Raw genomic sequence first — 72,089 nt, forward strand, 5'->3', positions numbered from 1 at the left:
ATGTTTTAGCTACTTCTATTTACTGTTGCAGTGTTCTGGGTTCTGGATTTGGTTCTAGTTATTGTTACTGTATTATGGTTACAACATTCAGAAAAGTGATTGTTTGATTCAGTTTTGGTTGGTATAAAGGAGATTGGTTGATGCAGATATATTTGATGTTTGATTGATGTTATTGATGGATCCAGTTTGAAAATTTATGAAACGTGGTCCCTGGAAGAAAATAGAAGGTTGTAGCCTTCCGTAGGTTAGCACCTACGTACTAGTAAACACATCAACTAGTACAAGAGCTAAGGGGGTTGTAGCTCCCTTCTAGGAAAAGCTGGAGAACGAGAGAAGGTTGTAGCCTTCTGCAGGTAGAAGCCTGCGTACTGGTATAAGACCGCACCAGTACAAAATATGTAAAAACAAGTTTCTTATTAAAGAAAGATAGAGACGATTGCAGCAGGTGGTTTTCACCCACATTGGGTTTCCACCTTATATCTTGTGTTCATGTGTGTGATTACCTGTTCTGTTTACTACACCTGGTTACTGTTTATATGGTTCTGATACACAGATTAAAGATCAACTAACTAAATTATAAGTTTGCAAGGTATACGTTGGTTGCTCTAAACACAGTTATGTATACACGCAAGTTGCATTAACAGAAGTAGTGTATATAAATTTGTTTATGGAAATGAAATATTGTTAACTTGCTAATACTCATTCACCCCCCACCCTTCTCAGTGTTATTTCCAACAATTGGTATCAAAACAGGTCCTTCAAAAGAAGCTTGATCACTTGAAGGAAGATCCATCATCATGGTCAGCTACGAAAGAGAAGGATCCATTAGACCACCAATCTTTGATGGGAGAAACTTCGTCTATTGGAAGGTAAGAACCACATCCTATCTTCGATCTTTTGGAATAGATGTTTGGGAAATCGTGGAAGGAGGATATACATTTCCATTAACAATTCCTATAGATACGGAAGGTAAAAAGCAATATGAAACAAATGACAAGGCTGTCAATACACTATTGGGGAGTCTATCACAATCAGAATTTGTCAAGGTTATGCAGCTCAAAACTGCCAAAGAAATATGGGACAAGATCATTCTAAGCTATGAAGGAGACAATCAGGTAAAACGTGCAAAACTACAATCTCTCAGAATTCAATATGAAACTCTCAAAATGCACAATGATGAAAGTATAGCTCATTACTTCCTACGTATAGATGAGATTGTTAATCGCATGAAAAACTTGGGTGAAGAGATAAAAGAAGTTACTTTAGTTGAAAAGGTTTTAAGATCCTTGTCTTCTAAGTTTGAATCAAAAGTTTCTGCCATAGAAGAAAAGCAGGATCTTTAGAGTATGACTATGACACAGCTACACGGAATCCTAACTACTATTGAAATGAGAAAAGGAGGTCCATCAAATATGAGAGAAGTTGCATTCAAGGCTTCAGGAAGAGAAGAGCTCAATGAATCGGGACACATTTCAGAAGGAGAGGAAGAAGCAAACTTTGTCAGGAACCTTCAACGAGGTTTTGGAAGATTCAGAGGTAAACTACCTTTCAAATGATTTGCTTGTGGAAGAGTCGATCATTATGCAACCAAATGTCCTCATAAAGATAAGCTTGATAAAGGTAAGGAACCGGCAAAATGGAATAGAAAACAGAATGTAAGTAAGAAGAGCTACTATACGCATGAAGATAGCGATGGTTTATCAAATAGTGATGAAGATGAACATGGTAATGACTATAGACTTTTGATGGCTTTTGAAGATGATGATTTCTTGGATGCTTTAGATGAAGATGGTCTTTATAAAGAAATTTCTAAACTTAAAATTTGTTTAGAAGAAAATAGTATGATTATAGATTCTCTGACATTCCAACTTGCTGAAAGGGAAAAACATAATGAAAAATTAGAATGTGAAATTGTGGGTCTAAGAAAAGATATTGAGAAAACAAAAGCTCTCAATCTCAGGTTTGCTAAAGGATCAAAAACTTTAGATGAAATTATCAAAGTGCAGTGTTCTCCTCTGATAAAGACAGGTCTTGGATATACTGAAGAAGCATCTCAAGCACAGAAGCCATCAACCTCCAAAAGCTATCTTGATGCAGCAAGGAGAAGTGAACAGGTTGACAATCGTCAGCAAAGGCATAAAGTAGATCACCAGGTAAATCGGGTTCAATCTACTTCAAGGATGAACAAAAGCTATAACCAACCACAGGTAAATCATTCTCAATTTGCTTCAAGAATGAATGTCAATGGAAACTACAATCATCAGGTCAGTAGATTCGATAATCACAGGAATTTCTTTAATGGCCAATGTTTTTCATGTCATAACTTTGGACACAAAGCTACTTAATGTGTTGCTTACAATACCATCATGACTATAGAAGCACGAAATCAAAGGAATGTAACTGGGATCATGAAAAGGACCTATAATAACTTTTCTGCTCTTGAAAATGAAATAGAATGCTTTATTTGTAATAACTTCGATCGTGAAGATTCTGAATGCAGGAGTAAATTTCAGCAAACATATTAGAAGGAGAAAGCTTCATTGGGTCCCAAAACATGGAGAAAGTAAGAACCACAAACAGAAAGATGTGGTATAGCCTTGTATGCAGAAGGACAAGAAAACAGTGGTACATCGACAATGGATGCTCAAAACACATGACAGGTGATAAAGAAAAACTTCAGTCATATAATGCCATAGAAAAGGGAAAGAAGGTCTCATTTGGTAATGACACTCCTGCAGTCATAAAAGGTAAAGGCTTTGTTCTCTTAAAAGAAAAGGTTAAATCTGGGAATGTTATGTATGTTGATGGTCTAAATCATAATCTATTGTGTGTCAGTCAAATGTGTGATCAAGGAAATGAGGTAGTATTTCGATCAAATGGATGTGTTGTTCGTGAGCTTGATACAGGAGAAACAATGATCAAAGGTATAAGAACTCCAAACAAGGGGGGACAACAATAATGCTACCTAAGCAAAAACGATGAACACTAGCTATGGCACAGAAGATTGGAGCATCTAAATTTCTCTCAAATAAGAAAAGCATGCAGATACCGGGTTGTTCGTGATCTTCCTAATATCAACATTCCAGAGAATACAATATGCAAATCATGTCAATTTGGTAAGCAAACCAGAGCACATTTCCCTGAGAAGGAAGGATCAGATAGTAAGCCTCTTGAACTTGTTCACACTGATTTATGTGGTCCATCTAGGAAAAAGTCACCTCGTGGAGAAGAATACTTTATATTGTTCATTGACGACTTTTCCAGAGTGTGTTGGATAAGACTTCTTAAGCATAAAGATGAAGCATTCGAAAAGTTCAAAGCCTTCAAAGCTTTGGTTGAAAATGAATCAGATCGCAAAATCAAATGCCCCATGTCTGATCGAGGAGGGGAATTTACCTCGGATGAATTCTTCGACGTTTGTGAAGAACATGGAATAAGAAGGGAATTCTCTACCGCAAGAACTCCTCAGCAAAATGGAGTCGTAGAAAGGATGAACAAAACTGTTCAACAAATGGCTCGTGCTATGCTAGATGAGTCTGGAACTCCTGCAACCTTCTGGGTTGAAGTTGCATTTGCTGCCATCACTATTCTCAACAAAACAAACGTTTGGGTAAACAACATTCAAACTCCACATGAAATTTGGTATGGTAAGACTCCTACTGTAAAATACTTCAAAGTTTTTGGAAGCAAATGTTACATCAAAAGGACTAATGAAAAACTTGGCAAGTTTGATCTTAGAGCAAATGAAGGCATTCTCCTTGGTTACTCTTCCTGAAGTAAAGGATATAAGTGTTATAATAAAAGACTTGGGAAAATTGTTGAAAGTATTGATGTTGTGGTTGATGAAGCAGGCAAAAATACAAAGCAGGTAAAAACGGAAGATTATGAAGAAGATGAGGACTATCCTTCAACATCAAATCAGACTAATTCTGAAGAAGAAACCAATGAGGCACCAGAAGAATAGATAAGCGTAGAAGAAAAGACTCCATCCAGGTATGTTCAGAAGAATCATCTAGAGACTCAAATTTTGGGGCAAAAAGAGGCAGGTGTGCAGACAAGAAGAACTATTACAGAAGCTTCAAGCTATCTAGCATTGCTTTCCTCCATTGAACCGCAAAATCTCAATGAAGCATGCAAAGATGAATGTTGGGTCAAGGCCATGAATGAAGAACTTGAGCAGATTGAAAAGAATAATACTTGGGAATTGGTTCCCAGACCTAATGATAAGAATGTCATAGGAACCAAATGGATTTTCAAAAACAAGCTGAATGAAAATGGAGAAGTTATTAGAAACAAGGCCAAACTTGTTTGTAAAGGGTATGCTCAACAAGAAGGTATAGATTTTGAAGAAAATTTTTCACCTGTTGCTAGACTTGAAGCCATAAGAATGTTCCTTGCTCTTTCTAGATTTCAAAAGTTCAATGTATATCAAATGGATGTGAAATTTTCCTTTCTTAATGGAGACCTAGAAGAAGAAGTATATATTGAGCAACTAGACGGATTCATCCTTGGAAATGATCCAAAACTTGTATGCAGACTCAGAAAGGCTCTCTATGGTCTAAAACAAGCTCCAAGGGCCTGGTATTATCATCTTGACAAATATCTTCATCAACAAGGTTTTTCAAAAGGATCAGCTGATAGTAATATATATATATATATATATATATATATATATATTGACAATGATAAATTGCTAATACTTGTTGTGTATGTTGATGATATCATTTTTGGTATCAATGAAGAAACCATGAGTCAAAACTTTGCTTTGATAATGCAGAAAGAATTTGAAATGTCCCTGCTTGGTGAGCTCACATACTTTATTAGTTTACAAGTTCAACAAAATAAAGATGGTAATTTTCTATCACAAACCAAGTACCTCAAGCAGATCTTGAAGAAATATGGCATGGAAGATTCTAAACCAGTATGTACCCCTATGGTAACAGGATGCAGCCTCAGCTCAAATGATGAATCAACAGTAGTACATCAACCAACCTACAGATCCATGATTAGTAGTCTGCTTTATCTAATAGGTACACGACTAGACATCATGCATGCAGTGGGAATAGTTGGAAGATTCCAAGCAAATCCAAAGGAATCACACCTTCAGGCAGTCAAACGGATTTTTAAATATCTTCAAGGAACACAAAACTTTGGTTTATGGTATCCTAGAGATACAGATCTTACACTTCATGCATATACAGATGCAGATTGGGCAGGAAGCGTGGATGACAGAAAAAACACTAGTGGTGGTGCCTTCTATATGGGTTCCAGATTAGTGTCCTGGTTCAGCAAGAAACAAAGTTCAATTGCATCATCACCAGCTAAAACAGAATATGTGGCTACTACATTTTGCTGCACACAACTCCTTTGGATGATGCAAACATTGCAAGACATTCAGATCACATGTACTCCAACCATCTCCATTCTATGTGATAATACAAGTGCAATCAGTATTTCAAAGAATCCAATCATGCATTCCAAGACCAATCACATACCTATCAAATATCATTTTCTCCGGGAACAAGTGCTTGAACAAAAGGTAAAATTGGAGTATGTTCCCTCCAAGGAACAAGTTGTTGATATATTCACCAAACCACTACCCGGGGAGACATTTGAATACCTCACACAGAAGCTGGGAGTAGTTGATGCATCATCTTGCTATTGACACTTATCTGTTTCAGAGAAAAGTGGTTGTACGCGAGTTTCATGAAGCGTATCCGCGTACATACGCCGGTTGCTGTGGATACAGTCGCGTATTTGTTGGTTTGAAGAATATTAGTGGGCCAGACTCAGGATGAAAAGAGTCTAATATGGGTCTGACAGTAATCATTTGGCACAGGTTCAAGGGGAGCATATACTTCTAATAATGCATTTTTGGCATTATCTTAGAAGATCTTGGTACAATTTCACAGTTGTTTTTTATTCAGGTGGAACAGGTGCAGAAGGAAATTATGGTTGCTGGTCTGGATGGTGATTGACAAATGCTGCTTGTTGATGACTATCATAGTCTTGTTTTAGATATTTTGTCTCTATGTCATGTATATCTTTTATTATCAAGGTCATGTAACAACCTATTTTGTTTCCCCACTATGCCTGGGATGGATGGTGTAATGTTCTTGTTTTATCATGTATAAACTTTTGGTATATCCCCACTTGGTTGGTTGGATGAGTCAATCTTGGTATATCCCCAATTAGTTGGGAGATGGATGTAAATATGAGTCTTTGGTGACAAGAAGGTCATTTATGATGTATAGAGTCATGTTCTTCTTGTAGAACATCTTTTTGCATACCTTGCTTACAGTCAGGGGGAGCATGAACAACACACTTTAGCATATCAGAGAATTCAGCATGTACTCAGGGGGAGCATAACCCTTTGCCCTTGATGACAAAGGGGGAGAGTGACTTGGGGTTGCCATCAAGTCCAAAGGGGGAGATTGTTGGCATTATGACACAAGTTTGGCGCTATGACACAGGTGTTGTCCTTGATGGCAACTCACTCAGATGACAGATCACAGTTCAGGCTCTCAGAATGAAGGAAAAAGAGATATACGCAGGTTCCCCTTGACCAAGCCGCGTATACACACGGGTTCACCGACCAAAAGGCGCGTATGTGTATACACGCACTTTCACGCAAGGAAAGGTGCGTACATGTTGGAGAATTTGGTTTTGGTCCGTGGTATTTGGACCATGGTATTTTGACCCATGGTATTGGTCCAAGGTATCTTGTCCAAAGTGTTGACCCCAGGTAATTGGTCCAAGGTATTGTTTCTAAGTGGTTTTGGACCATGGTATTGAGTAAGGCCTAAGACTATAAAAGGAGGAGGAGATCATTAGGCAAAGGCACTCAAATATTGAATATCTAATGAATAGCAAGATCTAGAATACTGGTCATTAGGTTATGGTGCATAGCTGGATCTGAATTAAGGAGGAACCTGAGAGCTTGAAGAAGGATAAGTTATATTGATGGGTCAAGATCTTAAGGCTTTAAGAGAAGTATCTTTGTGTGGTTTTAATCTTTTATCTGAATAATTGGCGCATGTCATAATCTGTATATCTGATGATTTGGGTATAACCGATGTCTGAATAGTGGTAAAGGTTAAATCATCTTTTACAAATATGTACGCAGGTTCAGTATAGCAAAGGCGCGTATACACGCTGGCTCAGCATCTCAAAACTGCATATATGCAGGTCTACCTTGAGAAAAGTACGTATGCACGCAGGTTCGACACATTGAAGTAGCGTACACCTCATAAAATATGTTTTAGCTAATTTTGTTTATTGTTGCAATGTTCTGGGTTCTGGATTGGGTTCTAGTTACTATCACTGTATTCTGGTTACAACATTCAGAAAAGTGATTGTTTGATTCAGTTTTGGTTGGTACAAAGGAGATTGGTTGATGCAGATATATTTGATGTTTTATTGATGTTATTGATGGATCCAGTCTGAAAATTTATGAAACGTGGTCCCTGGAAGAAAAGATAAGGTTGTAGCCTTCTGTAGGTCAGCACCTACGTACTAGTAAACACATCAGCTGGTACAAGAGCTAAGGGGGTTGTAGCTCCCTTCCAGGAAAAGCTGGAGAATGAGAGAAGGTTGTAGCGTCCTGCATGTAGAAGCCTGCGTACTGGTATAAGACTACACTAGTACAAAATATGTAAAAAGAAATTTCTTATTAAAGAAAGATAGAGACGACTGCAACATGTGGTTTTCACCCACATTGGGTTTCGACCTTATATCTTGTGTTCATGTGTGTGATTGCCTATTCTGTTTACTGCACCGGGTTACTATTTATATGGTTCTGATACACAGATTAAAGATTAACTAACTAAATTATAAGTTTTCAAGGTATACGCTGGTTGCTTTAAACACAGTTGCGTATACACGCAAGTTGTATTAACAGAAGTAGCATATATAAATCTGTTTATGGAAATGAAATATTGTTAACTTGCTATTATTGATTCACCCCCCTCTCAGTATTATTTCCAACAGAAGGTTGAAACCTTCAATGAGGGGGTATGGGTTCCCTTTCAGTAGGAGCCGGTAAAGCATATCAGGTGGGTGTATCTCCCTTCTAGTGGGTGCTAGGGAACAAGTGGAGGTTGTAGCCTCCTACAGGTGGGTGCCTGTGTACTGGTAAGAGTCTACACCAGTACAAAATGTAATTAATGTTTTCTTTATATAATAAGAAATACTATAGAGACAACGACAACGATGGTTTTCTCCCATATTTGGTTTCCACCTAAAATCCTAGTGTTTTATATGTGTTGCTTATGTGTTGTGATTTATTTTTTCTTTATTACATTCTAAATGGTGAATGAATTGGTTAAGTTAACCCACTGATGAAAGATATGCCAGATTAAGTTAACTGGATATACTCCGCTTGCATTCACAAGAGTCACGTACATACGTTGGTTGCATGAATAACAATAGTGTACATAATTCTGAATATGAAATGAAAAAGTTAAAAATTGGTTCACCCCCCCCCATCCGTCTCAGTGTTTTTCTTAACTGAGGAGTCTTATCACATTTAAGGCCAAGCCTGGAATTCTACATTGTCTCATGATCAACATTTTCCTTATTTAGTGAATAATACTTGTTAATCGATTATATAAAGTCCTTAGGTAGGGCATGATATGAAAGTGTGCCATTGAGCCTAAAGTCCTCAGTTTTTAAGGTGGTGGCCTCATTTTCTAAGTTGTTGGATTCTACATTATGTGCTGACAACACTTAAAAAACTTTTATAGTGTGAAATCTTGATACCTCTTGCATTATTATGTATATAATTGAAGAGAATTTGTAATTGGTAAGTTGATGAGTTTTATACATTTATTGGATTAGAATTTGGTGAGCTAAGACTAGTTTTAGTCCTTGTAGGAGAGCATAAGTCTCTGCTTGTTTATTAGAACATATACCTAGTCCCCATGCAATAAATAATTCCTTAATTCCTATAGGATCATATATTATTCCCCTTACGCCTTCCACCCCTAGATATCCTTCCGAAGCACCACAAAAATTGATAAATGTGACTATTACATTAACTTCCATTCCTTAAAATCATTCCCATTATATCAAAGTTTCCAATTTGATATGGAAATATTCCTACCTTTGGGAGTATGGTAAGCACTATTAGGAATGTGAAAGATCTGGAATCATTACTCTTCATCTATTCTAAATTTTGAGCAACAAAATTTCCTCTAACCCTGGCCAAGATATAATGAGTTAACTGACTTCTTTCCTTGGCTACAAATTTACGAAGGTCAACCTGAGATTGCTTAAAAACAACTTTGTTACTAGCTAGCCATATCTTCTAATACAAATATTTTAGCATAGTTATGTAGAGCCTCTTAAAAAATTTCTTATTCTTGAAGGAACCCTTGTAATTCTTATTCCAAGGGTTGATCTTTTCATTCCATGAGAATGGTTTTCTCACTCTATGTTGTATCTCTTTTGATGCTCCTTGTCAAACTTGATGAGATAAAACACAATCAAAGAAGAAATGATGGATGGATTTAGAGTTAGAAAAACATTAAACACGCCTAAAGGGGCCATGGTTTCACATTTGGCTAAGTTCTCCACCATTAGGATCTTGCCTTGCGCTAGAAACCATCAAAATATATTAATTTTAGGAAGGCCATCAGATTCCACATAGTGTTCTAAATGGTTGATTTGTGGGATTGCAGTGTTGCATCTAGTTGGAAACGATATTCTCTTTTCACACTATAAGATTTAGAATTCCATCCTCTTTGATCCCATCTGGAAATGTTCTTTGGTGCCCAACATTTAAGAGAGTCCAATGGTGAAGAGGTCTACCCTTGAAGATGCACAGGGGATCCCGAAGAGCCCAACCTAGCCAATGTCCTAATTAAGGAGACCATGTAGAAATTTTATACAACATTTTCAAGTTATGACATTGATCCAAGTTTTCAATAGGAGCAATTCCATATTTTTTTCCAAAGGTGAGTTTCCCATGATATTGTTATGCCAAATAAGGATATTTTTTCCATTGCTTGGAATCCAAGTGAGTTTTTGTTGGATTAATGGGGAAACTTTAATACACTTCTCTATTAGGGAGCCTTACAACAATATTTCTTAATAATGAACTATTTCCACCATTGCATCTTTTTGGAAACCAGCTTCCATATGAATTTGATTCCCAAGGCTAAAAAGTCATAATTGTTGGGTCTTTGATCCCTAGCTTTCCACATTACTTGGCTACCCTAATTGTTATTGTTAGGTCCCTATACTACTAGTGTAACCCCTTATTATTATTAGTGCAACCCCCTTATTATATTTTTGTGCCCATGTAGTCCCCATATGGTTATTATTGTGCCCCATAGAAGCCCACTATTATTATTATTGTGCCCCTTAGAAGCCCACTTTTGTTATTATTGTGCCCTTACATTATTATTTTTATGTTGGCTCTGATTATATTATGACCCCTTAGACTCCTATATATAGAAAGGAGGTCTTGTCATTTGTATCATCTAAGAATTGTTCATTTGTGTAATGTAAAGGAGGTTTCCCCCTCGAAGAGGTTTGTTTCTAAGGCGTTGATCTATCTTTTCTATCTTTTTGTGAGCTAGTTTCATAGCATTTGGTATCAAAGCTTTTGATTCTAGGGTTTCGCTGCTCCAAACAGGTCATCGTGGTATTTTCGCTATAACTTTTTTCTGTGATGTTTCAGAAGCTAAAAAAAAAACCCATTTGAGAAGAAATCTTGCTGAACTGCACGTCCAAATTTCAGATCTTGTCTCGCTATATTTTCAGAGATATGATATGAGGAAGTTAGGGTTTTTGCAAGCTCCAAAATTTCATCTAAAACAGGTCATCATGGTATTTTCACTATAAACTTTTCGCTACAAAGTTTCAGAAGCTAAAGAAAAAAATCATTTGAGAAGAAATCGTTCTGAATCTTGGGTCCAAATTTCAGATCTTGTCTCACTATATTTTCGGATATATGATCTAAGGAAGTTAGGGTTTTTGCAGACTCTCGAATTACATCCTAAACAGGTGACCTTGGGAAAATCGTCATAACTTTCTCTCTGAGCAACAAATTGAAATTTCGTAAGAAGTTACAGAAAGAGGATGGACTATAGTTTTTTGTGCATAGTTTTCAGATTCGAAGGTCGAAACAGTGACATGTGGCACATTGTACAAGTTCGCTCTACTGAAACATTATATAATTAGGTCATCTTAGGAGATTGGGCATAACTCTTTCTTGGAGAATCAAATTCTGATCAGACTTGCAGGGTTAGAAAGAGGACTCAGAGGGCTACTACAGGAGACAATTTTAGAACTTTGAGATCTGAAAGTACAAAGTTATAGTCATTTCAAGATCGAGCTCCTGAAATCAAGAAAAGGTGATATGAGGAAGTTTGATGGAAAGGATCCAGTAAATTGGATACTACAGATGGAGTAATATTTTGATCTACATGGGGTACCACTGTTAGAAAAGGTATGTATTACATCTTCATATTTAGAACCGAATCAATTTTTATGATATAAAGGGCTTTCTTCTCGTAAACAACTTGTTACATGGTCAATTTTCATGGAGGAAATGATAGCACATTATGAGGATACAAAGAGCAACACCTTCTTTAGAGCAACACCACAACAATTGGAAGAAAAAAGAGAAAAAGGGCTTTGTTACAAAGTGGAAAGCAAAATTATGGCAACAAGGAAGTCTACTCCTCACAACTATAAAGATGGAAGTGTTGTTTCTCATAGTCTTCTACACCTACAAGGGTTACACCACAACAATTGGAAGAAAAAAAAGAAAAGAAAAAGGGCTTTGTTTGAATTATGATAACAAATACATTAAAGGTCAAAAGTGTGCTGAGAAGAAATTATTTTACATTGATTGTGGAGAGGAGGAAGAAAATGATCAAGAAACATCAAAAGAAGAGTATATACACCAGGAACCAACCTCAGAGAAAGAAGAAATGAATCCGACCATATCTTGTAAAGCATTGGCAAGAATTACCACTCCTCAAAATCTCAAGATAGAAGGAAATATCAAGAAGAAAAAAGTTCAAGAAGTGAAAGATCACATCGAGAAGGAAGAAATGAATCCTACCATACCTTGTAATGCATTGGCCGGAATTACCACTCCTCAAACTATAAATATAGAAGGACATATCAAGAAGAAAAATGTTCAAGAAGTGAAAGATCACATCGAGCATCAAGAAATGAATCCGACCATATCTTGCAATGCATTGGAAGAAATTACCACTCCTCAAACTCTCAAGATAGAAGGACATATCAAGAAGAAAAATATTCAAGCAATGAAAGTTCAAATCGAGCATCAACAACAAGTTCTCCAACTTTTAAAGGATAACACCACTTTGGTGCAGAATCAAATGAAGCAACAGGAAGATCAACATCGCAGTGAAAGAAGTTTTGATGGAGGTGATTGGGTATTTTTACGACTACATCTCAAGAAAGCTATTTATGAGAAGGAAATGTTGGCAATACTACATGCACTTAATAAATGGAGACCTTACCTAATAGGAAGACACTTCAAGGTAAAAATGGATCATGATAGTCTTAAATACTTTTTAGAACAAATATTATCTTTAGAAGAAAAGAAAAAATGGGTCACAAATATGTTGGGTTGTAACTTTGAAATCATCTACAAAAGAGGGAAGAAAAATGTTGTTGCAGATGCACTCTCAAGAAAGGATGAGGATGTGGAAGCTTTATTTTGTGCTATTTCTATTATCCAACCAGATTGGATAAACGAAGCAAGAGATGAATGGAAGAAGGACGAAGAAGTGTGGCCACTCATTCAAAAGCTGCAGAAAATCCCAGTTCAAACAATATTTCTAGAACTTGACGAAGAAGGAAAAATCATATTGGAACCTGGAGCAGTCACTGAAACAAGAACCTGACATCTACGAAATTGATCAATTTCAGAGTATATCATTGAGTGGAAGAACTCACCCGTTGAATATTCCACATGGGAGGACAAGAATTTTATACAGAAGCATCAAGAACTACTCAAGCGTTGAGGACAACACCTTTTGAAGGAGAGGGGCATGTTAGGTCCCTATACTACTAGTGTAACCACTTATTGTTATTAACACAACCCCCTTATTATATTGTTGTGCCCATGTAGTCCCCATATGGTTATTATTGTGCCCCATAGAAGCCCACTATTGTTATTATTGTGCCCTTACATTATTATTGTTATGTCAGCTTTGATTATATTATGACCCCTTAGAGTCCTATATATAGAAATGAGGCCTTGTCATTTGTATCATCCAAGAATTGTTCATTTGTGTAATGTAAAGGAGGTTGCCCCCTCGAAGAGGCTTATTTCTAGGGCATTGATCTATTTTTTCTATCCTTTTGTGAGTTGGTTTCATAACAGTTATCCACTAGACTAGATCGTATTTCTGGGTATTTTTCTTGCCTTTGCACCAAATGTGTTTTTGAATTTCTTGGGCCACTTGAAGCATCACTTCCATGGGGGAAAGCATTACTAAAAATTTAAATATGGAAAGAGCTAATAAAACAAAATTTATCAGCACCACCCTTCTACTTGGGTTCAACCACTAAGATCCCATCGATGGAACTTTGACTTAATTTTCCCCAAGACATTTTTCCAAGCTTGAGTTTGGGGTCTAATTGGTTGTTTGACATTCCAAAATACTTAAATGTGAGCTATGTTTCTTGATGGGGGAACATAAGAATTCCAAAATTGTTTGGTAGTGATGACAATTGATATTCCATATGAATATTTCACTTTTATTGTTGTTTACCTTATCTCTTGATGCCTCCATAAAAATTTCCAATATCTTTTTGAACAAAGAAGTGATTATTGTGGACATTCCTCTGATAAGAAGGGTGCCATTGGTGAATTGATAATTGTGATGCTTTCACGCCCCATTGTTACAGGTCATTTTTTCATATCCAATCAAATTTCCTGAAACCCGGATCAATCACCACAACACCTTGCATTCATCCCTTGCAAAGTCTAGAACATCCTCTCTCCAAAAAGTCCAAGAGTTTTGGGTCAAACAACTCAAAATCCCAATTTTTGGCCCCAAAGCACTTTGCCTTCATGCAAACTGCACTGTTTTAGGTTGTACATAGAGCAACTACACTGATCAGCACATGTTGACTTCATAACAAGTGAGATGGTTCTAGAATTTCGAGAAAAATAAAAAATAGTTTCGAATATTCTCTTTCCAGAAGCTTCCAAGGTGGTTTTAACCATTTACTATTGATTAAGATCTCGAATGCCTACTCTTGAGGTCTTATCTCTTATCTCTGGAGTTTATCCTCCCTCATTTGTGGATCCAAGTCTGAGATTTGTAAATTCTAAACCACCCTATTTACCCTATAATTTCACTGCCTCCCATAGAGCCTGGATTGGCTTTTAGAGGCTCTTAGCTATACCCTCATGCTGTTGCTTTGTGTTTAAGGATCCATTATCCATTCATGCATTTGGGTTGTTATTGAAGGCTTGATTTGTGGCAAAGTAAGGACAAGATAGTTGGAGAGGCATCTACAATGTAAAGATCTGTAAAGGGTTGAAATCCTCTCCTACATTCATGAATACAAAAAATGCTTTGTTTTCATATATGTATATCTCATTTAAGCATATGTATTACAATGCCTTCTTGACTCATTATTTATAGGTATTAGTATATGATATTTGTATGTTGTAGTTCTCTTGCTTGTTTTAGTAGTTCTGAAGGTTCCACTTTTAGCATTTGGAGTTGGAGCTTATAAGCAAGGAGAAGAGGAGAGTTTGCATTGGAATCCAGGTAAGTCTTTCTCCCATATTCTAATCTCTCTAAGTAAAACATAAGTCTTTTTCCTTCTATTGTTTCTACATCAAACCACTAGATCTAGGGAGATCACTTCTATCCACAAAAGAGAATTATCCGTCAAAAAACTTGGAGACCATACTAGAGATAATAGATAAGACCTCAAGAGTAGGAGTTTGAGATCTTAATCAATAGTAAATGGTTAAAGCCACCTTGGAAGCTTCTGGAAAGAGAATATTACAAACTATTTTTCTTTTTCCTGAAATTCTAGAACCATGGCACTTTCTATGAAGGCAACATGCACTGATCAATGCAGTTTCTCTGTGTACAACCTGTAACAATGCAGGTTTCATGAAGGAAAAGTGCATTGGGGCAAAAAATTGGGATTTTGTGTTGTTTGACCCAAAATTCTTGGACTTTTGGAGAGAGGATGCTCTAGACTTTGCAAGGGATGAATGAAAGGTGTTAAAGGATGGTGATTGATCTAGGTTTCAGGCCATTTGATTGGATGTGACAAAATGACCTGTAACACCCATTCGTGAGAGGAATAATCTAGGGGTTACTTATTATACAAGTAGAGATCCACCATATGAAAGAAGAGCACAAACCAAATTTATTGTTGACATAAAAAAGAAATGAGTGTCTCACCCTATCAAAGGCATTTTCCATATCTATCTTTAGTATCATATCTTTCTCTTTGTTTGCTTGAGTGGAATGAATGACTTCCTATACCAATATGATACTATTGAGAATTTGTCTCTTTGCATGAACCCTTGATTATTTGAAATGAATTTGGGGAGGATATTTAATCAGTTTTCTATTATCTTAATTAAAATTTTACTTGAAGCATTCCATGGGGAAATATACTAGAATTGGGGAAAATTTGAAGGGATTACTTCCTTTGGGATGAGCGTAAGAAAAGTTAAATTAGTGTCTCCTCCTACTCTGCTAGACTTATAAATGTATTGTAGCATCCTTTTGAGATCAATTTTCATTATGTTCTAGAAAACTTCATAAATTGGATTGTGAATCCATCCAACCTTGGAGATTTGTTTGGATCCAATCCCAATATTACTAAATGGGTATCTTCTTTTTCAATTTCCTTCATCAAAACTATGTTTTCTTCCCATGATGTGACCTTCAGACTGTTCTCAAGTGTTGTTGTTGTAGTATTAAGGTCATCCCCATCATTATTTGCATATAACTCATCAAAAGTGGGTTTGATTTTCCACCTCAATCTTTGTGAAATCTCTAATCATTATGCCATATTTGAAAACTATTTCTTTAATATTATTTATAAAAACCGTAGCTTTTGATTGGTTATGGAAATAAGATGTGTTCATGTCTGCTACTTTTAACAATAAGTTATAAGACGTTAACCTTCATAATTCCTCTTCTTTCATTAGGACTTGATGATAGTTTTGATAGAACAAAATTTATTTATTGAGTAAAGCAAATATCCTCATTTTCCATTTTCCGAGACAAATTCTCCATGGTTTCTTTTAACTCCATTTTCTTTTGCTTTGGTGAAGGTTTCTTTTTCTCCCAATCCTTCAAATCACACTACTCCCAAACATACATAGGGTATCCTCGACTTTGGTACCATACATTAGAGACAAACTTAAGAGGTTTATTGATCGCAAAACCAAATTGGGTTAAATTAGAAGGGAATAATTTTGATTTTATGAGATTTTAAAAGCTGTAGGTTTATGATCCAAAGCTACTCATGAAAGTATCTTAAAGAAGACAAAATGGTTTCTAAGAGAAAATCATTTCTTCCAAGAAAACAATCTAGTCAAGTAAGAATAAAGCTAAGTCTGACCTTGTCGTTTGACCATGTATGCTTTCCTTTCTCTATTTTAACATTAAAAAATCCATTCTAAGAGCAAATATTCCACACATTCTCAAAAAAAATCTCTCAAATTACTTGTGACAATGATTTTATGAATAAATAATTTAGAGTTTCTTAATGCTCGTGGAGAGTCCCAACATTATTCCTCTTCCTTATAATTGTTTGACATGCAAATATTTACAATATTGATCGTTTCACTGGTTTGTCAATGAGTGAATCTAGTTAGAAGTCAATGTTACATTCTACAACAATGATCTTAGCCTCAAAATATTGTTATTCTAAGTTGTACATATTTCCCTACATGCATTTTTAGCGCTGATGGTAGGTGCTTCACAATTTTTCCACTAAATAGTACATGCTTTTGTAGCTTTTGTCTCTTGAAGTTGTCTATTATATTTCCAATTTACTACCCATGTCCCTACGATTTTAGGAGACACTCATCACTACTTACGTGATGGTTTGGGTCCCTTGCCTTATGGACAGATTGCAACTTCAAAATTCTTGACATTTTTGCTGCTCACTCCTATAGATCTCTCAATAGTTGTTTCGATGCCTATTTCTTTTTCTCCTTGTTTGCTATTTATTCATGCTTCTCTTTTGTAGGTTTCCTACCATGTTTCCTTGCTTTCTTTTGCTCAATTCCATCATTTTCCTTTTGTTCATCACTTGCTTGTTGTTGTGCTTTTTCCTTGTTAAAACCTCAAAGTGGATTGAACTAGTTTTGGGATTCCATCAAACTCTTCATGATAATATGAAACGATGACATCTTCTCCATTGAGAGATAGTCCAATCTCTTACGTTATTGGCATTTGTAAAGAAGCTTTCATCTTCAATGAGTAGCAACCAAATATATTCTAACATTACAATTTGAAAGATGGGTTGTATTGGAGTGATAATTGGATTTGCTACTATATGAGCATAAACGAGGGGTTCTTATTAAGCTAATAGCAATATCTATTTGGTGATTTCTAATATCCATTTCTTGATTTAACCCTAGGGGATTTTACATGGCATCTCCACTTAATGAACCTATGACATAGCACACACATTCATGGGATATTAAAGAATACATCTAAATTCACTAGATATTGATAAATACCTCCCAAAATCCTTTTGTTGAACTACACTATGAATACATATTTAAGATAATAGGAACACTTATTTTAACAAATACCCCTTTCTATGTCGTTCAATATCTATAAACCTCACTATATCGTATGTTCCACAACCCCAACACCCCCCACCCTCCCTTAAAAAATAAATACATACCATATATTGAGTCTATTCAGATATTAATAAATATCCGACAATAGCTTTTTACAATATATTGAGTCTATCTAGATATTAATAAATATCTCTTAATATCCTTTTGAACTACCCTTGAAATATATATGTATAATAAAAGGTATGTCGATTTTTACTAGATACCCCTTTTTATACCCTCCAATATATATAAACCTCATTATACCCTATGTCCTACCCCTCTCACAACCAATACCTATAATATGTTGAGTTTATTTTTCACATTTTAAAACTCCCCTTTATGAATGAACACAGTAAAATATTGATCAACAAATTATAGTGTTGGGATGAGATCCCTATTTTTGCCTTATAGGGGCAGTGGGGTTTTATGGTAGTTCTTGTCACCCTTGAGCTATGACTTTGGATGGTCGTAGGAGATATAAGGTTGTTTTAGAAGCCCCCAAGATTGCATTTTGCTTTGTTGTTTTTTCTTTCATGGCCTATATTGCATTTGAATAAAAATTGCTCTTAGTCAAGGAGTTGGACATGACTTGTGTGATTAAGGGTAAGATGGATTACCTTTGTTAACCCTTTCTACAAGTTGACTTTAACATAAATTATTGCATAGGCAAACACGTCATCTTTAGGTTATAATATATTGATGTATCTTCAAAGGGACTCCCCTATGCACCTCCTCATCTCTTCATTCTAATAGCATAGTGGAAAATGAGGTAGCCAAATCCATACTAGAACAATTGAGGGAATGCCATTTTTAGGATAGAAATCTAGGGTCCACTTGTTAAGATATATGTCTCTTATGTTAAGAAAATATGCTCTAGTTATGAAGATCAAATCTCAATCTTTGTAATGCTCAAAGATGAATACATAAAACCATCATTCATAGAAGAATCGGGTGAAATTGTCTATCTCCCACATGTAGTTCTTACCCTCAACCCCTCTCCACGAGATTTGAACCAATGACCTAATGGGACTAAAACTCACACAACCCAACCCACACCACACACATATATATACACACATACACATATTCACAACCCACAACATCACTTTCTATGTATGGAAAAACACTTGTCTTACTTGTCACTTACATGTGGAGAAAATCTCTTATTTGGTGCTTTGGACTCCTTGAAAAGACAACACATAATACTTGGATGAAACCTCCTTTTAAGGGAATTTTTTAGGGGCCAAATTAAGGCAATATTTTGGACATTTAACTTTTTTTTCACCTATTTGGTTAAAAATTCACCTACCATTTATTTTTTTGTAAGGTTGTAAATTTTCATTAATGAAACTGCATTTTTGAATGCATAAATAGATCTTTTTCCTTGTAAAATTCCTATGGCACTCCAATTGTGGAGATTACATAGCTCAAACCTACAATTCCAACAAATCCTTGTTAGATTTCAGTGCAAAATTATACATGACAAAGAGTAAAAACATATAACAATTAAACTAATGACTATGATGATGACTAATGTTAGACTGAAATAACATATTGAACTTGAAGAAAGCAATATATTAATTGGAAATCATTAAAAGCTTATTTTTATGGTAAAAAAACATTAACAAAAGTGTTCCAAGATCATCATAGTTTTTTTTTTTTGGTCACAACTAAGTTGGGCCTAAGCTAGGGCAAACTCCAACCTTGGATGGAAGGACGATATCCCTGGCAATGAGACACTATAGTGTTGGATGGAAAAATGATCTACCCACCAATGAGACACCATCACCAACAAGTGTTGGATGAAAAAATATGATCTACCCACTAATAAGGCACCATCACCAACCTAATGTTGGTTGGAAAAATGCTCTCCTCACACATGAAACACTATCATCATGCTAGTGTTGGATGGAAAATTGATTTACCACCAATAAGATACTATCACCATGATTGTGACAATCTCAATCGAAGTTAATACCTTTTAAAACATGAATAGCTTTTAAAACAATGTAATTCGAGCAAAGGTGGATTCCATCCTTGCCCTTCCCATAAAATTTGAACTTCGAAGTCATTGTATCAACATCGAATAACAGGTTGACAACAAAGATAACCGACATTTATCCTGGAGGACATTCTGTGATCTTTCATGTCCTGTACTCAACACGCGCAAGGGACTACAGGCATCCATGGCGGCAATGGCAAAAGGGCAAGGGGGGCGATTTCTAGGCACGCCATATGTGAGCAAAATTGAGACAGAGAGACGACCCACGAGGGATAGCAGGGCAGAGGTGAGGGCGACGTTAATTGAAAACGTCAAACCCAATGAGGAAAAAGGAGGCAGTGTGGGCCACCTGGTCACCTGGCGGCGCAGGACGGATTAGAAAATAGAATTTCTGCGAGAGAGATTTCGGCATCTTCCTCGCCATAGCCCTGCACATGACATTAAATGCGAGAGCGTACAGGAAGCACGTCCACCGCCGGCCTACCAATTCTCTCGCTCTCCTGCCCCCAAATCTTCCTCCACGTTTTGCCATCCAACGGCCCACACACAGTGATTCAGACCTCTCGATATCGCACGCCGCCCTTCCTTTATTCACATATCATTCTTCATTTAATTCCTCTGCACCCTCTGCGCCCCCTCTCCCTCCTGCCATGCAACTTGTTGCTCCTACTTCTGGTTGGTGAAACTTATAAAATGAAATATATATCACTGTGAGAGCTGTACGTGGGGACATGTTTCATTTTCAATTTCTGCTTCTGTTACAAATGGTCCACACCCTCCTCCCCCTTACCTCTATGCTGTTCGTTTCTCTTTTATTGCTTTCCTAACAAACCAGCCCCTTCCCAACAGTAGAAAATACACTTTGATATTCTTCTGGTCAAAGCAGTCTGGGACTTGCTTCCTGCAAATAAATAAATAAATGCAGAGCCTGTGAGCCGAGTTTTGTTTTCCTTTTGCATCATTGGAGGGGGCATTATAATGGGCAGGAAGATATATTTTTATAAAATGCTGCTGCGCTTCAAATTCTCATGCTTGCTCCTTTTCTTCTTCTTTTGGCTTCGTGCAAGCTTCCTGAGCTCAGGTTTGAAATCCAATAACACCCTTGTTTCTATTTTATAAGTGAAATCAATGGTTGCAGTCTGATATTCTTTATACCAAAATACACTGTTGCAATCTGATTTAAGTGAAATCAATGGTTGCAGTCTGATATTCTTTATACCAAATTTCAATAACACCCTTGTTTCTATTTTATAAGTGAAATCAATGGTTGCAGTCTGATATTCTTTATACCAAAATACACTGTTGCAATCTGATGTAAGTGAAATCAATGGTTGCAGTCTGATAATTCTTTATACCAAAATACACTGTTGCAATCTGATGTTTTCACTGGTGAACAATTCAAACTTATACAGGTTTCTAAAAATATTGATCATAAGATCTTAGCTGGAGTGATTTGATAAAAAAAATTGTTTGCGAGTTGTTTGGTTCTTAAAAATATTGATTAAAAGATTTTAGTGTGAGTGGTTGGGTGAAAATTTTGTTTTTAGGAAGTGGTTCAAGATTTTCAAAAACATGTTGTGACTGGCTCATTTGTGAAATTTATAAAATAATTGTATCTCATATAAAATCAATTTAAAATACCTTTAACTGCCAATGTTTCAAATTACAGATTCTCCTGAAATACTCAACTGCCAATGTTTCAAATTACAGATTCTCCTGAAATACTCATTTCATTTTGATTAATAGAAAAAAACGACACCCTACCTGAGTGGTAGAGGTGCTCTGCATTCTGTCATGTGCTGAGCTGGGTTGATCTCCTTGATAGCTCTTGTTTAATAAGTATTATTTTAAAGTGCAAAATCAGAAGTTTTTTTGAATCCCATGGGTGGTTATCCAGGTTAAGATGAATCCATCCTCTGTTTTTTAACCAAAGGCCGAGTAGTTTGATAAATTAGCTGATGCAAGCTGAGCAAATGCCAGAGTGTCATTGAAAGTATTCAATTGAAATTTGATAGTAGTGACTTAGCAGTGATTTCACTGTACGTTCATAGGGAATAACAAATTCAGCCTTTCTGTAATTTCATTTGAGTAATCTGGATTCTGCATTTAATGATTATCAATGTTAAATATGACCTATAGAGTTTTTATAAAAAAATTTAGATTAATTATATTATATATGTTGATCATGATGTGATTAATCTAAAAAATTATTGAAATCAGTATAGACAACAGAAATTTAAAATCAAATATATAGAGTTTGTAATTTAATAAAATAATTTAGAAATTAATAAGAATTTTTTTATTAAAATAAAGTATAAATCACAAAAATCTAAAATCAAACATATAAGTTCTATAATTCCATAAAACAAAGTTACTTACCTTGTGGGGATCTTGCTGCAGGGTTTCTTAATGTAGTGGATACTCAGGTAGAAAAAGATTCCAACATTTCAGAACAAATCGGAGCAGTGGGCATAGCGAGTACAATGACTGTGACAATATACAAGAACCGCAGACTCAGAGCCACTGGTAATTTCAAGATCCTTTACTGGAGAGTAACTTTGCATTTATAAAATCTCAGTTTTATTTGTTTGCCCAGAAAGCATTGCAAGGTCTGCGAGATAATGTAAAGAATATAGGGAAGACTTGATTTAGAATTTTGATCTCAATTATTTCAAAAGATGTTTTAAACAGCAATGTAGACATTTTTGTGGTGGTTTGTTGGTAAACTAAATGATTTAAATTTTATTTTGTTTATTTTTTTTAATATTTTTTATTTCTTATTTTTTATATGTATTAAATTATACAATACTATATATCTCCAGTTCTTAATTAATTCTTATTTAATTCTTATTTATTTAAGGTATTCAAATTTTTCTTTGTAAGAGGTATTGAAGTTTCTTATATTTAGGCTTATCATTTTTTTAAATATGTAAGAAGCATGGAAGTGTTCCAGATTTATTATTTTTATTCTTTATTAGTAAGATAGATTATATATATAAAAAGTTGATTTAAAAAAATTTAAATTTTAAATATCATAATTTATATAATATAATTAATTAATAAATTATATATAATTTTTTTATGATACTTATTTAATTATTATATATATATATATATATTTCAATATTATATATTTAAAATTTACCATTTAATTTACTTCAACCAAATATATATTTTAAATGGTTTAAAAGCTCATTCTATAATGCAACAGGGAATAGAAAGGCTTGTAACATCCATGTCATCTAGAATCAAAGTACTTTATAATGTAAAATCCATTGTATCAAATAATTATTTTCATATGAGAAAATAAAAATACTGGCATATTTTTAATAAATAAAAATTTATAAAATTATAATAATATATTAATTTTGGTTTTAATGTTTCAGTGATATTTTTTCTTTTAAGTAAATTTTTATAGATATTTCAAACCAAATTATTTGTAGTTATTATGATGAAGTAACATGATGTATATGTATATGTGTTTATTATTTTTTATTATTGAATATTATCCGGATGTTTATGATACCATCCTGTTTCAGATTTTTGTATGGATAAAGAGATATATATTTAAAAAATAATTTTTTAAAAAATATACATTTTTGATTTATTATTATTATTATATTAATTTACATTAATTTATATATATAATTTTGATTTTTGATTTCTGAGTATAAAATGATATAATTTTTTTTCCAGTTTTTTTTATTGGCAAGAGTTTTGCATTTCAAAAAAAATAATTTTTATAAAAATTTAATATATATGTATTTGATTTGCAAATATAAAATGATATAATTTTTTTTAGTTTTTTATATTGAGAAAAACATTTGCATTTAAAAAAAAATGTTATTTATAAAAATGTTATAGATTTCAAGGTTTTTCTTTTTCTTTTTGTATTATTTTACTATACAATAAGACAATCAGGCTTGATAGTTAACAAGTTAATTTAAATTAACATTATATATAAATTTAGTAGATTTTGTTCAAGGGTCTTGGATAGATGGTGATAGGGTGTTCTCTTAAGGTACTCCTTGATGTGAAGTCACTGGTTCAATTCTGCCCCATTTGGGAGATATCTTAGACTTGATGAAGATGTAGTGGTCCCACCAAACTTTATAAAAAGTAAAAATTTAATATATTTCAAATTTTCTATTTTTTCTACTTACCTATTAAACCTATTAACCCTTGTTTATTTTTAATATATAGAAATTTCTGACTTGAAATGATATTATTTTGTACCAATATTGTACTAATAATTTAGTTAATATCATATTGATATTTTATAGGTTTGTTTTTAATATATATAATTTTTTTTATTATTAAAATAATATTATTTTGTACTTGAGTGGGTCTAATAGTTAAGAGCATGTGTTTCCTCCTAGGAGATCACAGGTTCAAAACCAGAGGGAGGTAGAGTATGCATGCTTTAGTAGACTTAGCAGTAGTGAAATGGCTGTGAGGTGGTTCTTGTCCCACAAACAAGGGGTCTCATACACCAATTTGGTCTTTGGCTTGGCTTTGACCTTAAACTTGGATAATAATAATAATAATAATATTTTTTAAGGGGTAGTTTAACTTATAGAGGAAATAACTTTTTTCACCTGAATTCATCAAAATATGGCAATACAATTTCAAATTATTGTTATTTAAAATACATTTTTGAATGCATAAATGAATTCAGCAGGGATGCTGAAAACCCATGGGGCACTAGAATTATGTAGATTAAATAATTTAAACTCAAATTTCTAAAAACCTGTTAAATTTTGATTAAAATTAACTAGAAAAAATCTCTTTAATAAATTACACCTTTTTTAATATCATATTGATATTTTTTAATGAGTAATATAGATATTTATATAATATTACATTAATTTCTGGGGCGATTCTGAGCAGAATTACTGTCACCTTCAGTTCCAATAATTAATGAACATGTATATGACAGACATGTTAGGGTACTAGATAGACTTGGCTCTAATTCAACATAAACAGGTTATGAATTTCAATTTCTCACTGAGAGGACTGGAACGGTTACTCAACTGAAAGAAAGAAAAAAAGAAATTATTTTAACATCTACCATGTTAAAGATAGTCTATGGGACAGATTGCTTCTTCATCTTCTTGAATATGTATTCAGTTTTTTTTTTTGTGAAGCTTCCAGATAAATGCTCCCAACTTTTCGACAAACCTCTAACTAAATAAATGATCCCATGAACTAGCTACCAACATACCTAAATACATCCAAAATTACCTTGAGAGGCGCCCCTTAATACATGGGGCCTCTCTATTTCAAAGGGGAATTCGACGCGGTAGTTTAACTGGTTTATGTAGTTTGGGGATATTTTCTCGTTAGGTTGTCGGAATTATAAGTTTGAAGTCAGGGTATTGAACTGTTTTTTACATAGGAAAAAATAGGTTTTATTAATTAATTTTTTAATGTTTATATAATTTTAATTAACAAAACAATTTAATAAAAATAAATAAATTATTTAATCAATTTTAATTTAAAAATTCTGAAACTTAAAATAATTAAATAAATAAGATTAATATTCAAAAAACTGTTTTCATGCAGGAACAACCACCTAAACGCTGAAAGGAATAAACTTCTAACAACTAAATACACTGTAATAAACGCTGAAAGGAATAAACTTCTAACAACTAAATACACTGTAATACTAAAAAGGAAATAACATTCATAGTGTTGTTATTATTATTTTTTTTCCCAAAAAGATATTTAGATAAAAAGGAGGAATAATATTACTGTCACTTGTTTTTCATGTGCGTTGAAAGCTAAGAGGGGCAGCAAGCTCAGAACAGTGGCTTGCCCTCACTAGCCCTCACTAAAGAGAAAGGAGAAAACTGAAAGAGAAGACCAAAAGATACACTATAGAAGAGTAGAAGATCAATAGGTAGAATAAAGTATTTAATATAGCTCGCTATGATACAATGTATCAAATAATAATAATTTTTTTTTTATAATAATATAGAAATTAGTATAAATTTATTTTTGTATGTTTATTAAATTAATATAAAGTTAAAGATGAATGTAAATTGATCAAAATATAATTAGTATAGATTTATTTTAAGTAAGGATTTAATATGAGTACACTGAGATAAAAAATTTTGAGTGTAAATTTTTTTAGAGTGGAAAATATAATATTATTTTTCATTGTATTTTTGAATGCTAAATAAAAAATATATATATATGATCAAATAAACATTTTAATTATAAAAATTTACTTTTTCATGATATATACATATTTTATTAAATGATATATAATATATACATGATTGACATTAAAATATTTTACATAACATGTACATAGATACATTTTATCAAACAAATTAAAATGGTTTATTATTGTTAATAGTGTATTTTTTAAGTATATGTCAATATTAATTAGTTTACAAATATTTTATTGATATCTCACATAGTTTTTTATTATTGAATATTATCTGGATGTTTGATTTCTAACTATAAAATTTTTGTATTGAAAAAGAGATTATTATCTGGATGTTTGATTTCTAACTATAAATTTTTTGTATTGATAAAGAGATTTACATTTAAAAAACAATTTCTGAAAAAGGTTGATATATATATAATTTTGATTTTTGATTTCTAAGTATAAAGTGATATAATTCTTTTTTTTTTCAGATTTTTTTTTATTGGTAAGAGTTTTGCATTTCAAAAAAAAAGTTCTATAAAAATTATAATTATAATTATATATATATATATATATATATATATATATATATTTTGATTTCCAAATATAAAATGATATAATTCTTTCTTTAGTTTTTTTATATTGAGAAAAAGTTCTGCATTTCAAAATAGTTTTCTCTTTCTATTTTTGTATTATTCTACCATACAATAAGACAATCACGCTTGATAATTTACAAGTTAATTTAAATTAACTTTATATATAAATTTAGTAGATTTTGTTCAAGGGTGTTGGATAGATGGTGATAGGGTGCTCTCTTGAGACACTCCTTGATGTGAAGTCATTGGTTCAATTCTGCTCCATTTGGGAGATATCTTAGACATGATGAAGATGTAGTAATCCAGACTCCCACCAAACTTTAATAAAAATTTAATAAACTTAAATTTTCTATTTTTCTACTTACCTATTAAACTTATTAACCCTTGTTTATTTTTAATATATAGAAATTTCTTAAAATGATATTATTTTGTAAAAATATTGTACTAATAATTTAGTTAATATCATGTTGATATTTTATAGGTTTGTTCTTAATATATATAATTTTTTTACATTAAAATAATATTATTTACTTGAGTATGTCTAACCGTTAAGAGGACGTGTTTCCTCCTAACAGGTCACAGGTTCAAAAGCATAGGGAGGTAGAGTATGTATGCTTTAGTAGACTTAGCAGTCAAATGGCTGTGAGGTGTGTCTTGTTCCAGAAACAAGGGGTCTCATAGGCCAATTTGGTCTCTGGCTTGGCTGTGACCTTAAACTTGGATAATAATAATAATAATAATATTTGTTTAAGGGGTAGTCTAACTTATAGATGAAATAGATTTGTTCACCTGAATTCACCAAAATAAGGCAATACAATTTCAAATTTTTGTTATTTAAAATACATTTTTGAATGCATAAATGAATTCAGCAGGCACCTTGAAAACCCATCGGGCACTAGAATTATCTAGATTAAACAATTTAAACTCAAATTTCTAAAAATCTGTCAAATTTTGATTAAAATTAACTAGAAAAAATCTAATTAAAAAACTACACTTTTTAATATCATATTGATATTTTTTTATAAGTAATATAAATATTTATATAATATTACATTAATTTCTGGGCCTATTCTGAGCAGAATTACTGTCACCTTCAGTTCCAATAATTAATGAACATGTATATGACAAACATGTTAGGGTACTAGATAGACTTGGTGCTAATTCAACAGAAACAAGTTAAGAATTTTAATTTCTTACTGAGAGGGCTGGAACTGTTAGTTAACAAGAAAGAAAGAAATTAATTTAATGTCCACCATGCTAAATATAGTTTATGGAACAGATTGCTTTTTCATCTACTTGAATTATGTATTCTGTTTTTTTTTTGTGAAGCTTCAAAATAATTGATTCTAATTTCTTGACAAACTCCTACTTAAATAGATTATCCCAAGGGCTAGCGGCCAGCATCTATGTATAACTTTCCCTGTTATCTTTGAAAACCTTAAAAAAAAAATTATGAATACTGAACCAGACCATATTGACCATCGTTCAAGAGCCTGCATGAATCTGGGTGGAATGAAATTTCTATTTTCCTGAATAGAACAGGAATGGACGAGAATCTTCGTCCGGAATTACCTTGAGAGGCGCCCCTTAATACATGGGGCCTCTCGATTTCAAAGGGGAATTCAACGTGGTAGTTTAACTGGTTTACGGAGTTTGGGGATATTTTCTCGTTAGGTTGTCGGAATTATAAGTTTGAAGTCAGGGTATTGAAATATTTTTTACATAGAAAAAAATTAGGTTTTATTAATTAATTTTTTTGGTTTTATATAGTTTTTAATTAACAAAACAATTTAAAACTTAAAATAATTAAATAAATAAAATTAATATCTCAAAAAACTGTTTTCATGGAAGAACAACACCAAAATAAACTTTTAGTAACTAAAAACATTGTAATACTAAAAAGGAAATAACATTTATATTATTGTTATTATTATTTTTTTACCTTGTTTTTTTATTCACCTTGAAACCTAAGAGGGGATGTGCCTTGAAAGCTAAGAGGGGCAGCAAGCTCAGAACAGTGGCTTGCCCCCACTAAAGAGAAAGGAGAAGACTGAAAGAGAAGACCAAAAGGTACAATAAGATTAAAATGTAGAAAAAAGTATTTAATATACTTAGATATGATACAATGGATTGAATTATAATAATAATTATTTTTTTTAAATAATAATATACAGGTTAGTATAAATTTATTTTTGTATGTTGATTAAAGTAATATAAAATTGTTCAAAATATAATTAGTATAGATTTATTTTAAATAAGGATGTAATATGAGTACAGTGAGATGAAATTTCTGAATTTTAATTTTTTTAGAGTGCAAAATACAATGTTATTTTTCATTGTTTATAATGTATTTTTAAATGTTAAATAAAATATATATATGACCAAATAATTATAAAAACTCACTTTTTTATGATATATACATAATTTTTTTAAATGATATATAATATATATATGATTGACATTAAAATATTTTACATAACATGTACATAAATACATTTTATCAAACAAATTAAAACAGTTTTTTATTATTAATAATGTATTATTAAGTATATGTCAATATTAATTAGCTTACAACTATTTTATTGATATCTCACATAGTTTTTTTAATATATACTATTAAAATATTTTATTGAGAAAACTCTAGGCAATAATCACATAGAGATGTTTTATGGATGAGTTTCTAACTATGAGTATGGTTCATAGTCAGGACTAGATGAACCACACTTACGGTTCGAACCACACTTATGGTTCGAAATGTGTAGGGAAAAAATATCTCTTCTATGTGATTATTGCCGAAAATTTCTCAATAATTTAAATATAAATCACACAAGTCTAAATTAAGAAATTAAAATATTTTATTTTAACAATTATATATATGGAATTGATATTCACATAAATTAATTAACATAAACATCTTTAATGAATTAATATATTCCTAAACCAATATATAATTAACATAAATTTCTGCAGCTTATCAAAATGCAATTAGCAAAAGCTTTAGTTGAATGCAGAGTATGTATTTTCATTTTCATTCCAATGCAGAGAAAGTCTCACAATCCAAACAATTTTTTTGGCAGGCAATAATATATGCACTAAGAGAGACATAAGCATTTCTCAGAGCCGGGATTCATCCACAGGGATCCCTGAATACATAGTCCAGATCGTGAACACTTGCATGTCTGGCTGCGCTCCCTCGAATATCCATGTGCACTGTGGCTGGTTCGCCTCTGCCAAAATAGTGAACCCTAAAGTCTTCAAGCGGGTTGCATACGACGACTGCATTGTCAATGGCGGGAGGCCTCTGAAGAGCAGTCAAGTAATTCGTTTCACATATGACAATTCCTTCATGTACCCACTGTCCTTCAAGTCTGCAATCTTCTGTTAGATCCGAATCATCATCATCATTTCATGCTTCCATGCTTCCGTGCCATTCCACCAATGTAACGTAGACTCAGTACTAATTTGCACGCTCGCCAGGATTCTCATGGATTTGAATTTATTCTTTCCTGTTGCTTACTTTGACTGTTACAGGCGTGTGGGAAGAAACGCCGCCACTGTTAATCAAATCAACCAGTGGTTTATATAGTTGATTGATTGGACTTCAAATTTATGTACATTGGGCACACATAAAAATACAGTATATACAGTTTTTTTTGCATTAACAGAACGTTTGGCGCGGGATGCTATAACGGTTAAAGCTAGGTAACTGAGAAGATATGCCAAACTGATATGTGTGGTCTTTCACAAATTTTTTTGGAAGCCTCAATCTAAAATGTGAAGCTCTCATTATTTTTGTTGGAAAGATTTATGAATATGAATACAAATGAGCATGTTGATGTTTTTAGGATGAATGTCAATAACATTTTTTTAATTGAAATTAGAGTTAATATTTAATGTCAATAACATTTTTTTAAATTGGAATTAGTGTTAATAAGATAAATGTTAAGGAATTTAGACTTCTGTGATCCATAACATTGTTAAGATAGTCTTCGGCAAAATCACATAACCAATCTTTTGTCGACGCGTTTCGAACCAACCAGTGTGGTTCATCGTCAGGACAAGTTGAACCACACTTGTCCTGACGATGAATCACACTCGTTGGTTCAAAACGCGTCGACAAAAGATTGGTTATGTGATTTTGCCGAAGACTATCTTAACAAGATAAATGTTAACAATATTGGTCTGAATTGAAATTATCGTTGATAGTTTTAAGATGAATGTCAACAATATTTTTTAAATAGAAACTATTATAATTGATAAATTTTATTATTTTATATTTTGATTATAGGTTTACTGGACATAAATATGTATTTGAATAATAATATATCTACTTCGATTTCAATAAAATAACAAATGAAAAAATATATAAAAATTGTTGGCATATGACCAGCCTGCCTCTCTGCAAAAAGGTGTATCCATTACCAGCCTGCCTCTCTGCAAAAAGGTGTATCCATTATTAGTAGCAATTGAAGCTCTGATAATGTTTGTTGGGAAGATTTTATGAATATGCAGAATGAAAAAATATATATATATATATATTAAATTAATATTTTTTAGATGTTAAGTATTAATGTTAAGTACTAAAATATTTATAAATTTATTTTTCTTTCATATGAAAATAAATGAGAACTAAGTTTGGATAAAAAGTATAGCAATCATTTTTCCCAATCATGGAAGTGTTATTGGATAAAATCTTTAAGGCTAGGGTTAGTAGCCCCAACAAACTAAACTAAATGAATAATAAAGAAAACTCAATTAGTCATATGATTTGCCTAGAATTCACCAAGTAAGGGATAAGTATTTATAGGTGGGTCCTAAACTTGATGCAGAGGTCGAAACTCTCGTTCTTACTCAAGAGGTGCAAACATTCATTCTTACTCAAAAGGTGCAAACATGCCATACAAATAATAGACTAACACACTAAATAATAAATTCGAAGGATACAAGAAAACATATGATTTATTAGTTCATCAATTATTCAAAAAAATATTATAAACATAACATATGAACAAATAAATTGAAATGGAATATGAGTTCCTTTATAACATACGAACAAATAAGTTGAAATGGAACATGAGTTCCTTTATTGAAATTTGGCATAGAGGTAGTTACATAGTCTCATGATCCTTGTTGCAAGCATTGAATAGAAGTTTTATTCAGATCCTTCTTTCCTGAGCCACTACAACAAAACTTATGTGAGTGTGAGGACTCAACATAGCAACTTGGAAACTAGGGCTTCCTAAAGCAGGGGAAGTGCAAAAAGTGAATAGTAGCCCTCATTGGGGACAATTTCACAGGAGTTTGGATGCAACGACAAATCATGGAGACATGTGGACCATCTAAGGTGCATATAAATACTACCATACACTGGTTTGGGTGGTTATGCTACGTGATGCAATAGGTGGGTTTCTAGTTTAACTCATAAACATTGCCCGATATATATGTGTGTGTGTGTGGAGGGGGGGAGAGGGCAAGGTGGGGGGGCGGTGTGAGTTTACTTTAAAATACCTATGTATATATGTCTTTTACATTTAGGCAACTTGTGTAGAATTTGAATATTTTTTCTTAAGATAAGGTCAAGTTTGCATAGGAAAAATTGGATGCTCCCATGGCCAACATGCATCTAGAGATAAGTGTGGCAAAAAATGCTATAATGCCAAAAATGTGTCTTACTTTGTATAAAGATATTTCATTGAATGTGGATATTGAAAATTTTATTTCACATTGATTTTATTTTATTTTTGTTATTAATAAGTGTTTTAAATAGTATGCATGAACTCCATGTTGAGAAAGGAAAGAAAGAAATATACATACTTCAAAATATTTGTGTATATATGTCTTTTACATTTAGGCAACTTTGTGTAGAATTTGAATTTTTTTCTTAAGATATAGTCAAGTTTGCATAAGAAAAATGTGATGCTCCCATGACCAACATGCATCTAGAGATGAGTGTGGCAAAAGATGCTATAATGCTAAAAATGTGTCTTTCTCCGTATAAAGATATTTCATTGAATGTGGATATTGAAAATTTTATTTCACATTGATTTTATTTTATTTTTGTTACTAATAAGTGTTTTAAATGGTATGCATGAACTCCAGGTTGAGAAAGGAAATAAATATACATACTTTTAAATACCATGTGGCAACTTCATGGAAACATAAGGAATTACATGTTTCATTCATATTAAACCCTAAAAATCCCCGTCAAATTTTCTTGCAACAATAAAAAAAAATGAATGTGTTGTTTTTTTTACCATGAAAATATATTAATACCATCAAATAAACAAATGTGTTTTTTTCAAGAGAATACAAGATGGAGCCTAGACAAACAAAGCTTTTGACAATAGTCATGCCTCCATTAGATTTTGACATATCCCTTGGAGTTATTTCAATAGGCCCTCTCAAGGTGACCCTTCACAATGTGGGTTTGGTTCAAAAGTAGAGTTTGTGGCTCTATAGGTGTTCATTTCTTTAAGTCTAAAGATTGAAGGTTGAAATTTCTAAGTTGCAAGATCAATAGATTCCAAGTTAGTAATTGACTTGGCAAACCAAAATTCCAAAGTCTAGAATGTCAAGAATTACATTAAAAATTTGGGTGGTTATGCTACGGGATGCAATAGGTGGGTTTCTAGTTTAACTCGTAAACCTTGCCCGATATATATGTGTGTGGGGGGGGGTGGGGTTTTTGAGTTTACTTTAAAATACTTGTGTATATATGTCTTTTAGATTTAGGCAACTTGTGTAGAATTTGAATATTTTTTCTTAAGATAAAGTCAAGTTTGCATAGGAAAAATTGGATGCTCCCATGGCCAACATGCATCCAGAGATAAGTGTAGCAAAAGATGCTATAATGCCAAAAATGTGTCTTACTTTGTATAAAGATATTTCAATGAATGTGGATATTGAAAATTTTGTTTCACATTGATTTTATTTTATTTTTGTTATTAATAAGTGTTTTAAATAGTATGCATGAACTCCATGTTGAGAAAGGAAAGAAAGAAATATACATACTTCAAAATACCTGTGTATATATGTCTTTTACATTTAGGCAACTTGTGTAGAATTTGAATTTTTTTCTTAAGATATAGTCAAGTTTGCATAGGAAAAATGTGATGCTCCCATGACCAACATGCATCTAGAGATGAGTGTGACAAAAGATGCTATAATGCCAAAAATGTGTCTTGCTCTGTATAAAGATATTTCATTGAATGTGGATATTGAAAATTTTATTTCACGTTGATTTTATTTTATTTTTGTTATTAATAAGTGTTTTAAATGGTATGCATGAACTCCATGTTGAGAAAGGAAATAAATATACATATTTTTAAATACCATGTGGCAACTTCTGGAAACTTAAGGAATTACATGTTTCATTCATATTAAACCCTAAAAAGCCCCATCAAATTTTCTTGCAACAATAAAAAAAAATGAACGTGTTGTTTTTTTTTACCATGAAAATACATTAATACCATCAAATAAACAAATGTGTTTTTTTCAAGAGAATACAAGATGGAGCCTAAACAAACAAAAGCTTCTAACACTAGTCATGCCTCCATTAGATTTCGACATATCCCTTGGAGTTATTTCAATAGGCCCTCTCAAGGTCACCCTTCACAATGTGGGTTTGGTTCAAAAGTAGAGTTTGTGGCTCTATAGGCTCTCATTTCTTTAGGTCTAAAGATTGAAGGTTGAAATTTCTAAGTTGCAAGATCAATAGATTCCAAGTTAGTAATTGACTTGGCAAACCAAAATTCCAAAGTCTAGAATGTCAAGAATTACATTAAAAATTTGAAATGGTTTTCATTTACTCACATCCATACAAAGCTAAATGTTAGCACTAATGAATTAAAAAAATCCTTTACATTTATGTTGGGACTTTTGTCATTTATGAATACTTTGAGAACAATTTGAGACAAATCATGCCATTTTCTTTATCGGAAGCTCCAATCTATACATGTTCCAAAATGATGTGGAATAGAAACATTTATTTAAGAAAAGAAGATTTAGATAAAAAAGTTCTAGTTGTTTTCTGGATTTTTAAATTCTAAATTTTGAAAAGGATATAGTTATTTTATGTTTAGAATGAACAAATGTATATGAGAATTTTTTAGCTTTTACCTTTAATAAAGTTTAGTTAATATCTTACTTTATGTTTGGAATGAACAATGTATACATGAGAAATTGTTTGCACATTGATAAATTTTTTTAGCTTTTAACTTTAATAAAGTTTAGTTGATATCTTATTTTATGTTTGGAATGAACAATGTATACATAGAAATTGTTTACACATTGATAAAATTTAATTAATATCATTGAAAAAAAATATATATATATCTTTTAAAAAATATAATTTAATTTTCTTTAAACATTTTTATTTTTATTTTATTTATATGTTTTACACCAATAATGTATATATATTAAATTTGTTTTATTTAAAAAATAATTAAGTAAATTGTACTAAAACAATGATCGCAACAAATGTGGTCACAAAGATTACATCATAATAAAGTATTAGTGTGTGAAAACATAAAAGCAGATGCCTGGTAACAAAATCATAGAAAATGTGTACTTATAATCCTTATTATATATAAACTCCTTCGTCATACGTATATAAAAGGTTTATTTTTGTGGTGATTTAATTTTTATTTTTAAATACAAATATTTTTACGTTTATATATTAAAATCAGTGTAATTATGTTGATTGGCATATTTATTATAAAATACGAATTTTAAATTGGTGTGTTTTGAATTAAAAAAATATTTGGAAATGTGAGATTTAAGGAAGAAGGTATATTTAATTTCGTCTAACTCTAATTTTGGTAGTTAATCAATTTTTTTTAAGTGAGATGAAAGTTCACTCGATTGTATGATGATAAATATATAATTTAACTTCAATGATATTGTGCTTATCCATATTAGTTAGTTACTTAATTTATATAGTTGCACTATTTTTTTATATTATTTTTTCAATTTTTTTTAGTGATGGCATTGTGAAAATGTTGTCTATCAATTTAATTGTACTTAGTTTTATTATATTAAATTATCAATCTATGTTTGTAAATTTATGAAGTGCTTGGAAAAATACATACAAGGATTCATTTTCTAATTCTACCAAATGTAAATTGACATGAAAGGAAATTTTAACCTAAGAAAGCATTGCAAATATAAACTAGGAAATCAATATAAATCTTAATCTAGGAAATCATTGAAATTTTGATATAGGAAAAATTGAAAATTTAATATATAAAAGTAAGTAAATATAATCTATGAAAGTATGGAAACTTAGTTTATGAAACCATGGAAACTTAATCCATGAAAGCATGAAAATATTTAATCTATAAAAGTGAGTAAACTTAGCTTATGAAAGCTTGTAAACTTAATCTAGAAAACATTTGAATATACAATTATAAACAAATAATGGAAAGAATGGGCATGCTTGTCAAACGAGGCCCTCCAATGCTCTGAAGCACACTAGAAGTTAAAAATTAGAATAACATCATATATTAAGTAAAATATGCTTGGAGCAACATAGCTACAAAGATATCTCTTTAAGTATTTTGATTACAAATTCTAAATTTCTTTTACTTCCTCCTCTCTCAAGTGGAGAAAGAACTCCTGTTTATAGATGGGTTGTTTTGATAAGAGGATAAGAAGCTAATAAATTTAGATACACTTTTCTCTCAAGTAGGTATAACCAATTTACTAAAATTAGGAGATCATTATCTTTACAAATCTTATTACAACTATCTAATAGCTTTGATATGAGACACTTATCAAAACTTCCATGGTTCTTCTCCATGAAATATGTTTGAATAATAATCTCAAACTTTCCTCAAATCTTCAAAAGTTTGAAGAGGAAATTCAAATTTGAGACTTAGAGGCCAAACGTGACTCTGTTGGAATCTTTAAATATGCCTACGAACATCATAAAACTCCTCCAACTTTTAGATATAAGTGAATACATGTTATTTTTCTAATATTCAACCATAAATACACTCAACACGCTATAATAAATGCTTTGGAGAATAATAAGTCTAAACTCCTATATAATCATGAAAGTGGTCTTAATGCACAGTTATGGAGTGATCTAAAACGTTGGGAAAAATTGTTAATGCTATGCAAGCTCCCTCATCAGTATTAAAAATATGTTTAGGATCGTCTCAAATTAACCAAAATGTGAAGAATTATGTGTCAAGTATTGAGTGTCTTTTATGAGCAATTTATGGGTTAATTAGTTGTTTAGAAACACATATACAAAAAGTAAATTACTGAGAAGTAAAACATAGAAAAATCATAAACACAAAGCTGATAAAGGAGTTCACCCAACTGGGCTACATCTCCTTGGACTTGCTTCAATGGCTAGGCCCTCTTTGGATTAATGGTAAATTCTCTGATTACATGCACCTGCAGTGCTCCAATGGTTTTGAAACCTGCTCCATCAGATTCAGAAGACCCAAAAACCTCAACAATGACTTTCCAAGCTCTGCAATTAGACTTCAACCGATCTAGGCTTGACCTCCTCTCTTGGTGGCCCTAGGCTTCCTTAAACTTCAACGTAGCAAAATCACGCACATAAGTGCCTTTCTACCTCTGCAACGTATTTCATTGTGTTTAGAGCATCCAAATCATCTAGGAATGACTCTTTCTGAGCCAAATTGGTCGAAAACTACCAAAGTTATGGCTTCTTCAGTTTTTCTTAGAAAATCTCCACTAAATCTAGAGAAACTCTAGTTAACTCTGCCAAATTTGGAGATAGCTCCGGATTTGTCGGCTCCGCCAAAATATACGCCAACTTAATTATTTTTTAATTAATGGTTAAACGTGGTTAATTCATCACTAAAATCCACTTAGCGCTTAATCTGCAATTAGCATAAAATGTTAGCCACCATTTGCAAACTCGTTACATGGTGGCGGTTAATGCTACCTAGCGGTTACATAACCGCTAGAGGTTAAGTTTGCAGTGCTGGTCACATAAGCAGTTAAGTTTAGCGGTTGATGCTAGTGGTTAACTCCAAATCCATTGGCGATTAACAAACGTGGTCACATGGGAGAGGGTTAACGCAAGCGGTTATCTCCCAAACTCCATGGTTTAACACTTTAAAATGCATTTGTGCCCATAGTATGTTAAGCAACACATGTGTGGTATGGTGGTAGAGAATTGCGCTTATTCAGGCGAGGTCACGGTTTTGACTCCCCAGTGGTCCCATAAAAATTTTCCCAACCTTTGAGAGGGCACATGGCAGCCTCCAGGCTTGCCACGTGTCATCCTCTCATTGGTCCACCAAATGCACTTTAACTAATTACGTGTCGCCACTTGTGATGATCCGGTTGGTCCATTTATGGGAATATTCTAGGAATATTCCAAAGAATATTTTTTTGCTGGCTGAGGCTGTACGGATGCCTAGTCAGCGTCCCAATGACAAAATTTTGAATGTTTGACCAAACGAACAACAGGCTCTAACTTTCTCATACAAACTCCATTTTGAGTGATATGAGTTGCGTTGGGATCGTATCACCGAGATGGACGTGACCATTCAGGTTTTGATTGATTCTAAGCACTTTTATTTTTGAACAAATTTTTGCCCCTAATCTAGATTTCGATCATACAGAATATGGTAAAAACTAAAGGAACGTGAAAGAAAAGAGAGTGAAAAAGATGACATTTTGGAGAGCTAACATTTCCCCCTAACTAAATATGTTGCATGTACTCATGCAACTTTGCATTGATTTTCATGGATTGAAGTCATCCCATTTTTTGTGTTCTTGAGGGGTGAAAGATGAAGTCATGTTTTGACTTTGAGATGTTGATCAGTGGTTGTCATTGATGTCAACCCAAGCAGCACCAGGGGCTACCCTGATCTTGCATGGTCATTTTGACTTGACAAATTACTCTATTCTCAGTTAAGGATCTTCTATATGGATTCTACTCATTGATATTTTTTCGTTGATATATGACACACCACATAATTCTTCACGGTTTGAGAGATATTCAAGATTGAAGTTAGTAACTCGAGTTGGTGGGCTAAAACCCTATGGGGTTGTGGTATGGCACTCATAATTTGTTGTGGTCATTGAATAGTCAATAATTAATAAAAAAATTCTCATAAAATCCCTACAACGTTGACTTATTGAGGACCCTCTCAACTCAAGACATTCATATAAATAGTGGCCCTCATATCCTCCTCTAGTAGGGATTTTGTGTCTTCAAACAGGCCATCATGACATTTTCACTATAATGTTTTTTCCGCAAAGCTTCAGAAGCTGAAAGTAAAACCCATTTGAGCCGACATCTTGATGAACCTCGTGACCGAATTTTAGATCTTGGTTTGATATATTTTCGAAGATATGATCTAAGTTAGGGTTGTTGCAGGCTTCCGAATTCCATGTCAAATAGGGGACATTGGGAAATGCATCATAAATTCCTCTTTAAGCATTAGATTCAAATTTCGTAAATAGTCACAGAAAGAGGACATACTTTAGTTTGTTGAGTAGTGTTTTCATGGCCTAAGTTCGCAATAGTGACACACGACACTTCGTACAAGTTCGCTCTACTGAACCAGTATATAATCAGGTCATCGTGGGATATTGGGCATAACTTTTGTGGAAGAATCCAATCTTGATCATACCTGTGGGTTTGGAAAGAGGACTCAGAGGGCAACTATCAACAATCGTAGATTGATAGCAAAGGGTCCAGAGCCCATCCTTGATCGATGATGCATCCAGATTTCTTGATCGGGATTGGGGTCTACCTCGCAGTCTACATTGTCGATCTCATCAAACTGACAGGCTTGGTTAGCTGCACAACAGATGTCGTGGAGGGAGTGAAATAAGGGGATAGGTTCCAAGATTTACACTGGAGGTGACAAGCAAATGTCTGCAATAGAGAGGGTGTAACTGCACGGGCAAAGGGAGAGGTTAACAGGTTGGCTAGGTACAGGAGGGTTGTGAGCTTCAGACCCTGGGGTTATGGCTCTCGAGGCCTCCATGGATGACTGCCACAGTTGCAGAGCTCTCTCAGTCACCTTTTGCTAGGTTATCACCATATACCAAATCCTATAGCAATGAGTTGTACAGTGCAATAATATTTTTTTTAATTCATTGAGACTAGAAATGTTAGATTTATAGCCAAGGAACCCAGGTGTTGGATCAAATCTTTGACTGGTTATACTGGAGGTTTCATATTGCTTGAATTAAGCAGATGGATGTTCAAATATTAAAATAAGGTTTTTGGTACATAAATAATCTTGTTGGGCAAGAATTTCCTTCAACTTTAGGTTACATTTTACAGTTGTCAGTTTTCATTTATACAGTAGTTTGACATCATATTGCAGCAGTGGTAGTGGGTTTTCAGTTTACTTTTCAGTTTGGTGAAGTGGGTTTGAATGTAGTCTTCAAATTGGGAAGCCCAATGGTCAGGCAACTGGTCTGCTGGTTCTTTGCTGCACCACAAGGGCACAACATCCCCATTGGAGCCATTGTTATCCATGATAACATCTAGAAATAATTTGTAGTTTCATTAGTTATTTGAGATAAGGTTTTTCACCATTTCTCTTTACATATATCTACTGCTTTTTTGAAAGAGGTTGCTATGCTTACATTTGGAGATTTAAGGAAGATGAATAGGTCCGGTTTATATCGTTTTGGAGAAATTCCCATATTCTCTAAAACCCATCTAATTTCATCCTTTTTTTTGAACTCTAGCCATTTCCATTCATTATTAATATTCCAACTCTCGCTGTGTTCCCCCATTCCCCTTTGAAATACTTTAAAGCATTAAAAAACATGTTGCAGTCTTTTCTAAAGGGTTGGGACCCTCAAAACATATCGCTATCAACCCTTCCCTTTTGCAATAAGTAGCCACTCATCCATCCTCTGCTTGTGATTGTGACATCGCATATCACAAAGTCCCGTCACTACTTCTCTATTGATATCACACATCCTCCCCGTCAATTACGATATCGCATAAAGTTTCGTCCTGCCCGCCGATTGTGATGTGTCTCCCCTCGCTGATTGTGATTTTCCTCCCCTCGCTGATTGCGATGTATCTACCCTCACCAATTACAATAAGTCCTCCCCCGTTGATTGCGATATCACAATCAGGGATCACTCAAGTCACAAATCCATTCTTTGTCAAACTCCCTTCTGACTTGCGATGGCGATGGACCTGAAAATTTATGCATTATGGTTGTGTGAAATTTCAGGTCTGGCATATTGGTAAATCACCATAAATCAGTGTTAACATCCCTTCTTCCTCCCCGATGGTGATATACAAAGTTCTGGTTCCGGATGTGATATTCTATGTGTCATGTTTTATTAAAAGTTCAGTGTCTGTACAGTCGGTGAATATTATGGAATATGGTAAAAGGCCCCCCTCCTATATTCCAATTGCAATAAACAACCCAGTTCAAAGAGTATTAAAGTGTCCATTTCACCTCCGTTCAGTGCGACAACAAGGGTATTTTCCGTGTATATCCAACAACACAATCATCAAACAGAATGTCGTGAAAAGTGGGGCAGCAGGACACATAGGGCAACAAGAAATAGAGGAATGTGAGACACAGAGGACAACAAGAACACTTTCAAACACGTTTTAATCATCAAACAACATTGCACATTTGGAAGGCCAGATGTTCTAAATTTCTACAAATACAGTGCCACCACTTCAAGCAATTTTCCTACATTATTGTAATAGCTAGATAGGTTTTGTTTAGGTGACTCCTATTTATCTTCAAACTATGTTAAAACAGAAAATCCCTATAAAGGCTCAATGTTCTATTAGTCAAATAGGATTAGATCTCTTAGCTGTTGATTGAATCTAGCCCAGGTGGTAGATTTTGTAAAGAAGATCTCACTCTCTATATGGGTGGTTTCCTAACTTTGAAAATGGGGATCGATGATGTGAATAAAACACTTTTGTATACTTTTTAGTTAATAGAAAATACAATTTGCAGCAATACTATGTTTTAACTTGGGATTCATTTTTGGTTTCGGTTCCATCCTATCATGCTTCTATGTTGTTATTAGTTTTCATGGCTTATTTGATTACTTGGAATTCAATGTTATATTGCTCCAACTTCCTTCAATTTTGTTGTCATTACTGTAAATGTACATATTCACATTAGTAAACCAAAAATGCCTCAGCTTCCACAAAGCAATGTTGTTTGTAATTAATTTTCTTTAATCGACTCCATGCCCATTAGTGGTTGTCCTCACACGCTTTCACCTGGAAAAATCACATAGAAAACCAGAGTTAGCCTTTTGCATTTGTAAATATATTGAGAGAGCCCTCTTAGGTTGGAAGGGCTAAATTCCAATCAAAAGTTGGTTTGAAATAGTTATGCTGGGTTGAAGGTTGAAAAAACCCTACCCGTGCCAACTTGGTGATAACAACAACCTTTATCTATTCTAAGTCAGTGTTGGGAAGAGGTCTCAAAGGATTTTATCACAAGTTTACCCAAGTCTGAAGGAAAGAGTTTCATCATGGTAGTAGTTGATAGACTTACCAAGTATGCACACTTTTGTGAATTATTTCATCCTTTTAAAGCCAATACAGTTGTTATTGCATTTATGGAAACAATTCAAAAGCTACATGGAAACCTCAAGATTATTTTAAGTGACAAAGATTCCATTTTCACAGGAAATTTTGGATGAAATTATTTTCTTGTCTTGGTACTCAATTAGCTCATAGCTTATCTTATCTTCCTCAATCTAAAGGGAAAATTGAGATAGTGAACAAATTTTTGGAAGGATATCTCCGTTGCTTTGTATCTAATAGAAAAACATAATGGGTCAAGTGGTTACCTCTAGCTAAATGGTCATATAACACTTCCTTCCATACTGCAGCAAAAATGACGCCATTTATGGCACTTTATGGATATCATCCACCATCCCTCACATAATATTTAAGAGAAAATTCTAATGTTCAAGCAATGGAAGATCACATTGAGCATCCACAACAAGTTCTCCAACTCTTAAAGGATAACCTCACTTTGGCGTAGAATCAAACAACAGGCAAATCATCATCATAGTGAAATAAGTTTTGATGTAGGTGACTGCATATTTTTATGGCTACAACCATACAAACAAATGTTCCTCAAGAAAACTAATAAGGATAATAAATTACCACCCAAGTACTATGGTCCTTACACAAGGTTGAAAAATATTAGTACTATGGTCCTTACACAGTGTTGAAAATATTAGTACTATGGCATACAAATTAGAGTTACCTTCATCTTCCTGAGTACACCTAGTTTTTCATGTTTCATGCTTAAAAAAGGTTATCGTTGACAAGTTTCTAGTTCAAACAATATTTCTAGAACTTGACAAAGAAGGAAAAATCATATTGGAGCCTGAAGCAGTCACGGAAATAAGAAGTCAACAACTACAAAATCGATCAATTTTAGAGTATCTCTTTAAGTGGAAGAGCTTACCCAATAAATATTCCACATGTGATGATGAGAATTTTATACAAAATCATCCATAACTACTCAAACATTGAGGACAACACTTTTTTGAAGGAGAGGGGCATGTTAGGTCCCTATAATACTAGTGTAGTTAGACTTATTTTTATTGTTAATCTATATCCCTATTGTTATTGTTATGCCCCGTAAAAGCCCACTATTGTTATTGTTGTGCCATTACATTATTATTGTTATGTAGGCTCTAATTATAATTGTGACCCCTTAGACTCCTATATATACCAAGGAGGTCTTGTCATTTGTATCATCTAAGAATTGTTCATTTATGTGATGTAAAGGAGGTTTCCCCCTCGAAGAGGCTATTTCTCAAGTTGATGATCTAACTTTTTTTATATTTTGTGAGTTGATTACATAATAGCAGATAGGGGGGACAATTGACTATTGGAATTAAGGAATTGTTTTTTTTTTTTGGGGGGGGGGGGGGGGGGGGGGGGGGGGCGCGTAAGGGGGGAATAAGTAATTTAAGAAACTCTTCCTTTTCTTCTCTTACTGTGTTTATTGTTCCTTCATATATCTTATGTTATTTCATATGTAAAGAATTCATTCATGAAGCGAATTGATTAACTTTCAGAACATAAACTCAAACAACTAACTCATGCTCAACATACATTCGACACAATATTTTTCATGTGGAAACCCAGAGGGAAAAAACCACAAATTTTTTTCTTTGTTTTATGATGTAATTTAAGCACCAACTTAATTACATCAGTTTGTTTTTTAGCACCCACTCACTAGAGGCACCAACCCCCTTGTTTAGAAAGCACCAACTTGCCAAGAAGCGCCAACCTTCTTTGTTCAACAAGCACCAACTTGCCTAGAGGCACCAATCTCTTAAGTGTACAAGCACCAACCTGTCACTGCCATTGTTTTACTTTTCCATACAATTTTCATATTAAAAATAGAGGCATACAAAAATAAAAGTAAAATACCAACTTAATGGTTGTCGACAAGTTCAACCTCTGGACTCTGCTTCCAGAAGACTTTTGGAAGTCTTCCTCTTGCTACTCACTACAACACTTGCTTTGTGTTCTGTTTTTTCTTCTTAGGGATCTCCACTATTTCACTATAGCACTACCCTTGCCATCCTTTTCTCAGGGCTCTCAACTGTTTTACTACAACACAACCCTTGCAATACTTTTCTTAGGGCTCTCAACTGTTTTACTACAGAACTACCCTTGCAATACTTTGCTCAAGGCTCTTACATGTTTTACTACAACACTACCCTTGCAATACACTGCTCTGATTCACAACTCGTTGTATTTCACTCTTTTCTGCTCACGCAAGTATACTCACATCCCCACTTGCACCATTAAGATTCACAATATTGTTCATGTTCTGCTCTTATCTCGTTGTAGTCACTGTCATCATTAGTTCTGCCTAGATGTGTACTATAGGCATGAATCCCGTACGTTTTCTGAAAACACTCTACCCCTGTGTTGTCATTGTATTTAGGATCAGAGGAATGGTCGAAGATCACGTTACCATCTTATTGCAGGCACTCTAGTTCAGATGTTGCATTAAACTCAAAAGGATGGGTGACTGTTATGAATATAATTCATAACAAGTAAATAAATAAAATAAATATAAATATTAAATAATCAAATATTGGTTATGCTAAGTAGTCATTAAGTTAAGTGAAAAGGCATGTCTAAAAGCCATGCCCAATCACGAAAGGACACCTATTTAGGGATATATATGCGGGTTATCATTGTAAAAATCATCACTTATACATTTTATATATTAATAAATTATTATTACAAATACGTCTTGTGTATTTTACGATATTAATTCAACAAGCTATTAGTTTTGATGCTTCAGTGGTATCAAAGCCATGCCACACAATATAATCATGCAGGTCTTTGAACATTGTTCGCCGCACAATGTGCCATTGCGTTCACGTCCTGAATGCATTGAGCAATTTAGTAAAATTCAAAAAGAATTTCAGCGTTTAGAAAAATCATGTCCAGAAGTTACAACATGTTTTGAGAAAAGTTATGTAGAAATCCATAATAAGGAAGATGAGAGTGACGGTGAAGAAATGAAAAAAGATCAAGATGATGATACAGATGAAGTTGATGTTGAAAGTAAATGAAAGGAAGTAGAGAATGATGCAAAAGAGGAGACCAGTAGAAGACAAGCAATCAGTCTAAGTGTCTCTGAAAGATCTCATGAACAAAAAAATCTAGAGGACGAGGATGGAGAAATTGAACAAGTTAGAGAACTAAGTGATCAAGGTGATGGTCACTATGTAACTCATTCAACAATAGATATGCATGCCATTTTTAGTTATTCTGGCGAGGTAGAACAACCCGAATATGCTTCTCAACATAGTCTAGAGAAAAGTGTGGGTAAGGCTGCTTCAAAGGAGGGAAGATGTGAACAAAGGGGATTACATCTGAAAGATATAGTACATGATGAAGTGGATCGGTATGAATCAGAAGAAGAGCAACAATATAAGCAAAGGAAAAAGGAGAAACCAATAGGCCCTCCCTTAGAGCTGGAGTTTCCATTATGCCCACCTCCAGGTTAGCCAAAACCAATGGATATTCCAGATGAGGAGAAAGAGAAGGCGACTCGAAAAGCAGAGGCAGAAAAGGGAAAGGAACTTGGAAATACAACTTATAAGAAGGAAGATTTTGAGGTTTCTATTAAGCATTATTTGAAAGCAATGAATCTAAATGATGAAGATATCTCATTAACAAACATAGCAGTTGTCTATATGGGAATGGGGAAGTATGAAGATTTCCTAGAAGACTATGACAAGGTTGTTGAAAGAGGGAGGGAGATTCAAGGACAAGGTTGTTGAAAGAGGGAGGGAGATTCAAGGTTGTTGAAAGAGGGAGGGAGATTCATTCAGATTTTAAAATGATTGCACGAGCTTCGATTAAAAATGGAATAAAATATGTTAATATGGCTAAATGTTCTAAGGACTATGAGCCAACAATTGAAACTTTCGAGAAAGTACTCACAGAACATTGTAATCCACATACATTGAAGAAACTTAATGAAGTTGAAAAAGTAAAGAAATATTTGGAACAATAGGAAGATTTTGATCCAAAGTTGGTAGATGAAAAGCAAGAGAAAGGAAATGAATTCTATAAGAAACAACTTCTTCTAGAGGCCATAAAGTCAGTAAGGGGCATTGCATTGACAACAGTAAATATCAGGGCCATGCATCATGGTAAAATGCACAGAAGAAACCCTGACCAACTGTATCTAGAACTCAATTTGTTTAAGGAAAAAGGGTCCCTGGGGGCATTGCAGAAGGAAAATCTAGAACTATGTAATTTCCTGAGTCTCTTGGAATTGATCGACTATCATTTCATTTATGGACCATGACTTCTACAACTTACCGCACACATGTTCATGAGAGAAAAGATGGATATTAAGTGTTATAATTTTTTTTTCCAAATGGAAAGACAGGTGGGAGAATGTTGAAGGCTGGTCTACTATAGTCTTAAATTGTTTTAGAGAATGCATTCTGCAAAAAAATCCAGAAATCGGTAGTGAGCTCACAAATGAGTTTTATCTGATTGAATAATTTCGTGCATGCAAAAAGGCGAACCCAATGGAAGACTATTCCTGGGAATAAATTATGCAACTCTTTACAAACATCCAGAATTCACGTCTGTTCCTTCTGCCGTATGGTCCGCCCGACTACTGGCTATACACCAGCCACTGTCTCGACAGGAAACCCTGCTGCCTCATTGTTGTTCTGACACGATCGCCATATTTCCATGATGTCCAGTCATGACCCTGTTTTCGTTGTATACCACAAAGTCAACCGACACCACCGTCTGTCTGTTCAGTTCATTACTTCTTCACTCGACGTTTGTTCATTACACAAATCATAGTTTTAAGATGCCAGGATATAGTTAGACATTTAGAGTTTTCAAAATTGTCCACAAATTCTCGAGATATTCATGGTTGCAACGGTGAAAAATTTGAAGAAATTACCAAAGAATTTTTCCACTTGCCTTTAAGGAAAATCATGTCGGATCCAGTGACAGTCCCCTCGTATGATCTCACATACGATCGAGAATCTGTCAAAAATATGTACCAGCGAGGAATTGTGCAGTTCGATTTGATACTCAGAAAGAAAATGGAGGAAGGGCTCTCACATTACGATCTGGAGCCTCACTTCAACTTGGAGGAAGAAAATTTTGAGCCAAATTTCCATTCTGTAATAGAGAATGCAAGGTGGGTCTCCTATATGAATACCCAAACATGATGAAAAACAAATGTTAGTTGATGAGCAACGGGGGAGCTATCTGTCTCACTGTCAGTCCGCTGCTAAACATTAGACACAAATCCTTTGACACGTCCCAGTCATCATGATGCCCATAGTTTCTGAATACTGTAGACCATCCACTTACACCATCCGTTTGTGCTCTGTTTTCCCTCGTTGGGTTCTTCCACTGTTCCGCTGCCACTTTTGCCCACAATCAGTCACCGCCTTTGACTCCAGCTTTGTTTCGACGTCCCTTTCCTCATGTTTTCGCGCCACACACCATTGCTTCCGCTGTCCACGCCATCGCCAAAATCCCCATCATTATGACGTCTATGTCGTGTTCTCCCTGTTCCACATCCATTTTGCCCTACTCCCGTACACCTCTAATTCGTTGTACCTATGTGTTCCTCGGCGTGCACTGTGGTCTAATCGCTCACCCCTATTCGGACGATTCCTATTTCTGCCATAGTTTTTTAATTAATTCCCTTTGACATGGGGCGCGATAAGGAAATATAACGCGAGAAAAAAAACTGGATGAGAAAATCGCGCCCTCATGTCGGGGCATTAATTAAAAAATTGTGGCGGAAATAAGAATCACCCATCGCCATTATTTCTGCCCACTCGACCATCACGAGCGATCATCATGTCCCCTGGACATTCGTTGATTGTGTCTTGGCTATATAATTCATAACTATAAACTTTAATAATTATAACTATATATTTTTATCAATTATATAGTTAATTAATTAAAAAGTAAAGTGAACTAAAAAAGAGTGTGATATATATATATATAAAATTGATAATCTGGGATTTAGATAGTGTTTCAACAAATTACATATACCAAGATGACAAACACAAAGATGAAGAAATTGTTAGCAATAAAGCTTTAAGAACAAAGCTTCTGAAGAAAGGCGCTATGTTATGAATATAATTCATAACAAGTAAATAAATAAAATAAATATAAATATTAAATAATCAAATATTGGTTATGTTAAGTAGTCATTGAGTTAAGTGAAAAGGCATGTCCAAAAGACATGCCCAGTCACAAAAAGGCACCTGCTTAGGTATATATATATGTGGGTTCTCGTTGTAACAATCATCACTTATACATTTTATATATTAATTAATTATTATTACAAATATCTCTCATGTATTTTTATGATATTAAGTCAACAAGTTATCAATTTTGATGCTTTACTAACAATGACTTCTCTGTCATACAACTGACTCTTGATATCTTGTTCAAGACTATCAGATATTGACCACACTCCATCATGGCTTCTTTGTACATTAGGCATGGTACCACAGTACTCAGGCATGGTCTTTCTGTGGAACATCATCCTTAATGCCTTGTTCTTTGATATCTTCCATTGATCCATGACAATCACCATTCATACTATAACCGAACCTTTGTTCCAAATTCACTCCAGCAGTTGCCGACCCATATGCCATAAATACAATCTTGTACCACTATTATATTGACAATTTTACACTACAGAGCACTTATTGGATCTTTTTCAAAACCAATGATTTTCACACACAAAATACAATCATAATAGCGGGGTCCAATCATCCTTATCCCCTTTTGTATAAGCTCCTCTTTGTCATTTTTATTCAAAGGATGGAGGGCATTGACCAATGACCCAAACTTGGGTGCTAAGTCCTTTAGACTCTGCCAGGGGCCTTTCTCCTTGTGTTCAAGCCTTTCACCCCCCTTTTTTGTTAGCCTCCCTTATCAGCATTTTTCATTTGTGTCATTGTGCCAGCAACAACAAAACTGCCGATCATCGATCTTTGTCATGACGTCATCACCTTCCATGTGGCATTTCTTGAGTGGCAACACATGTCACCCCAATATGGTCCATTAGGCCATCCAAAACACTGAAACAACCTACCATGTGTACCTCTGTACTGTGATATTTGCTGATGTAGGCGACCACATGTCCTTTATCGAAACTAATCGGATCCTGCCACTTGTTCTCATCGGAGCTCCTCCAATGCTACAATATTTCCTTATCGCACCCAACCAGATGCCTCCACGTGTCCCTCTGAAGGAGAGAGAAAGGGACCTGCCTATCCTTGTTTTTGCAACAACTTCCTTTATATTTTATTTTCCTGGCTTCTCGACGAAATAACACTGGAGGCCTCAATTGACGTTCGCTAATCGGCTAATCCCAATGGATGTGACATCTTAAATCTCTGATCTTCGATTCCCCGATGCATCATTGTGCGCTAATACGTACCTCTATGCCGACTCTTGGGACCTTAGATACACGATATCGCAAATCGCATATCGGAACATAGGTTATATCAAAAATCGCATATCAAAACATGATGTTTCCATACCACTGATTTTCCAGCCTCCGATTGGGCACATGTCAACCAAACAATAGCTCAAAGAGGCATAACTTCAACTCGCTCAATATTTCGATCCAGAAGTTCATTTTGGGACTTCCATAGACCATTTGAAATATTTTTCTGAACTCTATCCAAGGGAGAGGATCTGATTGATCGTTGAGCCCATATGCTACCTCACAAGATGGATCTAATCTCACTTCCGTCCTTCTGCTTCTTCGATCTCTAGAAAACTGGGAAACACACCCACAATGTGTTCTTAGCATGAGACATGAAACAACCATGGCCATTATTCCTGGTCCATCACTGTAATCATCTGTTGCAAGAAGCAACCAAGCTTATCTAGTTGACATCAAATCCAACACTTCTGCCCACTGTTGGGAAATGCTAACTGCACAACACATCTCCCCAATATGACTGTTGACATCAAATGGCAATAGTTACACAACCATACAACCAAACACCTTCATACCATCAAATGTTCAACAATCTCCCCCTTTGGAATTGATGGAAATAGTGCAAAATCCTCCTCAGCTTGGCATGACCTGCTTTGATTCCAAATTTCTCCCCCTTTGACATCAATGGCAAAGAAAGCTTCATATGTACTCCCCCTAAGCCAATGCATCCTACTCTCTTATGCATTCCTCCAGCTGAGTAGTTGCGACCACTTATCAAAGAGAGATCATTTCGAGGGATGAGTCAAAACTCCCATCTTCTGCCTGAGATACTCAAGTGGTTCTCTTGCAAGTGGCTTAGTAAAGATATTTGCCATCTTCTCTTTAGTGGGCACATATACAAGTTTAATAATGTTGGTTGCAACTTGTTCCCTCAAGAAATGAAACTTGATGGGAATATGCTTAGTCTTTGAATCATGACTGGATTTTTTGAGATGTTGATTACACTAGTGTTGTCCCACATTATTGGAATGGAACTAGACAACTCTACCTGTATATCTTTTAATGTTTTCTTCATCCATAGAATCTATGTACAACAAATCGTAGGAACAATATATTATACTTCAGCAGTCGATAGAGAGATGGAGCCCTGTTTCTTACTCACCCATGATACCAAGCAGTTATTTAAAATGAAGGATTCTCCTGAAGCATTTTTACTATCATCAAGACTTCTAGCCTAATCATCATCCATGTACGCCTTCAAGTTGAAGTCTTTACTCCTAGCATACCACAGATCGTATTCAACAGTACCTTGAAGATATTAGAAAATCCTCTTAACAACAGCCACATGACTTTCTCATGGATGGGCCTGAAATCTTGCCACAATACCCACAACTTGCATGATATCTAGCCTTGAAGCTGTCAGATACATTAAGCTTCCTATCATCGATATGTATTCATTCTGATTTACCTGTGGTGTTGCATATTCCCTGCACAGTGTACAACTTTTAGTCATGGGTGTGCCGACAGGTTTGCAGTCCTCCATTCCAAATTTCTTCAAGGTTTCCTTGAGGTATTTGGATTGGGATATGAAGACTCCTCGTGGGGACTGAGTGATTTGCAGCCCCAAGAAGAAGGACATCTCACCAATCATGGACATTTAGAAATCTATTTTCATATAGTTTGCAAACCAATGCGCCAACTACTCCACATCGCTGCCAAATATGATGTCATCCACATAGGCAACCACTATCAGTAGATGGTCATCTTCAGATTTTACATAGAGATTGTTGTCAATTGAGCCTTTCTTAAAACCTTATTGCTGGATATATTTATGCATCCTTTCATACCAAGCTCTAGGGGCATGTTTCAAACCATACAAAGCCTTCTTTAACTTGCATACAAGTCCTTCAACAGATGGGAGGATAAAACTTTCAGGTTGCTCAATGTAAACCTCTTCTTCTAAGTCTCCATTGAGAAAGGTAGACTTTACATCTATCTGATAAACTTTGATGTTCTTGTGAATGGCAAGAGCAAGGAAGATTTTGATGGCTTCTTGTTGGGCTACTGGTGCAAAGGTTTCTTCAAATTCTACCCCTTCTATATGGGCATACCCTTTGCAAACCAATCGAGTTTTTTTCCTGATCACTTGACCTTTTTCATTCAGATTATTCTTGAAAACCCACTTGGTTCCAATAACATTTTTCTCTTTTGGTCGAGGAACAAGCTCCCATGTGTTATTCTTTTCAATTTGGTCTAGCTCTTCATTCATGGATTTTACCCAGAACTTATCTTCACTTGCTTGGTAGATATTTTTGGGTTCTATTTTTGATACTAGAGCCAAATTTGCATGTTTTGTATTTCCCACAAGTTTTCTTCTGGTCTTGACACCCTTTCTTTGATCTCCAAGATTCTAACTCCTAGGGTGTTCCTTTTGCACATACCTAGAAGGAATTTTTGGCCTTGAAGATGTACTTTCTTCCTCAACCTCATTGTATAAATTTGTTTCATTTAGATTTGTGTCCCTAAACTCTAAACTCTCTTCATCATCTGAGTCCTGGTTACTTTAAGAAGATTGAGGTTGTGAGCCTACTTCATCAACCACTATGTCAATGTAGTCTTCTATCTTCCATGTCCTCTTTTTGTAGCATTTGTACCCTTTGCTTCTTATACAGTATCCAAGCAGTATTCCTTCATCGATGCATGAGTCAAGCTTACCAAGGTTATTTTCATTTATTTTAATGAAGCACTTGCTCCCAAACACCTTGAGATGTTTAACTGATGCAGGTCTACTCTTCCATAACTCATACAAATTTTTGTCACTGTGAGTCCTGTAATGTCCCTTAATAATAAATAATAATAGAAATAAATAATAAAAATAATAGATAATATAGTATAATATTAAACAATAAATAAAAAAATAGTAATAGTAAATAAACAATAAACAACAAATAATAATAAAATAATAAATAACAATACTAAAGCTCTAAATAAATATAAATAGAAATAAAACAAGAAAGCAGTAAAAATTAGTAAAGCTATCAAAAAATAAAAACAAAAGAAATAAAACAATAAAGTTGCATGTTGACACATGGAGTGTGTGCATGTGGTTCCCCTTCCAAGGTTTGCTTTATTTAATAGATGGTGAGGAAGATGAGAGGCATTCCATGATTCCATGATTCCATCATCCATTCTCTTGGGAGAATAATGTTGTGAGACAAAGGATTTCCTGGCAGTAGTACGTTGATTGAGGGCTCGGGGGTGGCTAGTTGTAGCAAGATTTTGTGCAAATGAACCTACGGTTGGGTGGAGAGTCGTCCCCAAGACTTTTTTGCAGTTAGCAGAATTCAACTAGCGTTCAATTAGCGTTCCCCAAGTAAGTTGTCTCTACTCGTATCTTTTGAGATTTAATGTTAATTAGTTGATAAATTACGTGTTGATTGTAAATTGCATGATTAATGAAATTAATTACATTTTTTTATTTCGGGGTTGTTACATATAGTATCAGAGCTTAGGTTCAACTCTTAGGACCTATAGATATTTTAATGTAAAAAAAAAAAAATCAATCTAAATAGTTTATCGATTTCTTTTGGGAAGCCGTCAACATTTCTAAGCGAAAATCTCTACAGTATTTGAAGTCGATTTTGAGAAATAAATGATTCAAAGCATTGGAATCTATAATTTTTCTGAGGCTGTATTCACTTTACCTAGTTCATAATTTTCATCGTAAGCATACAACCAAATCTCTGATAAATTGCACATATAATCTACTGGTTTGGAATATTCTTGCACAACTAAATCTGGTACACTACTGTAGAGGCAGAAGCACGGTTCACCATAATTATTACCATCGTAAAAGGCCACAATGAGAGTTTTTTAGTGAGGGTTCTTTTTAGGAAAAACAAGAAAGCTGAAAAAGCTGTTAAGCCATATCCAAGTTCAGAAATAATCCAATTCAGATAGCATTTAACGTTAATGTTCTTTAGAAATAAAATCTTTGTCTATATAAACTCAAATTGCACTGGAGTATATGTAATTAATAATTCTTTTTAAAGTCAATGTTTTAGTTAGAATACTCCATAAAACAAAGAAACCAGGGAAAATGCAAGAGAAAAGAGTTATTTAAACTCTCCATCCTGAAAATGAAAAATATTGGAAACGAAAACTTGATTTTCCACCCATCACTATGGAGAATGCATTGTACTGTGAACAACAAACATAAATTGATTAAAAGTCACCTCATACAGGGTATATTTATACATTAAATTGGAGTTGCTTACATTATTCAAATGAGTAGAAATTAAAGTTTATAAATGTTAAAGAAAAGGTTGTATTATGGTTCAATAATTTTAAGTAAATTCAAGTTAGTTTTATAGTTGGTAAGGGTCAATTTAATGAGTTTAATCATTCTAAAACATATTAAGAATTAAGGAAGTCTAAGTATAACAAGTCATAAGTCCAAGTTTAATCATGGTTATTGTAAAAGTGAAAGGTTGAAAATTTAATAGTGGTTATTACTTCAAAAGGAAAGGTTTCAAGTGTATCAATTTTCTTGCATTATTTTTGCTTTTGCATGAATATATTTTTAATTTAAAATATGATTTTGTGGGTGGTTAGAATTTTGTAATTAACATTCATGTAGAAAATTAGTCATATTATTTAAAATTTTATTGATACACTATGGTACTATGTATGAGGTTAGTCATATTGTTTAAAAATTTATTGATACACTATGGTACTATTTATGAGGTTACGGTTCTAGTTATTGTTATGTCAACATATAAATGGTGAAGTATAATGTTGTGATAATGTTTCATGGTGTGATGGTATGTGGTAATATGACATAATTTTGACGAGAGAGTAATGATGCATATGTGGTGCTTATTTATTTATCTTATTATGATAATGATGTTGTATGCTTATCTAAATATGATACGTATAGGGATTATGATGTCATGTTGAGGTATATTGACATATGGTTCATTTATTATGAGAAGTGATGATATATATTTGATGCAAATATGTTGATGTTATAACTTATGATGGTATTTCATGAGGTGAAGCATGTGATAGTTGCATACAAATTTATGACATGCATGAGCATGCAGTTCGTTATTTTACGATTAACAATGATGAATGTTCTCATGATGACATGCAAGACTTGGCATGTGGATTATTTTCTATGATACTATGATGGTATAGCTAATGCATTGGTTGCATGTTGAGGTGTGATGATTCACAGGACTCCACAAATGGGCCGAGAGGGCTGGTTTATTTGATGATCTCGTGCAAGTCCATATGCGCGAGGGAGAATAAGTAACACCATATGGGCTGGGAACAAACTCAATCAACACTACATATGCCAGTGGTTCCTTTTTCTTGTGTAGCTCTTGATGGATAGCTCTTGAAGGGCTATGGGACCATCTTGAGGAGGCCAAGTGCCTGATGTTCTAGGTTAGGTGCCTATTATTGGATTGGGATGCCGAAGTCTAGTGGGGGTGTAAGGACTTCGATGCCTGGGGTTATGCGCCTTAGTGAGTTGTGGAGGGAGTGAGCCAATCTTGTGAGATGCCCAGAGTCATTGAGTACCATACCGGATGCCTGCCTTGGGGCAGATGAGGTCTAAGTTGGGCGCGAGCCTTGGGGCCAACCTTGGACTAGGATACAGACGGGGGAGGTTTATGCTTGGTTCCGAAAGTGGGAAAAAGGACAGAGATTCCTTGGGATTTCCCGGGTGTTGTGAAACTTTCGATGCCTGCTAGTTATACTAGTTCAATAGAGGGTGTCGGCAACATGAAGTAATAAATAACAAAATAAAATGTTAAATAATTCAACTTAACTGCAGGACAAAGATCCTTAAAGTGGGAGAGTATGTAATGTCCCTTAATAATAAATAATAAATAATAATAAAAATAATAAATAATAAATAATATAATATAATATTAAACAATAAATAAGAAATAGTAATAGTAAATAAATAATAAATAATAAATAATAATAAAATAATAAATAACAATACTAAATCTCTAAATAAATATAAATAGAAATAAAACAAGAAAGTAGTAAAAATCAGTAAAGCTATCAAAAAGTAAAAACAAAAGAAATAAAACAAGAAAGCAATAAAGTTGCATTTTGACACATGGAGTGTGTGCATGTGGTTCCCCTTCCAAGGTTTTGCTCTATTTAATAGATGGTGAGGAAGATGAGAGGCATTCCATCATTCCATGATTCCATCATTCATTCTCTTGGGAGAATAGTGTTGTGAGACAAAGGATTCCTTGGCAGTAGTACGTTGATTGAGGACTCGGGGGTGGCCAGTTGTAGCAAGATTTTGTGCAACTGAGCCTACGGTTGGGTGGAGAGTCGTCCCCAAGACTTTGTTGCAGTTAACAGAATTCAACTAGCGTTCAACTAGTGTTCCCCAAGTAAGTTGTCTCTACTCGTATCTTTTTGAAATTTAATGTTAATTAGTTGGTAAATTACGTGTTGATTATAAATCGCATGATTAATGAAATTAATTACATGTTTTTATTTTGGGGCTATTACAAGGCCTGAGATGACTTCTGTTTAACAAGTATACTGCTGTCGGAGTTGCTTCTCCCCAGAAGTGGTGAGCCATTCCTACTTCATCTAACATTGCTCTGGCCATTTCCTGGATTGTTTGGTTCTTCCTTTCCACAACTCCATTTTGTTGAGGAGTTATGGCTCTTCACATAATTCTTCAAACTCTTTTGAGGTGAACTCTCCCCGATTGTCTAATCTCAAGAATTTTATCTTCAAATCCTTCTCATTCTCTACTTGAGCCTTAAAATTCTTGAAGTGCTCAAATGCCTCCAACTTTTATTTTAGGAGGAGAATCCAAGTAGCCCTCGTGTAATCATCAATGAACAACAACAAGTAACTTTCTCCTTTTGATGTTTTTGTTCTTGTAGGGCCACAAATATCAGTGTGAATAATCTCCAGAGGTCTGGATGAGGAGAATTCTTTCGTTTTGAAATGAGTCCTAGTCTGCTTGCCAAACTAATATGATTTGCAGATGGTGTTATCGGGCCTTGACAATCTAGGTAATCATTTTACCGCACCTATCTTGCTTATCCTTATCAAGCTATCAAAATTCATGTGTTTGAGCCTCTTATACCACAATCGAGCTTCGCTATTTTTTCTCAAGTAACAACTGAACCTTGATTCATCGAACACATAGACATTATTGTGAGTCCTGACAACCTTCCCCACAAGTTTTCCATTTTTTGTATTTCATATCTCACAATCTTTGGAATGGAAGGTCACACCATACCCGTTGTCACACATTTGGCTAACACATAGCAGATTGTGTTTGAGGCCTTCCACATAAAACACATTTTGTGCTTTTGTCTTATGATCAAGACTGATCACTCTTTTTAATTTGATTCTTGTTGGAGTGTTGTTTCCAAAGGTGACATTGCCTCCTCTGTCTTTTTCTTTTAATGACAAAAACTTGCTCTTGTCTCCAATCATATGTTTGGAACAAACACTATCTAAATACCATTTGTTTTCTTTATAATGTACTGATAAGGAAAGCCCACATGGCATTCTCTTTTTGGTCTCTTGTTTCGCGCTTCATTTATCATTTTGTATGTGAGTCTGTCAGTCAGTTTGGGATTTAGATAGGAATTCAAACCTACTTCTACACTCACTGGCCTTGTGCCCGAAATTATTACATTTGAAACATTCAAATACACTTTGTAGAGGAGTGAAAGTATTCCGATTCCTAAAGAGGAATATTGTGACTTAGTAGTCTGGAGTGAATTAAACTTGATTTTTTCATCTCTTTCAACTTTGACACTTCTACAATTAATAACTTTGTGTATGTGACACTTGTAGCAGTGACCATAAAATAAGTAGGCATGCCTATTGTCAAAAACATTATGAGGTTTAGAAAATAACTACCTTGGTCGACTCTCTGTTTGACTCTTCCTCAATTGATGTTCTCCTATTTCCAAATTCTCTTTTGTCCACATAGACTCTGTCATGATGATTCCTCTTATGACTCTGTGGTTCTTCAACTCCAGCGGACCTAAAATTTATATTCTTCTTTGAGATAGAAGTTTCTTGTTCCTTTGAGTACCCTAGACTGGTTCTTATCCCTGATTGCCTTTGATAGCTCATAATCTAATTTAGTCTTCTAGTCCCTTCAACAAATCTCTCACTAAGACCCTTCTAGACATTTTCTTTCTCAAGGTCAATTCTTAGTGGGACCACCTATGCTTCCAGATACTGGTATTTTTCTTCCCACTCTTCAATCATATATTGAAGTACCTCTTCTTTTTGTCTAGTTTCTTCCAACTTAACCTTTAAAGACAGAAAATCATCTTTGCATACTTTTGATGTAGCTTCTCTTTTCAATTTGAGAAGCTCCAGTTTCAGCTGTTTGTTCTCCTCTTCTGGCTTCTCACGATTTCCTTGTTCTCCTTTCAGTAGAAGAGCTAGACTATCCTTACTCTTGATAACCTCTTCAAGTATTTCTTTTTGATATGAAAACTCCTCATTATCTGAGTTATACATTCCTTCTTTTGTATGTTGCAATTGTTCCTTCAACTGCTTTTTTTCTTCCTTACTTTATTCAACTCATCAAGGGAACTGATGAGTTCTCCCTCAAGATATACCACTCCTTCCTCTTCATCCTCTTCAAAGTCCATAAGACCCTATTCCTTGGAGTCTATTTTGAGAGCCATAAGAAGATACCATTTTGACTCATTTTCCGATGAGTCTTCACAGTTTGAATTCGGGTCCGAGTTATCCTCCTTGGAATAGAACCCCTTCTTCTTGTAGAATTTCTTCTTCTGAAATGTTTGAGACTTATTTCTAAATTTCAAACCTTCTTCTCTTTCATTCCTCTCTTTGTAAGGAAATTTGGTAGATAAATGCCCAACTCTTCCATAGTTGAAACACTTGAAGGGAAACTTCCCTTTATATTTACCAGGGCCTCGCTTTAGTTTTATGGCTAGTTGAGCTAGATCCTGATCAGATTCACTATTAGAGAAGTCTTGATGAACACTGTGTTCCTTGCCCTTATTAGATACTCTGAATGCAGCTTCCTTTGGTTCTGATTTCTCCATTCCTACTCTCATCTCATAGGCTGTGAGAGTCCCATGTAGCTTATCCAACTTGAGATACTTTAGGCTGACCATTTCCTCTATACCTGAGATTTTGGAATTAAATCTCATGGGTAGAGATCTTAATACCTTCTGAATGATCAACTCTTCTTTGAATTCCTCACCAAGTCCTCTAATCATATTAACTACTTCATTAACTTTGAGGAATTACTCAGCTGTGCTTTCATTTTCAATCATCTTCAAGCTTTCAAACCTCATTCTGAAAGTTTGAAGTTTTGCTTGCTTCACTTTGTCATCTCCTTCATGGCACTGGTTAAGCTTCTCCCACATCTCATAAGTAGACTTACAGTGCATAACCTCTACAAGTTCTGACTAACTGAGAGCAGTTGTAATGGCATGCTTGGATATACCATTGCTTAGATACAGTTTCTTTCCATCTGCATCTGTGGGGGAAATATCTGGGACATTGTAATTCACTAGTATTGAGGTCCAAACGTCTACTCCCAGGGACATGAGATATGCCTCCATTTTTACTTTCCAAAAGTCATAATTGGCCCCATCAAATAACGTTACTCTTCTCGAGTAAACTTCTTGACTATCTTGCCTATTCATATTTCATATAGGATCTACCTTCTAGTGGTTAAATTGTTACTGAAGGAAACTAGCTTTGATACCAATTGTTGGAATTAAGGAATTGCTAAGAGAGGGAGGTGAATCAGCGATTTACGAAACTCTTATTTTTCTTCTCTTAGTATGTTTATTGTTCCTTTGATCAGCATACATTTGACACAATATTTTACACATGGAAACCCAGAGGGAAAAAACCACCATTATTGTTGCTTTTTTTATGATGTAATTTAAGCACCAACTTAATTACATTTGTTTGTTTGTGAGCACCCAGTGACACCCACTCACTGGAGGCACCAACCCCCTTTGTTTAGCAAGCACCAACTTTCCTAGAGGCACCAACCTCTTAAGTGTACAAGCACCAACCTATCATTGTCGTTGTAATATGCAAACTATAAAATGTTTATTGATGTATTTGTAAAATAAATCAAATTTATAATTATTTTATATATACACTCCATATAAGGTTGGCGATTTTTAAGGTAAAATAATTTTATATTTTAAAATTTGGGCGAATCATTTTTATAAAGAATGGAAACTGGCAAATCTTTTTTTTGGAAAAATCATGGAAAATTAGCCCACCTACGAATATTAGCCCCTAAAGTTTTCCATGGTACCCACTCACTGGAGGCACCAACCCCCTTTGTTTAGCAAGCACCAACTTGCCTAGAGGCACCAACCTCTTAAGTGTACAAGCACTAACCTGCCACTATCATTGTTTTATTTTTTCATACAATTTGTTGGAAATAATACTGAGAGGGGGGGGGGGGGGGTGAATCAATATTAGTAACTCAATAATTTTTCATTTCCATAGGCAGATTTGTATATGCTACTTTAGCTAAGTGACCCATCGTGTACACGCCACTGTTATTAAAGCAACCAGCGTATATGCAAAGAACTTTGATTTACCCAATTTGTCATGTATTGAACTTTAACCAGTATGTCAGATATTAATTAGAAAATGCAGTAAAAGCAGAATAAAGCATAAGCATCACACATGAACACCAAGATATAAGGTGGAAACCCAATGTGGGTAAAAACCACTTGCTGTTGTCATCTCTGTCTTCTTTCAATAATAAGAAAATTCTGTTTCCAATTTTGTGCTGGTGCAGACTTATACCAGTACGCAAGCTTCTACCTATGGAAGGCTGCAACCTTCTCTTATTTCCTGCTACTACTGGAAGGGAGCTACAACCCCCTAGCTCTTGTAATAGTCGACAAGTTTACTGGTACGTAGGTGCCAACCTATAGAAGGTTATGGCCTTCTGTCTTCCTCCAGGCACCACGTTTCATAAATTTTTAGACTGGATCCATCAACAACATCATAACTGTAATTAAATCATCAAATATATCTGCATCAACCAATCACCTTTTGAACCAACCATAACCGAATCAATCAAACACTTTGACAATCCATCAATCTGATCATTCAGAATACTGTCACCAGAATACAGTGACTAGAACCCATAACTCTGCAACAGCAAACAAAAGCAACTAAAACTATAAGGTATACGCTACTTCCATGTGTCGAACCTACGTGTATACATGCTTTTCTCAAATCCAACCAGCGTATACATCTAAAAATGTAAATTTAGAGTTCTGCAAGTATTCCAGTCTTTAGTTTTACCCAGATCATATCATTTACATAATAATATATGCGTCAGTATTTAGATCTAGAATATACATGAGAAAAAACACATAATGATAGTTCATTTTACACCCTAAGATCCTGATCCATAATTAGATCTAATCCCTCATCATCCACTAAGGTTCATCCTTGGTTCAGATCCAACAATGCACCATAACCCAATAACCTGCATACTAGATCTTACACTTCATCAAATATTCGATATTTGCACACCTTGGCCTAATGATCTTCTCCTCCTTTTATAGTTTTTAGGCCTTTCTCAATACCATGGAACAAAACCACTTAGGACCAATACCTTGGACCAAATACCTAGGGTCAATACCTCGGACCAGATACCTTGGACCAATACCATGGATCAAAATACCATGGACCAAATACCTTGAACCAGAAACTTAGTTTTCCAAGGTATACGTACTTTTCCCTCTGTGAAAGTGCGTGTGTACATATACGCGACTTGTATACAATGAACCTACGTGTATACATAGGTTGGTCAATGGTGAACCCACGTATACCTCTCTTTCTTCATTCTGTGAAGACTGATATGTAATTATTTGTTGTTTACCTATTATACTGTGATCTTTCATCTGAGGGAGTTACCATCAAGGACAATACCTGTATCATAATGCCAACAATCTCCCCCTTTGGACTTGATGGAAATAACCACACCATGTCACTCTTCCCCTTTGACAACAAGGGCAAAGGGTCATGCCCCCCCTGGGTACATGCTGAATTCTTTGATATGCTGAAGTGTGCTGATTGAGCTCCCATGATCGAGTCCATGCTCCCCCTCAGCACAAGCAAAGTCTGCAAAAATATGTTCTACAAGAATAACATGACTCTATACATACATCACCAATGACCTTCCTATCACCAATGACTCATACATACTTCCATCTCCCAACCAAGTGGGGATATACAAAATTTGACTCATCCACCCAACCAAGTGGGGATATACCAATTGTTTATACATGACAAAGACAAGAAACACTACATCATCCATCCCATGCATAGTGGGGTTACAAATTAGGTCTTTTCATGACATTTACATTAAATGATCTACATGATATATGTAACAGAGACCAAATATCTTAAACAAGACCATAATAGTCATCAACAACTATCATATGATTTGCACCATCAGCAACATCTGTTAACAGCATCCAGACCAGCAACCTGTATATTTCCATCATTAGTTCCCAAAATATCATCAACCTGTGACAAAATATGTTGGCATATATCAACTCATCCTCTTGATCTCATCAAGATCAACTTGCTTCATTCCCTTATCATAACCTTCCATGAATCAACTAAGCATATGTTATATCTCCAAACGGTAGCACAAAATCATATCATATGTATGTGAAAGCACCATAGACATCTTTATTAAGAACTGCATGATCTTTTCACAAGAACCTTCATTATATCATCACTAAGGAACATCCCACATCATCAACCATGATAATCAACATATGTGAGTATCAACCTATCATCATAAAGTAAGAACTCATTAGGTACCAAAGACTTCTAGTCATAATGCCAACAATGCTTTATTAAAAGCATACCATGTTCTCCCCCTGAACCTATTCCACCCGTTCACTGTCAAATCTGATCATTGCATATGTCAGTAAGAGATATCAAAGCATCATCATCAATCAGATATACATTAAGTTATCAAAAGCTTTATAAGGACCAATATATTTCCACATGTTATTAGCAGATTGTAACCATCATCAAATAGAGCAGATAATTGACAGAACCATAGCAGACCCCTTTTTTTTCTGAGTCTGTCCCATTGCTTTTCTTTAAACCAACTTATACGTGATTATGCCCATAGAAACTCGCGTATGTACGCGACTGCGCTTCATGAAACTCGCGTATAACCACCTTTCTCTGAAAAAATAGGATTTAACAGCAGGATGATGCAACAAATATGCCCATCTTTTGTCTGAGATATTCAAATGTTTCTCTGGGCAGTGGTTTAGTGAATATATCAGCAACTTATAGTTTGGAGGGAACATACTCCAATTTGACCTTTTGTTCAAGCACTTGTTCATGTAGAAAATGATATTTGATGCGTATGTGCTTGGTCTTGGAGTGCATGAGTGGATTCTTTGAAATATTGATGGAACTTGTATTATCACATAGAATGGAGATGCGTGGAGTACATGTGATCTGAATGTCTTGCAAGGTTTTCATCATCCAAAGTAGTTGTATGTAGCAAGATGCAGCAACCATGTATTCTGCTTTAGCTGTAGATAATGCAATTGAACTTTGTTTCTTGCTGAACCAAGACACTAACCTAGAAACCATATAGAATGCACCACCACTAGTGCTTTTTCTGTCATCAACACTTCCTGCCCAATCTGCATTTGTATATGAATGAAGTGTAAGATCTGTATCCCTAGGGTACCATAAACCAAAGTTCTATGTTCCTTGAGGATATTTGAAAATCATTTTGACTAGCTGAAGGTGTGATTCCTTTGGATTTGCTTTGAATCTTCCAACTATTCCTACTGCATGCATGATGTCAGGTCGGGTACCTGTTAGATAAAGAAGACTGCCAATCATGGATCTGTAAGTTGGTTGATGTACTGCTGTTGATTCATCATTTGAGCTGAGACTGCATCCTGTTACCATTACGGTACATATTGGTTTGGAATCTTCCATGCTGTACTTTTTCAAGATCCGATTGAGATATTTGGTTTGTGAGAGAAAAATACCATCTTTATTTTGTTGAACTTGTAGACCAAGAAAATAGGTAAGCTCACCAATCAAGGACATTTCAAATTTTTGCTGCATTACTGAAGCAAAATTCTGACTTATGGATTCTTCATTGCTACCAAAAATGATATCATCAACATAAACAACAATTATTAGCAATTTATCAGTGTCATTTTTTATATATAGATTGCTATCTGCTGACCCCTTTGAAAAACCCTGTTGGTGGAGATATTTGTCAAGGCAGTAATACTAGGCCCTTGGAGCCTATTTTAGACCATAGAGAGCCTTTCTAAGTCTGCATACAAGTTTTTCATCATTTCCAAGAATGAATCCTTCTGGTTGTTAAATATAGACTTCTTCTTCTAAGTCTCCATTAAGAAAGGCAGATTTTACATCCATTTGGTATACTTTGAATTTCTGAAAACTAGAAAGAGCAAGAAACATCCTTATGGGTTCAAGTCTAGCAACAGGTGCAAAATTTTCTTCAAAATCTATACCTTCTTGTTGAGCATATCCTTTACAAACAAGTCTAGCCTTGTTTCTAATAACTTCTCTAGCATAGCTTGAGCCATTTGTTGAACAATTCTGTTCATCCTTTCTACCACTCCATTTTGTTGAGGAGTCCTTGCGGTGGAGAACTGCGTTTTTATTCCATGTTGTTCAAAAAAGTCAAAGAATTCATCCGAGGTAAATTTCCCTCCTCGATCAGATTTGAGGCATTTGATTTTGCAATCTGATTCATTTTCAACCAAATCTTTGAAGGCTTTGAACTTTTCAAATGCTTCATCTTTATGCTTTAGAAGACCTATCCAACACATTTTGGAAAAATCATCAATGAACAATATAAAGTATTCTTCTCCACGAGTTGAATTTTTCCTTGACGGTCCACATAAATCAGTATGAACAAGTTCAAGAGGCTTACTAGCTGACCCTTCCTTTTCGATGAAGTGAGATCTAGTTTTCTTACCGAATTGACATGGTTTTCATATAGTATTTTCAGGAATGCTGATATTTGGAAGATCACAAATAGCCTGGAATCTTCATGCTTTTCTTATTTGAGAAAAGCTTAGATGTCCCAATCTTCTATGCCATAGCCAATTTTCATCATTTTTGCTTAGATAGCACTGTTGTTGTCCTCCCTTGAGTATGTATAAGTTGTTTGGAGTTCTTGTACCTTTGATCATGGTTTCTCCTGTATCAAGTTCACGAACAAAACATCCATTTGATCGAAACACCAGTTCATTTCCTTGATCACACATTTGACTCACACTCAAAAGGTTATAATTTAGACCATCAACATACATAACATTCCCAACTTTAACTTTTTCTTTCAAGAAAACAGAGCCTTTACCTTTTATGACAACGAGAGTTTCATTTCCAAATGAGACATTCTTTTCCTTTTCTAAGGCATTATATGAGTGTAGTTTTTCTTTGTCACATGTCATGTGTTTTGAGCATCCATTATCGATGTACCACTAGTTTTCTTGTCCTTCTGCATACAAGGCTATACCACATCTTTTTGTTTGCGGTTTTTTATTTCTCCATATTTTGGGATTTAATGGAGTTTTCTCCTTTTGAGATATTTGCCGAAATTTACTCCTGCATTCAGATTCTTCATGGCCAAAGTTGTTACAGATTGAGCATTCTATTTCATTTTCAAGAAGAGAAAAGTTATTATAGGAACTTTTCTTGATCCCTGTCACATTTCTTTGATTTCGTGCTTCTCTAGTCATGATGGTTTTGTAAGCAACACATTGATCATATTTGTGTCAAAAATTATGACATGAGAATCATTGACCATTGAAGAAGTTCCTACGATTATTGAATCTATTGATCTGGTGATTGTAGTTTCTATTCATCTTTGAAACAAATTGTGTATGATTTACCTAAGTTTGGTTGTGACTTCTATTCATCCTTGGAGCAAACTAAGCCTAATTTACCTGGTGATCTGCTTTATGCCTTTGCTGACAATTGTCATACTGTTCACTGTTCTTTGTTGCATCAAGATAGCTTTTAGTGGAGGTTGACAGCTTCTGTGATTGAGGTGCTTCTTCAGTATATCCAAGACCTGTCTTTATCAGAGGATAACGTTGCACTTTGATAATTTCATTTAAGTTTTTTGATCCTTTAGCAAATCTAAGATTGAGAGATTTTGTTTTCTCAAGATCCTTTCTTAGACCCACAATTTCATATTCTAGTTTTTCATTGTGTTTTTTTCTTTCAGCAAGTTGATATGTCAAGGCATCTATAATTATATTCTTTTCTTCTAAACATATTTTGAGTTTAGATATTTCTTCATGAAGTTCATCTTCTTCTAAAGCATCCAAAAATTTATCATCTTCATAAGCCATTAGAAGTCTATAGTCATTACTATTTTCATCTTCATCACTATTTGATAATCCATCGCTGTCTTCATGAGTATAGTAGCTCTTTTCACTTAAACTTTGTTTTCTATTCCATTTTGCAGGTTCCTTCCCTTTATCATATTTATCTTTATGAGGATATTTGGCAGCATAATGACCAACTCTACCATAGGCAAAACATTTGAAAGGTAGTTTACCTCTAAATCTTCTGGAACCCTGTTGAAGCTTCTTGACAAAGTTCACTTCATATTCTTCTTCTGAATTATGTCCTGATTCATTGAGTTCTTCTTTTCCTTTTGATGAAGCTTTAAATGCGGCTTCTCTCATATCTAATGGGCCTCCTTTTCACATCTCAAAGGTATTTAAGATTCCGTGGAGCTGTGTCATAGTAATAGTCTGTAGATCCTATTTTTCTTCTATGGAAGATACTTTGGATTCAAATTTAGCATACAAGGATCTTAAAAGTTTCTCAACTAAGGTAACTTCCTTTATCTCTTCACCCAGAATTTTCATGCAATTAACAACCTCATCTATATGTAAGAAGTAACTAGCAATACTTTCATCATTGTGCATCTTAAGAGTTTCATATTGAATTAAGAGAGTTTGCAGTTTAGCACGTTTTACCTGAGAGTCTCCTTTGCAGCTTAGAAAGATTTTGTCCCATATTTCTTTGGATGATTTGAGCTGCATAACTTTGACAAACTCTGATTGTGACAAACTTCCCAATAATGTATTGATAGCCCTGGCATCGGTTTCATATTGTTTTTAACCTACCGTGTCTGTAGGAATTGCTGATGGAAATGTATACCCTCCTTCCACAATTTCCCAGACATCTGTTCCAAGTGATTGAAGGTAGGTTGTGGTTCTTATCTTCCAATAAACAAAGTTTCTCCCATCAAAGATTGGTGGTCTAATGGATCCCCCGCTTTCTTGATTACTCATGATGATGGCTCTTCTTTCAAGCGATTAAGCTTCTTCTAAAGGACCTGCTCTGATACAAATTGTTGGAAATAATACTGAGAGGGGGGGTGAATCAGTATTAGTAACTCAATAATTTTTCATTTCCATAGGTAGATTTGTATACGCTACTTTAGCTAAGTGACCCAGCGTGTACACGCAACTGCTATTAAAGCAACCAACGTATATGCAGAAAAATTTTGATTTACCCAATTTATCATGTATTGAACTTTAACCAGTATGTCAGGTATTAATTAGATAGTGCAGTAAAAGCAGAATAAAGCATAAGCATCACACATGAACACCAAGATATAAGGTGGAAATCCAATGTGGGTAAAAACCACCTACTGTTGTCATCTCTATCTTCTTTTAATAGTAAGAAAATTCTGTTTACAATTTTGTATTGGCGCAGACTTATACCAGTATGCAGGCTTCTACTTGTAGAAGGCTGCAACCTTCTCTCATTTCCAGCTACTACTGGAAGGGAGCTACAACCCCCTAGCTCTTGTACTAGCCGATAATTTTATTGGTATGTAGGTGCCGACCTATAGAAGGCTATGACCTTCTCTCTTCCTACAGGGACCACGTTTCATAAATTTTCAGATTGGATCCATCAACAACATCATAACTATAATTCAATCATGAAATATATCTACATCAACCAATCTTCCTTTGAACCAACGACAATCGAATCAATTAATCACTTTGACAATCCATGAATCTGATCATTCAGAATACTGTCACTAGAATACAGTGACCAGAACCCAAGCCAGAACCCAGAACTCTGCAACAGCAAACATAAGTAACTAAAACATATTTTATAAGGTATACACTACTTCCATGTGTTGAACCTGCATGTATACGTGCTTTTCTCAAAGCCAACTAGTGTATATATCTACAAATGTAAATTCAGAATTCTGTAGCTATTCCAGTCTTTAGTTATACCCAGATCATATCATTTACAGAATAATATATGTGTCAGTATTCATATCTAGAATATACATGAGCAAAAAAACATAATGATAGTTCATTTTACGCCTTAATATCCCGATCCATAATTAGATATAATCCCTCATCATCCGCTAAGGTTCATCCTTGGTTCAGATCCAGCAATGCACCATAACCCAATAACCTACATACTAGATCTTACACTTAATTAGATATTCGATACTTGCACACCTTGGCCTAATGATCTTCTCCTCCTTTTATAGTTTTTAGGCTTTTCTCAATACCATGGACCAAAACCACTTAGGACCAATACCTTGGACCAAATACCTAGGGTAAATACCTTGGACCAGATACCTTGGACCAATACCATGGATCAAAATACCATGGACCAAATACCTCGGGCGAGAAACTTAGTTTTCCAAGGTATATGTGCTTTTCCTTCTGTGAAAGTGTGTGTGTACGTATACGCAACTTGTATACAGTGAACGTGCATGTATACGCAACTTGGTCAATGGAAAACCTACGTATACCTCTCTTTCTTCATTCTGTGAAGACTTATCTGTAATTCTTTGTTGTTTAACTGCTATACTGTGATCTTTCATCTAAGTGAGTTGCTATCAAGGACAATACCTGTATCATAATTCCAACACAATATTCATACTGAAAACAAAGGCATACAAAAATAAAGTATAATACCAACTTAATGGTTGTCGGCAGGTTCAACCTTTGGACTCTGCTTCCAAAAGACTTGTGGAAGTCTTCCTCTTGCTGCTCACCGCAACACTTTCTCTATGATCTTCTTTTTCTTCTTAGGGCTCTCCACTATTTCACTACAACACTACCCTTACCATCCTTTTCTTAGGGCTCTCAACTGTTTTACTACAGCACAACCCTTGCAATACTTTTCTTAGGGCTCTCAACTATTTTACTACAACACTACTCTTGCAATACTTTTCTTAGGGCTCTCAACTGTTTTACTACAATACTACCCTTTCAATACACTACTCTGATTCACAACTCACTATATTTCACTCTTATCTGCTCTTGCAAGTATACTCACATCCCCGCTTGCACCATTAAGATTCACGGTATTGTTCATGTTTTGCTCTTATCTCATTGTAGTCATTGTCATCATCAGTTCTGCCTAGATGTGTACTACAGGCATGAATCCCTATAATTTTTCTAAAAACACTCTACCCTTGTGTTATCGCTGCATTTAGGATTAGAGAAATGGGCAAAGATCACTTTACTGTCTCGTTGCAGGTACTCTAGTTAAAACATTGCATTAAACTCAAAAGGATGGGTGACAATTACTTCTCTGTCATACAACTGACTCTCCATATTCTCCATATCTTGTTCAAGACTATCAGAGCTTGACCACACTCCATCATGGCTTCTTTGTACATCAAGCATGGCACCATAGTACTCAATCGTGGTCTTTCTATGGACCATCGTCCTTGATGCCTTGTTCTCTGAGATCTTCGATTGATCCATGACAGTCACCATTCATAATGTGACTGAACCTCTATTCCACATTCACTCCAACAACTTCCAACCCATACACCATTAATACAATCTTGTATCACTACTATATCGACGGTTTTACACTACAAAGCACTTATCAAATCTTTTTCAAAGCCAGTGATTTTCACATACAAAGGTCATTCATAGCAACAAGGTCCGATCATCCTTAGCCCCTTTCGTATAAGATCCTCTCTGACATTTTTCTTCACAGGATGGGGGGCGGTGACCAATTACCCAGAATTGGGTGTTAAGTCCTTTAGACTTTGCGAAGGGCATTTCTCCATGTGTTCAAGCCTTGTGCCCATTTTTTTTTGTTAGCCTCCCTTATCAGCATTTTTCATTTGTTTCATTATGCCAGCAACAACAAAACCATCGATATTTTTCGTGATGTGATCACCTTCCATGTGCTATTTCCTGAGTTGTGACATGTGTCACCCTGATATGGCCCATTAGGCCATCCAAAATGCTGAAACTGCCTGCCACGTGTCCCTCCATACTGTGATATCATGCTGACACAGGTGGATACGTATCCTTCATCAGAACCAGTCGATAGCACCACTTATTCTCATCAGATATCCTCTAATGCTACCATATGTCCTTATCACACCCAGTCATATGCCTCCACATGTCCTTTTGAAGGAGAGAGAGACAGGGACTTGCCTATGCTTGTTTTTGTAGCAACTTCCTTTATATTTTATTTTCCCACCTTCCCGACGAAATAACACTGGAGGCCTTATTCGACGTTCATTGATTAGCTAATCCCAATGATTGTGACATATGAAACCTCCGATCTATGATTCTTCGATGCATCATTGTGCACCGATACATACCTCTACACTGAATTTCGAGACCTCTGATATGCGATATCAAAAATCGCATATCGTAACATACACGATATCATAAATATCATATCGTAACATGTTGTTGTTGTACCACTGATTTTCCAGCCTCCGATCTCCGATATGCCAGAACCTCTGATTGGGCACATGTCAGCCAGACAACAACTCAAAGAGGTAGAACTTTAACTGGTTCACTCTTTCGATCTAGAAGTCCATTTTTGGACTTCCATATACCGTTGGAAAGCTTATTTTGAGCTCTATCCAAGGGAGAGGGTCTGGTTGATCGTTGAGCCCATCCGTTACCTCACAATATGGCTCCAATATCACTTCCATACTTCTTCTTCTTGGCTCTTGAGACAGCTAGGAAAGACACCCAGAATGTGTTCTTAGCATGAGACATGCAACAACCATGGCCATCCTTCCTGGTCCATAATTGTAATCATCTACTACAACAAGCAACCAAGCTTGTCTAGTTGACATCAAAGGCAACACTTCTACCTATTGTTAGGCACTACCAACTACCCAACACATCTCCCCAACATGATTATTGACATCAAATGCCAACACTTGCACAACCATACAACCAACCACCTTCATACCATCAAATATCCAACATTGACAAGAAGTATGAAGAGAATATACATAGGGGGGTAGTTGTCAGACGAAGAAAATATCAAAGTATGTCTATTAATAACAAAGGGGGATATTTTTGAAAATTATTTTTATTGATGGAAAATGTTTTCCAAATGAAAGAGAAAGTTACATATCCAAATAACATATTTCTAGACCTTTCCAATGATATATGACATACCTTCTAACTCCTCATAGTTTAGGAGAAATGATTTTTTTAATACATTATACTTTCTTCGAGTGCCACAAGTCGACCTAGCTAGTGGACAAGTTGACCCTACACTAGACCTTGAATGCACTATATATAGGCATGAGAAGGAGCATTTATACCCACCACTCAAGTAAGTTTGGTTCTATTTTAGCCAACAGGAGGATCCGATTTGAGGTTCATACTTCATGAACCATTAAGTGAAGTAAAGTTGAGTTGGAGAATTCTTTTGTGAAGTTTTTTTTGAGCCGTGGAAGTGTTTTTGACATAATGTTTGAAGGTTTTTCTAATTTTTTAGTTATATTTTAAAGGAGGCCGAGCTCTGATGTGAAGGAGTTTGAGTTGTGTTTCAAAAGAGGCCAATTTTAGCCCTATTGAGAGGCCAAGGCTTGTTCTAGAGGTTGAAATCTGTTGAAGGCAAGTTATATTCTAAAACATCGAAATATTAATTGTGTTCGAGTCGTAATCAGGGAAAATTTTAAGAACCTCCCTAAATTTATAAATATAATAAATGGGCGAATCTCCATGGTATATAGGAAAAATGGAAGGCGATTTTATCAATAATATAATATGTATATATAATTTTTTGTCGAATCTCTCACCAGGCATGGCGAATATTTTACTCGATTATAAAATCTTGTAAGATCTTGGCAAGTCTTTCACTAAATAATAAAACTTTGTATGGATCTAAGACGATAGAATTTCCCCTTTAAATAGTCTATGCTCACATGAATACCATGGTATTACCATGGGTCAATACCATGGGTTATCATAAACCTGGAGCTTAAAAATTACTATTAGTAATTTATAAAAATTAATAAAATTAATAGTTGATTTTTATTTTATTTTTTATTTTAACAAGCTAAAATGTTTAACCTACATTAAATTACAACATCCATTTTTACTCTTGACCAAGCCCCAAGAGGATCAAATATTTTTTCACTCTATGCTAGTTTGCATATCATGATATTTGATACCTGGGGGGT

At 34.6% G+C, this 72,089-nt stretch overlaps 1 protein-coding gene across 1 annotated transcript; it reads left to right on the forward strand.

The window, feature by feature from the left end:
* Window positions 1–20,151: 20,151 nt before the first annotated feature.
* Window positions 20,152–30,412, forward strand: LOC149246975 (protein TAPETUM DETERMINANT 1-like). The gene is made up of 3 exons (XM_089455807.1): window positions 20,152–20,916; window positions 22,236–22,361; window positions 29,666–30,412. The coding sequence occupies exons 1-3, from the start codon at window positions 20,814–20,816 to the stop codon at window positions 29,971–29,973; spliced, it is 537 nt and encodes a 178-aa protein (XP_089311933.1). The 5' UTR covers window positions 20,152–20,813; the 3' UTR covers window positions 29,974–30,412.
* Window positions 30,413–72,089: the final 41,677 nt, after the last annotated feature.

The sequence above is a fragment of the Pinus tabuliformis genome, chromosome 7, assembly GCF_031772625.1.
Source record: "Pinus tabuliformis cultivar Carrire ecotype Pingquan chromosome 7, CPIR1, whole genome shotgun sequence".
In the NCBI taxonomy this organism is placed as follows: Eukaryota; Viridiplantae; Streptophyta; class Pinopsida; order Pinales; family Pinaceae; genus Pinus; species Pinus tabuliformis.

What these genes read in the sequence shown, in the direction of transcription:
- LOC149246975 (XM_089455807.1), top strand. Translation starts at nt 20,814, where the DNA reads ATGGGCAGGAAGATATATTTTTATAAAATGCTGCTGCGCTTCAAATTC. An exon ending in TGCAAGCTTCCTGAGCTCAG is followed by an intron (nt 20,917 to 22,235) that starts GTTTGAAATCCA and finishes ATCTTGCTGCAG; the next exon opens with GGTTTCTTAATGTAGTGGAT. An exon ending in CCGCAGACTCAGAGCCACTG is followed by an intron (nt 22,362 to 29,665) that starts GTAATTTCAAGA and finishes TTTTTTTGGCAG; the next exon opens with GCAATAATATATGCACTAAG.